At 41.7% G+C, this 72,089-nt stretch overlaps 1 long non-coding RNA gene across 1 annotated transcript; it reads right to left on the reverse strand.

The window, feature by feature from the left end:
• Positions 1 to 20,243: 20,243 nt before the first annotated feature.
• LOC137561401 (uncharacterized) lies at positions 20,244 to 39,986 on the reverse strand. Its single transcript, XR_011029999.1, has 3 exons — positions 39,917 to 39,986; positions 38,876 to 38,974; positions 20,244 to 20,276 (listed from the first exon to the last, which is right to left on the reverse strand). It is a non-coding gene; the product is annotated as an uncharacterized lncRNA (long non-coding RNA).
• Between the last annotated feature and the right edge of the window lie 32,103 nt (positions 39,987 to 72,089).

Consider the following 72,089-nt stretch of genomic DNA (forward strand, 5'->3'; position numbering starts at 1 on the left):
GAATAAAGCTTGGTAATGAAAAAATAATATTCTCAGGCTGATGTGAAGCCTGGTTTATCTAGTTCATCGAAGGGTGCATAGCTGCTTGAGCAAATGTGACTATATTTGGTCCATGTTCTATACGAACAACTTAAGATTCATTGCACTGTTTCACCTAATAAATAAAGCTGTCTAGTGTTAATATAAAGATCAGAAAATTAATTATTGCAATAAATTACTTTGCCGTAAGATGTAACCTTTTCAGCAGACAGCATACGAAGAAAATGTCACAGAGCATGCTGTTTTTGTGCACTGGCAACAGTATTTACTAGAGCCTGGGAAGCATAATCACCTGTCATCGGAGCTTTGTTATCTAATTTGCCCTGTTTGATATTATTGACCATGCTTTTTACTGATCCATTAAAGAATCTTAATAGTTTCCATGCTGCCGTGTTGCACAACACTTGGTTATTGACACTGTAGTGCTCCCCTGTCTACTATACAACTGTTAATCTCCCAAACAGATATTTGTAAAAACAAATTTATTTATTTATTTAATAGATATAGGATATATGCTCTAATGTGGCTACAGTGAAAATAACCCAAGGTTTTCTTTTTTCTATCATAACAATTGATACTTGACTGTACTTGATAACTGTGCCCCTACTATAAAAAAATGTATATACCCCTGTTAAAATGCCAAGTTTTTGTGATGTAAAAAAAATGATGCCACGATAAATACTTTCAAAACTCTTCCCACTTTCAGTGTGACCTATAACATGTACAATGCATTTGAAAAACACAAAAATCTGTTAGATGACAAAAATACAAGAAATTAAAAGAGTACTATTAGCTGGTTGCATAAGTGTACACATTCTCAAACTGATACTTTGTGAAAGCACCTTTTTATCCAATCACAACATCTGCCAGCATTGCACATCTTCACTTGGAAATATTTTTCAACTCTTTCTTGCAGAAGCGATACAAATATCTTACATTGCAAAGGCATCTCTTGTGCACAGCCCGCTTCAGATCACCCCACAGACTATTTTTTTGGATTTAGGACAGGGCTTTGACTGGGCCCAAACTTTAATTTTCTTCTGGCAAAACAAATATTTTGTTGATTTGGATGTATGCTTGAGGTCATTGTTGTTTTGAAATGTGAAATTCCTCTTCATCTTTCTAACAGATTCTTTTTTTATCTGTAAAAAAGGCTTCCATCTAAGTCCCCCTAGAAGATGGTAAACTTGGAGAAAGAATATAAGCTAAAGTAGAGGCTCGTCTGCTGCAAAATCTGATTCCTCCTCTAGTGGTAAATCAACAACAACAACAACAAACAACATTTGTAAAGTGATTTTCCAGACTAAACAAGCAGCTTTTCATTCTGGATTTGAATAACTCTAGGAATTTGGCTGTCTTTACTGGGTGTGGTAGGCAGTTCCAAAGGGTAGGTGTAGCATGACAGAAAGCTCAGGCTACAAAGGTTTTGAGGTGCACTCTGGGAGTGACCAAGTTTATGGATCCTGCTGATATGAGTTTGTGGGAGGTGTGGTGAAGTTTCTACAAGTCTTTCATGTATGCAGGATCCAAATTGTGTAGGGATTTTAATGTCAGCAGTCCAATTTTGAAGAGTTTTTTCCGTTTTACAGGTAGCCAGTGCGATAAAGGAAGAACTGGTGTAATGTGACAGTGGCAGCAACATTCTGTACTAATTGCAAGTGGTACAGGTCCCTGTTTGGAAGGCCTGTAAAGAGGGCACTGCAGTAGTCCAGCCGTGATGTGATGAAGGCATGAACTAGGGTTAGAACAACCTCTGGAAGAATGAGATGTTTAATTTTTGCTATGTTCCTCAGATGAAAGTAGGAATATTTGACTACAGCTGATATTTGGTTTCTAAAGCTCAATTCCTCATCGATTAACATACCAAGGCTGCGCACAAGGTCAGACCTATTTATGTCTGAATCCCCTATCCTTATTGGTGTTGATTTGGAGTAGGGCTGTTTTGATGCCACGTGCTGGCCTTGGACATCAAGAACCTCAGTTTTGTCAGCATCATTCAATTTCAGTTAGTTGTCATTCATCTACTCCTGTAGCTCAGCTAAGCAAGAATTTTTGGAGTAGGGTCTGTTTCACCAGGTTTGAAGGAAAAGTATAGCTGAGTGTCACTGGCATAGCAGTGGTATGTTAGGCAATGTTGTTGGATAATTGTACTAAGTGTTAAATGTAGGTTGGAAATAGCAGAGAGCATAGGATTGAGCTTTGTGGCACTCCAAATTTTAGTGGTGTGGACACGACAGGTCCTAGGGATACTCTCTGTGTTCTGTCAGTCAAGAAAGATCTGAACTACTGGTGGACTGAGCCACTGATGCCCGGAATGTGTGTCTTATGGTCAGGTGCCAAGTCTTATGCAAAATGTGTCTTATGTTCAGGTGCATCTTGTGGTGTGAAAACTATGGTAACTGCAGGAAAAAAAATATTTCCAGATATTGAAGTCTCCTAATCTTGTGGTTTAAATGGTATTGAACATTTTATCCAATCAATAAACGGATGCTGGACTATATTTAAAAAAATGTTAGTACAGGAGAAACAGAATAACTAAATGCACACCTATACAAAACCCTAAACTGGCATGAAGAGTATGCACAGTTTGAACAAGCTATTATAATTTTTTAGATATTACTACTAACTGTTAAGACAATATAAATAATTGAAAGCAATATAAATTCAGGTTTAGCTGTCATGTATATTTAATTACAACATTAATGCTTAAATCTAGTGCTTAAGTCATGTGAATTTATGCTGTAATAAAATTTGCATTCATGTGTGTTCTTTTTGTTATACAAATTGCTAAAATATAATGTTTTTAAAATTTTATTCTACCAGCTATCTGTTTAAACTACCAAATATGGCAGAAGTATTCTTTAATAGTATACGTCTCTCTTTCATTATAAGTCCTAATGCCCTATTACCATATTTAAAATTATCTTACAGGGGGCATAGAAAGAAATCATGCCACTCAAAAATCACATTTTGCTTCTTTTCTGCTTGATATAAAGACACACTTAACAACCATGTGTCCACCAGTATTGCCAGTATTTAATTAATGAAACCTATGACAGTCAGTGTCAGATGTAATAGCAGGAAATCAGAAAAAAAATCAACCACCTTTTGCTTAATTACCACCTTGAGTCTTTTGGACTAGTTGTCCATCATCTTTGTGCATCCAGACATTCTCCCACTACTTTTTAACGATCTGTTAAATCACAGTCAAATTGGATGGAGTCTGTAAGAGGACTGAAATAATAAAATCATTCTACAGATGTTGATAGTGTGTAAGCCTGAGCTTACACCTGGGTGTTCTGTCAGTCAAGAAGGATTTGAACCACTGGAGGACTAAGCCACTGATGCCACAGAATCAATTCAGTTATCCATAGTAGGGACATGATAAATGTGGAGTAGACAACTGTAATTATTGCCAACACATTTAGGTAATGACTAAACTCGGGAAAGTCACTCATTGATTGCAATTACTGATTGCTATTACTGATAATGCAAAGGCCCCTGCACATGCTTTCGCTTTAAATGTATCAGGATGCTCTATCTGCAGCCACTTCTAAGACAGGTGCTCTTTGCCATGGTGCACTTAGCGGTCATGTTGAGACAGTTGGTTTTGGGCCTTGCAATATCTGATAATGCAAAGATCCTGGCACGTGCTGTCATTTTAAATGCATCTGGAGGCTCTACCTGCAGCCACTTCTAAAAAAAGTGCTCTTTGTCAAGGTGCACTTATCAGTCATTCAGGCTGAGACACTTGGTATTGGGCCTTGCAATATCTGATAATGCAAAAGTGCAATAGATAATGCAAAATGTATGAGGAGGCTCTACCTGCAGCCACTTCTAAGACAGGTGCTCTTTGTCAAGGTGCACTTAGTGGTCATGCGTGCTGAGACACTTGGTTTTGGGCTTTGCAGTATCTGATAATGCAAAGGTACCTGCAAGTGCTATCGCTTTAAATGTATCAGGAGGCTTTGGACTGGAACACAATTTCAAGAATGGATGAATTTCAGAAATTCTGATTTGTTTGTGTTACGTAAATGATTGTAATTACGAAAAATGATCGTAATCACAAAATTCCCCATATATGTAAAATTTCACGTAATTTCGTGAAATTCTTGAAATTTCGATTACTGTTATATTTGTAATTTCATGAATTATGTGACATTTCGCGTAATCGTAATTAGGTCATTACGCTCATCACTAGACATACTCAGTTAATGGTAAATGCTTTCAATACATGCAATGTAGTATATGTAGTTATCAGAAGAGACTGGTGACTGCAGTATGTGGGGTGTACAATCAAATTCAGAGTGTGAGCTGCCAAGTATTTTAGAAATTCCTCCTGGTTAACTTCAAGAACATCTAATGTAGCTAATAATTTTTCTAGAGTTAACCTCTTGAGGACTGCAGTGTTAAACCCCCCTAAAGACCAGGCAATTTTTGAGTAAATTGGCCACTGCAGCTTTAAGGCCAAGCTGCAGGGCGGCACAACACTGCACACAAGTGATTCTTCCCCCCTTTTCTCCCCACCAACTGAGCTCTCTGTTGGTGGGGTCTGATTGCCCCCCCCCCCAATATTTGTTTGTTTCATTGTTTGTTTATTTTTATTTATTTTTTTCAAAAATGTCGTGGTTTTTTTAAATCAATTGTAAACCCCCTCCCTCCCTCCCCCCGCTAGCCAATCCCCGTGATCAGCTGTCATAGGCTGCATGGGGTTCTCTGCCTCTGCTTGTCTCTACCTTTTATGCCGCACATGCCTGTGCAGCTCCATGCTTTATTTATTGTCTGCACATGCATGTGCGGCCTTTCTTGGCTTCACATTTTCTTCCTCTGAGGACTGTACTGGGTCTTGTACTGGATTCTGTGTTCCTCACATGGATTTCCACCACTTTCCTCTTTTTAATGATTCCCTCCCTCGTTTTCTCCTTGTCCTCCTCTTTTCCCTCTTTACCTGCATCTCAATCACTGTGTTGAGCGTGGCTGCCTGTTCCTTCCCCCTTCTTTTCCTCCCCCTCTTTCCCTCTCCTCCACTGGCTTTACTTCAGTTAGTTTTTATGTGCAATTGCGTCGTGGTGGGGTTTCCGCGTTCTGGTGCGCTGGACCGCTGGACCGCTCCATGATAGCCCGTGCCCTTGTGCCTTCATGCTTCTAATACAGTAAGCACCATTGTATGCATCTACTCTTTGTTTATGTTTACATTTTTTGCACCTGAGCTGGGCTCTGATTGGTGCGGTGGAGCTCGCCGCCCCGCGGGTCCTCCATCACTTAGTTACAAGGACGCTTTCTGTCCTCTTTACGGAGGAAGTGGGAGTCACTGGTTGCCTTAGAAACTGGGGGCGTGGCAGACTGACATAGGCGGAAGTGCCGCCGTTACGTGGGTATGTAACCCACGTTGAAGCAGCCCGCCCCCAACTCTCCCCAGTGCGCTGAACAAGCGCTAGCTACACGAAATGGACGTCCGCAGGGGGACATAGACCTGGCGCCCACTCTTCCGCTTCACATCTGACCTTGCTGACTGTAAGTGCTTTTGATTTTACGGCTTGAATAAATTACCCTAATCGCAGTGCTGGCTCCATCTCATCTCTCCCTCTCATACGTTAGTTTACTGCCATACAGCCTGTGCACGCTTTTCAAGGGGATTATACTGCTACAGTCTCATGCTTAGTGGAGTCGAGTCCAGTCCCCTGCTGTAATTTTGAGAGTGCTGGAGTTTCATCTCTCTTACTTTGAATTGTCATAGGCTTCAGCCTATGACAGCCGATCACCTCTGTTGTTCAGGAGGGGACAGCCGTGTCACAGGGTTGTCCCCAGTACAGCGCTGCTGCTGATCACAGCGCTGTACTTGTAAATAGATGGCGGTTACGCCGTCTATCAGTCTCCCGAGAGGCAACCGCCGCTCGGAGCCTGAAGACGGAGCTCCGTTCCGACCACCAAGCAGGAGATACGCACGCATCCTGCACGCGATCTCCTGCAAAACACAGCCCCAGGAGTTTACGCCAATAGGCGTTAGGTGGTGCTGGGGCTGCCGCCGCGGCCACGCCCATTGGCGTGACGTGGGCGGCAACAGGTTAATAGGGGTAACATGTCTTATTTTCATTTCCAGTGCATAGAAAGAGTCTTACTACACAGGATGCATAGTGATATACACAAACCTACTCAAAAAGGAGGCATTTTAGATTTTTGAATTGGAAACACATTCCTCTGATGCAATCAAATCTGAGGTTTTATAATTTTGGTTCTTTGTTGGTTGATTTTTTTTTAATATACCTAAAAAACTTTCTATGCATTTTTATTTGTTTCATGCATATGATACCTGTTTCCAAATCATGTAGGTGGAGGTGGGAGGACTGAAATAATCAAATAATCAAATAATTCTACAGATTTTGATAGTGTGTAAGCCTGGGTTCCGACTAGGCCATGCAAGGACATTCATCCTGATCTCTTTCACATTGTAGTCAGTTTTGCTATATGCTTTGGGTCTCTCTTATGTTGGAAAGTAAACCTTAAGCCCATTGACAACTTGCCAAGTTCTCAAGTCCCTGCTGCAGTAAAACTTACCTACAATAGGATGATAACACCTCCATGCTCTATTTTAGGTGTGGTGCTGTTTGGATACAGAGCTGTATTAGCTTTCTGCCAAATATACGATTTGGAGTCAAGGCCCAATTTCTGTAGCTGCTTCTGAGTTGCCATAGGCCTATTGGTAACTAACCTCTCTGATCATCACCACTTCTCTCCTAGCACTTCTATGCAGTTTAGATGCATGGTCTAATTTGGTAAAGCTTCCAGCAGTGCCAAACATCTTCTGCTTGTCAATTATAGACTTTACTGTGCTCCTCTAGACTGAATTATGTTAAAGTGTTTGTATAAATATTAGTAATTTATTTTTGTATGTCTATATTTATTTTAGCCATTTATTTAGGAAATTATTCTTTACAGTAAGAGTGATTAAAATGTGGAATGTATTGCCACAGGAAGTAGTTGTGGCAAAGTCTATAACTGCGTTTAAGGGGGGATAAGATGCTTTCCTTGCGTTGAAAGACGTCCATGGCTATAATTACTAGGTAATGTTGATCCAGGGATTTTATCTGATTGCCACCTGGAGTTGGGAAGGACTTTTGGGGCTAATTGGACCATGCCTTGTAAGGGTTTTTTGCCTTCCTCTGGATCAACAGAGGTATGCGAGGGTGCAGGCTAGTGTTGTACTTTATTCTCTGGTTGAACTCAATGGATGTCTGTCTTTTTTCAACCCAAATAAATATGTAACTATAAATACTTTCTTGTTACCTGTTCACACCTTTATTTCTGAGATTGTGACTGAGCTTAGTTGATTCAGTCATACTTCCTAGCATTGGAATCCTCCAGGAAGAGCTGTTTTTTTGCTGAAGTAATCAAAATGATTACAGCCAATCACAGATGGAAGTCATTTAGTTTGGGGTGCAGTGCAGAGAGTGATTTTTATTCAGATCAGGGTTCTGTTTTAATTTTTTCTGGAACAGTTGATATTTCATCTTTCAGTTTACTGTCATGCGTAGCATTAAGTAAATACAGATGGATAATTATCTTGTGTGCATGTTTCTTTTAGGCTTTAGAGCAACACAATGTGAATATTTTGAAAAGAAAGGGGGGGGGGGGTATTGTAGATGTTGCATATCCTTGTCTTTCATTTACAAAAACACAAGCATATACCACCACACTACATAATGAAAAAGGGATTCAAATTATAATCCTGCATACATAATAGTCAAGCTCTGAACCGGGAGGTGAAGGAAATACTGCAAGCTTTGAATCTTAAAGAGCAGTATCACCAGCTATTAGCTGGCAATCACTGCAGCTATTGCCTGGAGCATAACACTCTGTAGTGTCTGGCATTAGTACCAGTAAAATTGCTGTGTGCTGCTTGCACATGCCAATTTTACCACAGCTTCGTGTACTAGACCCCTAATTACAGCACATTGTTCACCAGTGGTGAAATCCTGCAATGGAAGGTACATGTTTGTCTGACCTTCACTTAAACTAGACAGATAATAATAATAATAATAATCCGAACATTTGTATAGCGCTTTTCTCTTGTCAGACTCAAAGCGCTCAAGAGCTGCAGCCACTGGAACGCGCTCAAGAGCCCATGCTGCAGTGTAAGGGAGTATTGCCTTGAACTCCTTACTGAATAGGTACTTGACCTAGCCAGGATTTGAACCCTGGTCTCCCATGTCAAAGGCAGAGCCCTTAACCAGTACACTATACAGCCACTTGTGTGGATGGTGTACTGTGCTTGAACAGCTATAATGCCATCAGTTTTGAACTGCCATATCAGAATCAGAATTTATTTTATTCGCCAAGTGTGACCAGGTCTCGCTCAGAATTGTTTATGGCACACATGGCATTAGATAAAAGAGCATTTTACAGAAATCCAAACAGGCATAAAGACATACAGGTAGACAGAGACAGAGCACGGAGGCAACAAGCCAATGGAAATTTGACACTAGGGACTTGAGCAAGTTCAAGAGAAGGACCGCTTGAGGGAAGAAAGTGTTTCTGTGTCTGGTGATTCTAGTGTTGATGGTTTTGAGGCGGCGGCCAGAGGGGAGTGGGTCAAAGAAGTGCCAGCCAAGGTGGGAAGGGCCGTTTAGTATCCTGTGTGCCCTGGGCTTTAATTGGTTGGTGTGTAAGTGGTCCAGAGGTGGCAGGGGAGATCCAGTGATCTTCTCCGCAGTGTTGATGACTCTGAAGTTTGAGCTGTTTGTTTGTGGATGCACCAGTGTACCATATGACAATGGGGAGCAGAGGATGGACTCAGTAGTGGCAGTGCAGACACTTATCAGCCAAAGCATAAAATCCCCCTGTCTGTTAATGTGTAGGTCTCCCTTGTGGTAACAAAACAGCTCTGACACAGCTCTTTTACATGCAATTTATTTTGGAAGCAAACATCCTCCTTTAGTGTACTTGTAGCACCTGTTTCAGCTGTAATAAGCACAGTTGTGATTAAAGATGTGCTGCCATCTCTTTCATCTTCTTCTATTATTCCATGGTCAAGTTCTGCTGCTCATCTGCCTATTGTAGGCACTTAAAGCGGAGGACAGGGGTCGTTGGCACTGTGGAGGATGGGCAGCTATGCATCTTTATATGCAACAAATTGTGATGCACTTTGTGATCTGACACCTTTCTCTCATGGCCAGCATTACATTTTTCAGCAATTCATGCTGCAGTAGCTCTTCTGCAACACTGAATAAGAGGCTACTCTTTGTTTCTGACGTGCATCGATAAGCCTTGAGAACTCATGACCCAGTGTCCACTTCACCACTTGTCATTCCCTGGACTGCTTTTAGTAAGTACTAACCATTCCATACTAGGAACACAACTCAAGGCCATTTTTGGAGATACTTTGACCTAGTAATCTAACCATTGCTATATGCCTTTTATCAAGATTGCACTAAACTTCATGCTTGTCTATTATTGTGCTTCCAAAACATTGAGATCATTCATGTATATTTTGGACATTTTTTTTTAGATTTCTCCATCTTTACCTAATTATATATAATTATGCATAAAAATGACACTCTTGGTAAGCATTGTTTAACCAGCAACATCTATAGTCCCTTTCTTACAGTAACACATAATGATATTACTCACATTGGCCTCAATTCACTAAGCTTTATCAAACACTTTATCAAACGTGTGATAATTTACCTCATGGGTAAAATATAATTTTGAATTCACCAAGGTGTTATAGATTTATTCAATGTTTTATCGATAAAATGTTCAATACATCTCTAACACCTTAGTGAATTCAAAATTAGATTTTACCAATGAGGTAAATTATCAAATGTTTGATAAAGTGTTTGATAAAGCTTAGTGAATTGAGGCCATTGTGTAAATGTATACTACTGGTATTTTTATGCAGTATTATATTTTATGCATTACCAAGTAGAATAACTTCTCAACAATATTTAAGGGCTTCTGGGCACTGAAAATGTATCATTCAATCAAAGTTTTACTCTCATTAATACGCACAGAAAAACCTGTCCAATTAAAAAGTCTAAGGCACCAGATTCATGTTATTTTAATATGCATTCTTTTGAATTTCACATTGTGCATTGATCTCACCAATGGACTTCCCCAATTTACTTTAGCAACAGAATATAGGTACTTAAAAATCTGGCAAAGTACTCAAATAAAGCACTCTCTTTCTCTCTCTCTCTCTCTCTCTCTCTCTCTCTCTCTCTCTCTCTCTCTCTCTCTCTCTCTCTCTCTCTCTCTCTCTATATATATATATATATATATATATATAGATATATTTGGTTCATTTCACAATAATTACAGCAGAAACTATAGACTAGTAAAGGTGTGAATCATGAAAAGTAAAATGCTGAGCTAGGCAAAAAGGATGCCACTTGGCTGACTGTTCAGTGCTACAGAGGTGCAATATCTGATAACCAGGATAAAACAGACATAATAACAATCCATTTTCAGATAAAGTAGGTCACATTCATGACTTTAGCTGTGCTCCTAAAGTTTCTTTTTTCCCAAAGTATTTATGAAACTGAAAATATGATTGCATAATTACTGTATCGGGTTTTTGGCAATAAAATAGCTCTTTTTTTCTTTTTAACATTTCTTTAGCTCTAAACTTTTGTTTTCCTTTTCTCTTTTCTCTTTACTAGCTATGGTTTGTAAATTATGTTCTCACAGCTTTAGTACACTTATTGTTTTTTTCAAAATGCATTACAAGGCAGTGAAATGCCTGTGCTCTACTTGCAGGCATATATGGAATTGTGGAAAAGTCTCAAGTTTCTTTGGACTGCAGCTAAAAACGATACCATCTCACCCTCTAGCAGCAATTAATTCTAAATATTTTTTATGTACAACAAATAATGAGTTAATTCATTAACAACGTGCTTCTCAGTGTGCTAATACTTCTTGTATTACCCTACAGAATGTCGTGGATTATCATATCCTTCTTAAAATTCTCCCGTACAAAATGCAACCAATTTAGTGCATGTCCAAATAAAACATTAAGTAGTTCCACTTGGACATATTTTTGTGTTTTTGAAGATTATTCATCCCATTTACAAAGCTATCTATAAAGTTCTAATGAGTTGCTGAAAATACCCAGATAGTTATATACACAGATAATCCATTTACTGCAGCCAGCAAACAATAATCTAATCAACACTAAATATGCCAATCCCTGAGACTGGCATATGACTATGAGATGGTTACCTAAGATAGCTACCTAACCAGATGCACAGGCAGAATCACAGCTGCACCTAAAACTTTTTCTAACAGCTCACCAGGGGACTAGCTTGGCTAGTATTGACTCCCTTCGGATACTCTATGACTACATGACCAGAGAGAAAAATCACAAGAGATTATTAAGACTGCAACCCAACAGAGGGTGTCAGCAGTGCTGGTGGCAATCTTGACCATGCAGAACAAAGCCATAAAGACCAGGGCAATGGACAAAGCAGTTAATCAATCTCTGCTGCTAGCAGCCATTATGTCCATGAAATTGTGTAAAAATGATAAAGAACAAATTAACACAAGCCTGCTCTAAAGAAAATACAAGAGAACTTGGCATACTTGGAAGAAAGAGCCAACTTTACAGAGGACACAGTAGCTACATATTTTACCAAGGAACTTTTCTGGTAGCTGCTCCTGAATACAGAATTTTCTTCACATGTTGTCTTGGACAGGGCACACAGGCAGCTTCCAAGTAAATCTCCACCAGATTTAGGATCAAAATCTTTTCCATTCCATTTACTCAACTACAAGGATCAGGACTTAGCCCTCAGAGGATCAAGACCCGCCAGAGAGATTAGGTATGACAGGACTAAACTCTGGTGCTTCACCCAATTTCACATTTAAAATGCAGAGAAAGTGCTGCTCATTTAATGCTGTCCAAGCCCGGCATTGATAAAAATACATTAGATATGCTACCATCTTTGCCACAAATGACCAAGTGCCTTCGCATTGCTGGGTTGGAGGACCCTATAAAAAAATCAAAAAGAGGGATGTAACAATTGGTGTCAGCAACACAGAATAGCTGATTATTGGTGATCTGCAGTATCACCAATAATACAGATGCTATACCTGATTATGTGGTGATCTGCAGAATCACCAATAATACCAGTATAGCTAGACACCGGACAACCAATATAGAGTAGTGTTTTGGTGCAACAGTAATGAGAAGAGGAGATTTCCCGAGAAGCGGGAGAATCAGGCAATACTGCAGCCAAGAATCCCCTGAGGGGCAGGGAATTCAGACTGCACTGCAGCCAGTGGCATCTGAGGAGCAGGAACCACTGTCTGTACTGCAAGGATAGCCACCTGAGGAGCAGGTGATATAAGACCACACTACAGCCAAGGATCCCCTGAGGGGCAGGGGAATAAGACTGTACTGCAGCCAGCAGACACCTGAAGAGCAGGAACCACTGACTGTGCTGCGAGGATGATAACCTGAGGAGCAGGTGATTGCAGATGAACTATGAGCCAGGGATCCTCTGAGGAGCAGGGGATTCAGACTGTACTGCAGCCAGTGGACACCTGAGGAGCAGGGACCACCGACTGAGCTAAACGGATAATCACCCGAGAAGTGGGTGATTAAGACTCTACTGCAGTTAGCAGACACTTGAGGAGCAAGTGTTGCAAACTGTACATGCAAGACTGATCACCTAGAAAGTAGGTGCCAGCTCTAGCAATTCCTCACTAGTGGCTAACCCACTAGTGAGAAGAGGAAGGTCAGGGTCAGTAACACACGGACAGATAAGGTACAAAGACAGAAGGCTGATTCAGAGTGAGGTACAGGCAGTGTCGGCAGCAGTAATCAGATAGGCAGAAGTTCCGAATCAGCAAACAGGAGATTAGTCAGGAAATCAGAGGGCCATAACAGATAATAGTAGCAATATAGAAATATCCTAGTCTAGGTGTGAAGTCCTTGGTTTCAACACCTGGGATCTAGACTAAAGAATAGTACACAAATATCACAACGCAATTAGTACTTTAAGCTATCAACAGAAACTGGCTAAGTGTGAATTCCCAGCTCTGGCTGGTTCTAACACACTGTAAGATCTGACTAAGGTCTGTGCACTAGCACGTTAGCGTTTGCAACAGCAGACAACCACCAACTGAAAGGCTGGCCCTATATATACTCAAAGCGCTCCACAGCGCTGCCCCAGTCACTCAGCCAATCCAGAGCACAGCTGGAGTCAGCTGACCGGCTGATCAGCTGACTCCCCTTCTACTTGCATAAAGGTCCTGTCATCTGGCGCACGCGTAGCTCTCAATCTATGTGCACTAGAAGGACCAGGCAAAGCAGCAGCATTTAGCTGCTTGGCAGAGGCCGCCGGCCGACACGCGGAGATAGCCGCCATGCCGCTTGGCCATGTGGCGATATCTCTGCTATCCTTTACAAGGGAGTTACAACCCTAGACACTTCTTATTTTCCTATCCTATAGGGATTTTTATGAGAGAGGCAAATGTCATAGATTTTAGTGCAAAAAAGCTTAAAGTTGTTTTTTGCAGCCTATTTTGTATTTCCTATTTAACCTCCTTGGCGGTAACCCCGTGTGTGACACGGGGTAAGCCGCCGGAGGGTGCCGCTCAGGCCCTGCTGGGCCGATTTACTTAATTTTTTTTTGCTGGACGCAGCTAGCACTTTGCTAGCTGCGCCAGCACCCCGATCACCGCCGCCGCGCGCCCGATCGCCGCTATCCGGTGCGGCGCGCGGCCCCCCCCAGACCCCGAGCGCTGCCTGGCCAATCAGTGCCAGGCAGCGCCGAGGGGTGGATCGGGTCTCCCAATGACGTCCCGACGTCGCTGACGTCGGTGACGTCATCCCGCCCCGTCGCCATGGCGACGGGGGAAGCCCTCCAGGAAATCCCGTTCTTTGTACGGGATTTCCTGATCGCCTATCGCCGGAGGCGATCGGCGGGGCTGGGGGGATGCCGCTGAGCAGCGGCTATCATGTAGCGAGCCCTCGGCTCGCTACATGATTAAAAAAAAAAAAATTAAAAAAAACTGTTGCGCTTCCCCCTGGCGGTATTTTTCATACCGCCAAGGGGGTTAAGCGCATAAACAGGACGTGGTGGCACAGGTGAGTTAACCCACTCTACCGCAGCCAGTGCACACCAGTTTAGTTTCACAGCAGGCAAAACTGAATCTTGCAATTACCAGCTCATTCCTTACCACTACTCAACTCAAATAAACAGTGAGGAGTTAGGAGGAGCTAGGAAAACTAGGAAATGCTAGTTAGGAAAGCTAGCATCTGTAGTGGTAATGGCATGAAGCTGCACTACACAGACATGAATGTGACAAGAGTGCCAAGAAAAAAACAGAATTGTTGGGGAGCCCTGTAAAGAAGCATCGCTCCAACAGTGAAATCTCTGAGCATGAGCTGCCATTAATAGTTCCTTTAGCATGAGCCTAGTGTGTCTAATGGTATAACTGGTACCGCCATTGAGCCTTTCTAAAGCAGAGACCTGAACAACTCACATCAAGTGCACCTACCTCTGCTTCTGAATAAAAGGGCAGAAGACATCATTTTCCAATACCATAACTTTTCAAAGAGAGAGTAAAGGCTTCACAATCATTATACATGGAAAATGTCGCACATAACACAGTAGATATCTGGCATTTCGGTTACATTACATCACCTTATGATTCATGTAATGGATGCAGAAGTAGGTACAGGATGGTTACTGACATCAAATGGTTATCATCTCATCTAACCATTCTTAATCACATTAGCTTTCAGTTGTGCAATGATTGGTAGAAATGGAATGGTTAATGAGAAGAAGCAAGTACTTCTGAAATGATTCAAATTGTTATGCTTATCTTATGCAGATTTATGGAACTTTAAAAATGGCCTAATCACATGTCAAAGTAGCAGCATTTGTTTGGTCCATTTTCAAGCTGCATAAATGTCATTATATTCACAAAATTGTCTTTAAAAATTGCATCAACATTATTTGCATATTATTGGCCACCCCTATTATTGAGTATGTCAATTCATTTGTGACACAACATACACCTTTGCTTGGGGGGGGGGGGGGGGGGGTAAACAGGCCTATTTAGAAACTGATTACAATCAATATTGTTTTCTCTGGAGAATCAAAAGTCTACACCAAGCTTAATAGGTCACACAAGTATAGGAAAGAAGCTACACATACAGTGAATCTGTACCTTGGTCTTTACAAAGGACAACAGAAGATGAACTGCACATGGAGGTAAGGAGATTTTACCACACCTATATTGAAAAGGGATCTTAACAGTAAGGGTGGTAAAGATGGGGAATATCTTACTACAGGAAGTAATTATAGCTAGTTATATGCTTGCATTTAAAAGTAAAATTATGTATCCCTGATAGCTAAATTTTAAAATAATTTCAGGTCTACAGCCACATTTAAGCCATCGACTAACTTTTGATTGAACTGTAACCAACACCCTCTGTTAATTGCATGGATGAGAGGAACCAATGATAACAAAATTATTTTTGGAGCTCCAGTGGCCAGAGGACTCCATCTTGAAATTCAGGGGATAGACACTTCCTCCCATCCAGGAGATACAGTGCCAGTTCTCCTTAGTTGGTGATCTGGGGAACAGACAATGCTATTTCTGGAGTACTACTATGTAACTTGCAGCTTTCTTAATGACCTCCATACTCTAGTATGCATTGAAGTGTTACAAGACCTTCTAAGATCTTCTGTCCTAAATTGGGCTTTAAGACAGTTTTCATAGTTATAATTTAATTAAAAACACCATCTTTGGAGTGAAAGTATATTTAATAAACAGTAGGTATTCTTTTTTATTTCCCTTATTGTTATGAAACATCTAGTCTGACATAACACTTTCAAAAAAAGAAAATCCTGAAATTGTATTGTCTTTTCTGTTCCAAATCTGATAGGTGATTGCAAAGTAGGCAAGATGTAATTGAATTTCCTCAGGCGTGTGTGTACTGAAGCAAAAAAACTTTAAGCCACTCGCTTTCCATAGACGGTTGAATATGGCAAGCAGCAAAGACAAGATTTCACTTATGAAATCTGTACAGAGTTGTTTGTGGATTGTGTACATGTATTTGCTATAAAAGCTTTTGTGCATTGCGTCAAGCATACAAATATATCAAAGTAAATAAGTGCAAGAGTACGGTTTACACAAAATGTTCTGCATTGATTATTACCTTAGAAGCATTTTTTGTAGTTTATTTCAGTTTGTTATTTCTTCTTTTGCGGTATGTGCAATATGTTTCATATGGCATAACATTTAACCAGGTTCAAAAGATTATAGTAATGTTCATGAAAATAAACTGCTTTAGCAGCAGTGGTTTGATAATTGGCACAATGTGAACCTATCATTGGATACAAAAGACACTGACTAGCTACATAGTTACTTTGGTTGAAAAAAGACATACGTCCATCGAGTTCAACCAGTACAAAGTACAACTCCACCCTGCTCCCTCACATATCCCTGTTGATCCAGAGGAAGGCGAAAAAACCCTTACAAGGTAAAAATTCCTTCCCGACTCCAGATGGCAATCAGATAAAATCCCTGGATCAACATCATTGGCATTACCTAGTAATTGTAGCCATGGATGTCATTCAACGCAAGGAAAGCATCTAAGCCCCCTTTAAATGCAGGTATAGAGTTTGCCATAACGACTTCCTGTGGCAATGCATTCCACATCTTAATCACTCTTACTGTAAAGAACCCTTTCCTAAATAAATGGCTAAAACGTTTTTCCTCCATGCGCAGATCATGTCCTCTAGTCCTTTGAGAAGGCCTAGGGACAAAAAGCTCATCCGCCAAGCTATTATATTGCCCTCTGATGTATTTATACATGTTAATTAGATCTCCTCTAAGGCGTCTTTTCTCTAGACTAAATAAACCCAGTTTATTTTATACGTGTTATTTTTTTAACATACACAAAAATACATTTCCTTCTCACACCATGGGTGGTTTCTGTTCAAGCCCTCTATGTCTTTGCTCTGCACTCTACTGGACAAATAAATAACAGGCATTGGGCCATATGCATTTCGAGGTGATATAAGGATTTACCACCAAATTCAATTGCCAGTTTCACATGAGCGACGTCCAAGCCTAAAGAGCCTAACTCAGGTGAATAGTAACTATTGTCATACTTGTGCAATGTCCATTTCAGTACACACACGTCACATTGTGGGCCATATGCAATTCACTTTTTCTCCTGAGTTTTCAACTAGGTGAAAAGTTCTCACCTTGTCAATAAAATGTATTTTAATCCATCAAACAGAAACATACTCAAAATAAGTTTGACAGTACCTTTTCACTTACTTTTTGTTACTTTTTCAATTGCAAAATGCTAAAAAAGTTATTTTAAAGAAAAGGTGAAAACATATCTCCTAGTAGAAAACTCCAGAGGAAAAGTTAATTGCATATAGACCTGTGTGTTATGCAATGGGCACAGTGTGAATCCAGCCTTAGATATGCAATTTAGTTTTTGTCTTGAGTTTTCTCCTAAGATATCATTTTTAATCTTCCTTTTAAAGTAATTTATCAGTACTATCAAAACTATGTTGAGTATTTCCTTTCTTGCTGCTGATTTAAAAGGCGTTAATTGACAAGTTGTGAAAATATCACCTAGGAGTCAGATTAAAAAGTTTATTGCAAATGGGCTAGAATGCTATTGACTTATATTACCAGGCATTGTCAGATCCATGTTACTGTTATTATTATTAATTTACATAGCGCCAGCATCTTCTGTGGTGCTCTACCACAAAATACAGGGTATAACAATACAAAAGGTGGATTGCAGCTGATGCAGTGAACAAATCAACTACACATTTTTACACAGGGGTGGAAATTATGCACACACATTGCACAGAATTATGAGACAAAAGGGTCCTATCTGTGAGCCTATTATTATTTTGTTATTATTATTGTTGATTTATATAGCGCCAGCATCGGCCGTGGTACTGTACAACAGCATATATAAGGTATAACAATGCAAAATAAACAATACAACAGTTAATACAAGACAAGACAATACAAAAGTGGATAGCAACTACTGCAGTGAACAAATGAATTACATATTTTACAAGGGGTTGGGAGATATGTACACCCATAACACAGCATTGTGAGACAAAAGGGGAGGAGAGCCCTGGCCAGAAGGCCTTACAGTCTAAGATTTAAGGTATAGGACAATAGGTAGGGGGAAGCTGTGTATGGGATGGTAGAAATGGTGGTCAGTGGGCAAAGTGTCCTAGAGGTGAGTTTCAGAGTGTGCCTAAGTGTGAGTGAGTGGCAGATGTGTTGAGGGAGAGGATCAAGAGAAGTCTTGTAAGCGGGAGTGAGAAGAGGTGACCAGGGAAGACAGAAGGATAGTTAGTGTTAGTAGAATGAAGATTGCGTGTAGGATGATATCTGGAAATAAGTTGATTTAGATAGGAAGGAGTTAGGTTGTGGAGAGCTTTGTAGGCGAGAGTAAGGAATTTAAATTGTATCCTTTGTGTAACTGGCAGCCAGTGAAGAGACTGTCAGAGGGGGACTGGGCTGGAGAAGTGGGAGAAGAGATTGATGAGTGGTGCAGCAGAGTTCATGATGGACTGTAATTGGGCTAAACGGTTGGCTGGGAGGCCACAGAGCAGAGAGTTGCAATAGTCTAGTTGTGAAATAATCAGGGCATGCACCAGGCATTTTGTAGTGTCCTGTGTGAGAAAAGGGCAGATGAGACATTTTTTAGGTGGAGGCAATGAGATAAGAGGAAAGCAAGACAAGAGCAAGTCCCTGAATGCCCATGGATGAGAGGATTTGAAGAAGGACTGTGCCAGAAGTGGAAGAGAGATCTAGGAAGATGAGAATAGAGTAGGGGCCTTTAGATTTAGCAATTGCCAGGTCGTTGGTTACTTTGAGTAGCACAGTTTCGAGAGTGGCTGGGGAGGAATCCAGATTCGAGGTATCAAACAGAAAATTAACAGTAAGGTGATGGACTAAGACAGAGTAGATGTGGTGATCAAGTAGTCTGGAAGAGAAGCGGAGGAGAGAGATAGGGCAGTAGTTGGACAGGGAAGAAAGGTCAAAATATGTTTTTTGAGCATTGGCATTATGTGAGCTTGGTAGAGAGTGGATGGACAGATGACTTTGGTTGGAGAAAGATTGAAGAGCCAGGTTAAGACATGTTAGATAGTAGAGGATTGGTTAGTAATGAGGTGAGTAGGAATGGGGTAGTGGGTCGAGATTTAGAGATGAGAGAGGAGACTGTGAGTTCAGACAGTGGTGAGAAGATGGTCAGGTGGAATAAAAGGTTTGGAGATTGTAAGGAGAGAAGAGGCTAATTTGTTAGTTTTTCCTGATGTTGTTTTTTTTTTTTTTTTTTTACTAAAGGAGACATTATTGGCCTCAATTCACTAAGATCATGCTGGAGATAATAAGGCAAGAGAAAACTTACCTCCACATAAGAGAGAGTTATCTTATCTCTTCATTCCTTAAGTTACCTCCTCTGTAGTTAAGTTACCTCCTCTGTAGTTATTTTACCTCCTCTGTAGTTAATTTACCTCCTCTGTAGTTATTTTCACATGCAGTTAATAAACAGCCTGTCTTTAACTCTGGAGTTATTTTAAGGATTGAAGAGTTAACTGAAAGACAGAAGAGTTAACTTTAGGTTTGCCTGAGGTAAAATGTTTCCTGAATACTACATGCCTTATCACCATGGTAACAACTCTAGAAGAGTTATTAAAGACAGGAGATAAGCTTAGTGAATTGAGGCCAAAGTGTTTGGCTGATGGAAGGGCCTCCCTGAGTTTGTGCAGAGACTCTTTGTAACTCTGGAAGTGCTCAGGCAAATCATTTTTTCACCAGTGTCATTCAGCTATCTTGGAGAAGATTTCAGTAGTTTGATCTCCCCATTAGCCAAACTCATAGCCAATCTGGTTAGCCATAGCCACTAATTTACATTGCAGTGGTGAGAAGTGTCTACTGCTGCAACAAATTCAACTGTCTCTTGTTGCCATTCTCCCTTACAAACCTTGAGCACCATACATTTGTGAATAGAGTTCCCTTCTTTTTGCCCTCCATTTTAACCTTCTTAAAGGACAACGTAAGTGAGAGGGATATGGAAGCTGCCATATTTATTTTGTTTTAAACAATACCAATTGCCTAATACCCTGCTGTTCTTTCATGCATCAGTGTCTGAATCATACATCTTAAAACAAGCATGCAGCAAATCCAATCAAACTTACGTCAAACATCTGATCTGCATGCTCATTTAGGATCTATGAATAAAAGTATTAGAGGCAGAGGATCAGCAGGACAACCAGGCAGCACTTTCAGGCAGCAAAATAAAATAAGTAAAACAACCTGTTTATTTATATGTTTTGCATTGATTTTACACTTGTTTATCCCATTATGTCACACTTAGCCTTGGGTACACTATAAGCAAATGTAGACACTTTTTATATCAAGTAAATATGAAATATTAATTGGCAATATGTTATAATTTGCCTCCATCAGAGGATTAAAAAACATTTTTAGAACACCGTTATTGATGAAAGCAAATCATAATACATTTTCTATAAATTGAATTTATTTCCAGCACAGTGGACTTGAGATGGAAAAGTCTGCAACACAAACACAAAAATATAGCATTCTTGATAGAGGATTTCATAAACTTTAAACAAAAAACACTACTTTTTTTTTTTTTTTTTAGCTAAACCCAATTCTTTTTGTCACTGAAAATAAAAGCTAGTAAACAATATTAAGTGATTCTATATATTGCTCTTTGTGTTATAAAGATAATGACCTTACTGCAAAGAAACTTCCAAAAAGTAGAGGATTTTTTTGACAATAGAACTAATAATATCACAGGTATCATTAGTTTATTTGGGTGGGGAGAGGGAGAGAATCCTAGTCATTTCTACAGACAATGGAATGGCATATTAATAATTTGCATGAATAGTTTACACGTATTTCAGTGATATTCGGAGTATGAAATATTTTTCTGTTTTAGAATGAAAAGAACTGTGGGCCTTGTCAGTTATTCAGAAGATAATAAGGTCAAATTATATTTAAGCACAGCTATTTATAGGATCGGTAGATAGACTTAAAAGAACATAAATAAGGGTAGCTCTCTTGAAATAGCCTAGCTATCACTGTTTAAACAATCACTTTTTAATACTGAATGCCTGGGCTTCCTGCCATATATACTGTACATTTTAAAAGTGAAGACAATCAGTTCTCCTTTTTATGTAAGAGCTACATTGTCATATTAATTGTTTGTTTTCCCAGGATAAAATATACAAATTAAACAATCTCAAAATATTGGTTTGTGAACAAATAAATTCAACAATATTTATAGAATGGCATAGAATTTACAAATACATTTGGAAGATGTATAGCGGCATTGGAGATAGGGCAAAGTACTAAAAGGTGATAAAGAAAACAAATGTTGGTAGCATGTCATTTTAATCAATGCAAGAGAGTAAATGAACTTGCTGATGATACACTTTTATTTTATGTTCACTGTTTTTTTTACACTACACAATTAGAGAGACTGATGGAAAACACATACAAGTGGTTGGGCTTTGCTCATTTACGTCAAAGATACAACGCAATGCAGGTTACACTTTATAGTGCATTGCCACTGCAAGCTATGAGTTTATGCCAATGTACCCACGTACCTGCCAACCAAATGCAAACAGCAAAGTCTGGAGTACTCGCTGTCACTGCCAATTTTAACAAAGTCCTCTGCTGAGAGCCATGTTCATACATGTGCACAATTCAGTGTTAACTAAGTAAGTTTTGTTTTGTTTAGTTTGTTTTAGGTTTATGTACATGCATGTAAAACAATATAAGCAAAATGTGTTGTTTTATATGCATTGCAATGTGTCATACTATGCTCAAAGTGAAAATTAGCAGTGCCCCTAACAGCAGCATGTCACAATGTTTACAACTTGGGTGTAAGTAACAGAAATGTTATTACGTTTTAGCTACCATTCAACAAATGCTGCATGCATTGGTTTTTGCAACACCTTTTCTTTTCAAAGCAGGATGTTTTGGCACATGTCGCTCATCGCTGGGCGCCAAAACTAGGCACCCCAACGCAGCAATGATATGCTGCACAGGGCACGTAAGGGCCTGTACACACTGCTGCGCTTGCACTGTGTTTTTAAAATCACATGCGATTTTTAAATCGCAAAGCCTTCATGCAAATAGAAAAATGCATTGCACCTGTGTGTACAGATCTTCACGATTTTCAAGATTTTTCAAATGACCTTGCTATTAAAAACCGCATGCAATTTTAAAAGCGCAGCGCAAGCACAGCAGTGTGTACAGGCTGTAAGAGTAATTCAGGGCTCTGGCTATCACAACTTGGAGGTGGAATAGTATTTAACACCACTGGGGAGTTTAGCGGCAGCAGGGAGAGCCATAATTCAGCTTGCCCTGCGCCCAACTCACCGTCAGAAAGAGCATATGTACGCTTTTTTTCTACCATCATTATGAATAACTCCTATGGTGTGTGTATGGGGGTCACTTAAGAGTTTGTGCTGAAATGTAACTCAAGGCTTCTCAAACTGTAATTCAAGGCCCCTTTGAAGCTCTACAATGCACTGGGAGAAACTCCATTGGACCCTTATGCCCATGCAAAATAAAATCAAGAATTAGATTTGTTTCTCTCACTTCAGCTAAGCTGACAGCAGCTTTAAAACCCAAACACCAGAAAGCATACATTAACACACTTTGGACCAGTAATCCTATTAACTTTTCTCCTGAGTTTTCTCCAAAGAGATTTTTTCACGTTATCTAAAAAGTAATTTTTTAGTATAGTAATAATGTAAAAAGTAATAAAAAGCAGGTAATATTAACCTCTTGACGATCAGCTAACGCCGATTGGCGTAAACTCGTCGTCTGCGTGTTTCCATGGAAACGGCCGCTTGTTTGAGCGGCCTTTCCATGTCCGTTCACGGAGGGTGTCTCCGTGAACAGCCGGAGAGCCGCCGATCGCGGCTCACCGGCAAAATGTAAACACACGGGGAAGAAATCCCCGCTGTTTACATCATATGGTGCTGCTGCGCAGCAGTGCCGTAAGGCATATCGGCGATCCCTGGCCTCTGATTGGACGGGGATCGCCGGCACATGATAGGCTGAAGCCTATCCTACAATGCGCAGGACGGATATCCGTCCTGCGCAGCCAATGGAGGAAGAGGGAGGGACGGGAAGGAAGAGAGCGCCGAAAACACTGCGGAGGGGGGCTTTGAAGAGCCCCCCCCCGCAAAGCGCAGCAAGCCGGCGGCAATCAGACCCCCCCAGCAGGACATCCCCTTAGGGCTCTTTCACATTAGGGCAGATTTTCTGCGTTTCAACGCAAAGGGTAAAGTTTGCGTTACCCAAGGTGAAATGAAAGTCCATAGACTTTCATTTTAGCTTTCACATATAACGCAGCCTTTTTGTGCGTTGCGTTACACTGCACCCAGGCGCAGTTTTTCGGCCGACGCTAGCTTTATGCGTTACAATGTAAGTCAATGTAAAACGCACACTATGCGCGTTTTTAATCCGTTAACGCAGGCAATCAGTCCCAGAATGCAACAGAGGAACAATGTAGAAAGTTGAAAACTAAAAGAAAAAAAAATTACCTGCGTTTTTCTATGTGCTGTAGCGCATTGAAAACAGATTAAAAACGCACACTCACTGCAGTGCAACGCATATCAAAACGCATTAAAACGCATACAACAAAACGTATGCTTTGAGCGTTCTCCAACGCAAGCTCTAATGTGAAAGAACCCTTAGTGGGGAAAAAAGGGGGTAAGTCTGATCGCCCTGGCATAACCCTGATCTGTGCTGTGGGCTGGAGAGCCCACGCAGCACAGACCAGACAGAAATCCACTGGTCGTCAAGTGGTTAAACTCATTTTGTAAAGAAATTTTCTTGGTGGGAGCTTTGAAAGTATTTTATTGATAATGTTTGAAAATATCTACTGTATATACTCGAGTATAAGCCGACCCGAGTATGAGCCAACCCCCAACCTTCCCCCCCCCCCCCCAAAATTGGGAAAAATTAGTGGCCCGTGTATAAGCCGAGGATAGAAAATGCTCCAGCTACTGACCCAACTGAGTGTCCCCTTCCCCCCACCATAGGCACAACAGAGCAGGGAGGGCACAGTGGTGATAGCTGTGTGGGCTTTGTGTCATGCTGCCCCCCTCCATGGCAGAGTGCATGCTAACTGGCCCCCCTCTTAATGCCCCCTTCCCCCCACCATAGCCACAATGGAACCATGGGTAAAAAGTGGTGACAGCTGTGTGGGCTTTGTGCCATGCTGCCTCCCCCCCCCTCCGTGGCAGAGTGCATGCTAAGGAGGGGAGAGGTGGCAGCGGGAGGGGGCACTCAGAGGGGGGGTCACAGTGACTTGTCAAAATCGAGTATAAGCCGAGACCCCCACTTTTGGACCACTTTTTTGGGCCCAAAATCTCGGCTTATACTCAAGTATATACAGTACTTGGAGAAAACTCAGGGAAAAAGTTAATAGGATATGGCCATCTGATGCTGACTTCTACATTCAAGTAACATACTATGGGCCCAGTTCCTATTAATTTTTACCCTAATCCTTCTCATAGGTGATATTTTTACACTATAAATAAAATGCCATTTAAGCCACCACCAAGCAAGAAAATAGAGTACATTTTCACTGAATTTTTTTATACTTTTTCAATTTCAAAATGCATGAGTTATTTTTAAAAACGGATGGAAAATTATCTACTAGGAGAAAACTTAAAATAAAAATTGGATCAGGCCCAATATACGTTATGTGAAAGAGGTTCTTAAAGGATCTTTTTAGATGTCCACTTACACAGTTTGAGTTGCAAAAAATGGCAATTTCTGAAAATAATAGCACTTCCATACAGCGTAGCTGGAAGGATGTACATATCAGAAAAGGCAAAGCAATGTTCAGCAATGGCTTATTAAGACAGATGTCCCTGCCCATGAGAGACCCTTGCATAAAAAGGAAGAAACAGAAGGTGAAGGTGAAGGGAGTTGATAACTGGAAGTGCCCTGACTGGGAAGTAGAAAATGATAATAATATTAGCCTGCATTGGTAGCTAAATGAAACGTTTTAGGTCATATTGTATGCATGCATAGAGGAGTTTTGAGGTTGCATTTATGGGAGGTGGAGGTGAAGTGACTAGATCCAGGTAACATTTTGAGTGGTAAATGCTTTTAGTTCAGTAATTTTTAAAGGGTCTGCATTATACAGTTTCATGGAAGTTTAAATTAATTTACAAAAATTCATTGTCTGAGTTATTTGGTTTATCAGTGTTTGCAGGATCATAGCTTTTCCATCCAGAATCACTTCTGTGTTCTGCATTAAATGAACTTTAAATCATCAGACATTCTTTGTTGAATACACTCTTATTTGCTTTTGCAGAAATGCTGATTGTCAATGTCATAACAGTAAATAAAAATGATAGCCAATCATATCTGATGTGCAAATCTTACAAGGATAGGCACAGAATGTTTCATCCCTTGAGAGCTTCATCAGCAGTACAGCACATCAATAGCTACACATAACATATGGTAATAGACATGTAATGAGTGTGCATATATCATTTTGAATTTTCTATACCATGTTTTAATGCCTTAAATCTATAGGGAAGTCCCTAAAGGGCAACACAATTTAGGTGTATGATTGTAAGGGACAAACTTTAGTGCTTTAAAGGTGATTGTGTAACATTTAGCTTAGGTAGAGGCACACGTGAATGTTATTTATAGAGGGGTATGATATTGGTAGTGATTAGTCAAAAGTCCCTGTTGTGGAGGTTTGTGTAGCAAAATGGCATTTGACAGTAGCAAGAGTAATAAGAAAAAAACATGCTTCTAATTCATTTAGAGAATATTACATTCCCAAACTGTTTGGTAGTAGCGAATGATTGTTAGCACTTTTAATCAATGTAATAGGAGTTCACAGCTTAACATTGGCATTTTTGGACTATGAATGTAATATTATTGCAAGACTACTGTAATTTTCTTTTCTATTTCTCACCCTTTGAGACCTTGTTGGCATTCATTGTAACTGAACTGTGGAAATAAGTCTATGTTCCATAGCTGTCTGGCCTCAAATAATTTTTATAAACAGGTGACCAAACAGTACACTAATAACAGTGGAGATTTATCAGCCCAGGCAACAAGCATGTAAATGTGTCTTTGTAGTTATACCCTAAGTAGGGTGATTAACTCAATCTTAAAAATGAATACAAGAACCTGTAGTTACCTTGTAGGCACATAGACTTTTGTTCTCAGAATGCACCACAATGTGATTGGTCTCCTAGTCTGGTGCTCTGGCCTGCAGACGGAAGGCTGAACTGCCCGACAAGCAATTTGTTTAGCCGTTTGTCTGAAAGAGGCCTACGGTTGCATTAAAAGTATTTAACTATGCCATTTCAGCCTGCAGTTTCTTTTATTTTGGATTTAACCAAGAATCAGTAGGCAGTGATTTTTTAAAGTGACTAAGAAAACATTGTGGCAGAGTCAGGGATTTCTAATTCCAGTAAAAGGGACTCTGTGATTCTCTTCAGCCATATTAAAGGGGAACTTCAGCCTAAACAAACATACTTTCATTAAGTTACATTAGTTATATTAATTAAAATAGACAGGCAGGCGCGTACCTAGAAAACCCTGGGCCCCCCTGCAAAAAAAATCCGGGCCCACCCCCCCCCCTCCAGGCAGGGGCGCCTCTAGCCATCTTGGCACTCCAGGCGAGAAAACCTGTGGTGCCCCCCCCCATGGTGCCCCGACACGCTCCCCCATCCTCCCCCTTGTGGTGCCTCCCTATGAAAATAATTGTGATGCGGCTGCGTTTCACTGGAAAATAATCGTAATGCAGCGCCCTACCCTGCTCTGCCTGCCACAGACTCCGCGGGCCTGCGGCCGACAGGTGAACTGGTGCTGCATCTACCAACTGGGAGGACACACTATCTGGCTAGGGGGTGGCCCAGTCCCTCCCCCAAGCCCCCCCCCCCGCACGTCGCTCCAGGTGACAGCCTCTATGGCCTGGCAGATCAGGTGCCCCTGATTCCAGAACACTTTTTCACACACATAAAGGGATATGCAGATATGTTACCGCCTGTCAGGATAGTACTGGAGTGGGTATATCATGACATTGAAGGGTTGACATAGTCAAATGGTACAATAGTTTAGTAATTCATAACCCATTCTTGAAATAAGCACAGTGTGTTGGTAGTGTAAGAGAAGTAGAATGGAGGGAGGAAGAGTGGTAGAAGGTGAGAAGTGATGACATGCATGAACAGATAGATATGAGCAGAATAGAGGCGTACTGGATAGCACTATTGTATAGTATTACAGTGCTAAGTCCTAGGTTTGAACATTGGTTAGGGCAAAATGTGCATGGAGTTATTATCTTCGCCAGGAATTCATTTAGGCACTTCATATTTCCCAACATCCCTAAAACACACTAACAAGTCAACTGGTTTCCCTCAAAACAATCCTATATTGAAAATATTAGACTTTAACTATGGTAGGGATTAGACTGTGAGCTCCTTTGAGGACAGTCAGTGACATGACTATGTACTCTGTAAAGTGCTGCAGAAGATGTCACTGCTATATAAATATACAGTATAATAATAATATGGTAGGACATTAGACCATGATAGGATTAGACGGTTAGCTCCTCTGAGGACAGTCTGTGACATGACTATGTACTCTGTAATGTGCTGCAGAAGATGTCAGTGCTATATAAATACACAATAATAATATGGTAGGACATTAGACTATGACTATGGTAGGATTAGACTGTGAGCTCCTCTGAGGACAGTCAGTGACATGACTATGTACTCTGTAAAGTGCTTCAGAAGTTGTCACTACTATATAAACACATAATAATAATATGGTAGGGCATTAGACTATGACTACGGTAGGATTAGACTGTGAGATCCCCTGAGGACAGTTAGTGACATGACTATGTACTCTGCAAAGTGCTGCAGGAGATGTCAGTGCTATATACATACATAATAAAAATATGGTAGGACATTAGACTATGACTATGGTAGGATTAGATTGTGAGCTCCTCTGAGGACAGTCAGTGACATGACTATGAACTCTGTAAAGTGCTGCGGAAGATGTCAGTGCTATATAACTACATAATAATAATAATAATAATATGGTAAGACATTAGTCTTTGACTATGGTAGGGATTAGATTATGAGCTCCTCTGAGGACAGTCCGTGACATGACTATGTACTCTGTAATGTGCTGCAGAAGATGTCAGTGCTATATAAATACATAATAATAATATGGTAGGACATTAGACTATGACTATGGTAGGATTAGAGTGTGAGCTCCTCTGAGGACAGTCAGTGGCATGACTATGTACTCTGTAAAGTGCTGCAGGAGGCGTCAGTGCTATAGAAATACTTAATTATCACTTGTATATGAACAATTATCTATTATTGTACCTTTGTAAGAACCTTATAAACCACTGGGAGATCTACAATTACCAGCATTTGTTTGTGAAGATGAACGTCCATACATGACACATACATAATCACAGTAGGACATGCTAGTGGTACCTGTAGTTCCCCAGTGTGCAGTCTATGATTTGGTCAAGGAATAGGCAGCCTGAGCAGCACGCACCTTATACAGCAAGTCACTATATTCACATCCTGATGACCTGGTCTCTCGCTGTGCTTCCCCCTCCCTGAGCTGCAGCCAGAATTTAACCTTTTGTGTGCTCAATCAGTGACTAAAGCTGTTAATTTAGCGAGTTGTCCTGCTATTCACACAGCACCTTATCAGTCTGGAAGCCATCACATTCAGATGATCGGGTCTGGTGAGGAAATACAAATGTCCCTAGTGCTGCAAAGGACAAACGTAACTGTCTGGGGATTGATGGTGTCTAGCATGGAGCTCTGCACTCCTGACATGTCTTGCATGCCTTGTTATTACAAGCTCTTCTGCTTTGTTTACTTTTCCTCTCTGGCACAGGGAGGGGCGGGACAGTAGAAGTAGCAGGAGATCGCCAGATAACAATGAATAGGGGACTTGGTGCAAGTCTCTGTCTACAAAACTGGTTATCCAGTGGCTCAGCCAGCAGTTGCAGTCATCAGAACCCTTGTGCACAGAATAGAAAGTTTTTCTCCGAACCCTTAATTATCAGTAAAATAAACATTTTTTTTCCTGGAATGCGCTTCCCAGACTGCTCAGCGCCCTAGGCAGTTTGCTGGAATGTCAGTCTTTAGAAGCGCCTCTGCCTCCAGGGCCCGTTCAGGGACTTTTGGGGGCAGGAGGGGCCGCAGCATAAAAGGAGAGTGTGGCAGATCGGTGGGGAGGGGGGAAATTCCCCCCTCCTCCCTCACCTCGGGCTCTCCTCTCAGCGCTCCCCCTCCTGAAATCATTGGTGGCAGTGAGCAGGCAGCAGCAGCAGCGGCGGTGGCGGCAGAATGATACATTACCTCCTTCTCACTGGAGGACTTCCGTTCTAAGAGCAACTTCCTGTTTACACCGGAAGTTGCAAGAAGCTCTTAGAATGGAAGTCCTCCAGCGAGAAGGAGGTAATGTATCATCCTGCCGCCACCGCTGCTGCTGCCTGCCCACTGCCACCAATGATTTCAGGAGGGGGAGCACTGAGAGGAGAGCCCGAGGTGAGGGAGGGGGGAGGGATTTCCCCCCTCCCCACCGATCTGCCACACTTTCCTCTTATGCTGCGACCCCTCCTGCCCCCAAAAGTCCCTGAGCGGGCCCTTGGGGGGCTCGGGCCCCCCCGCGATGGCAGGGTCACATCCCCTATTGGTACTCCAGTGTAGACAGGTAATATAATTTCTTCCCTCGCTGTTTAAAAGAACAGGCAAATGTTTGTGATTTCATGGGTGCAGCCATCTTTTTGGTTGAAAGGAGGTGACAGGAAGCATGAGACACAATTCCAATTGTCCTGTGTCCTGATCACCTCTGCCAGCTGCGCACTAGGCTTCAAATCTCCAATTCAAAATTAAAAAAAACAAATTTGCGCCAAAACAGCAAAAGGAGAACCACAACATCAGAAATCCCATCATGCTTCACACACCAGCAGGGGAAAAATGCCTGGGCAGATTTCTTTGATGGGGCAGAGCTTAGCAGAAATCCCATCAATGCATTTCTGCAGCTAAAAATGAGGTTTGGGTAAGAAAAATAAAGTTATGATGCTGTTAAACTGTTAAAGAAACACCAAGCCTTTTCAGTGTTGCTAAGTAGATTTTTAGTCTAGAGGCTCACTTTAACTTTAGTGGTCATATATTTACTAACTGTTAAAGTCTGTGAAAAGGATTTTGTAAAAATGTAAAGATTACGGATTAGTAATTTTTGCATTGAAATTAACATTTTCCCCATATTCAAAAATGTTGTGATAATATAATGGATTAAAGATACAAAAAAACATCTTGAACCTGTATCCTCATGCCAAAATACTACAGTGCACTTGATGATAAGGTATTTTGGAATGTCCATATTTGTTTGTGAATATTTCCATCTGTGTTAAAATACCATGCCCAAAGATCTCAAATAATTTGGCAAAAATTGTTTTCCTCATGTCCATTGATTTCAGTGCATTGGCCAAAAAAAAATGTATCTGTACATCTGTGTGAAAACATGAAACTGCCCATGTATTTCCATGAATATTCACATTTCTGCAAAAAATGTGAAACCTGCAAGAATAATGACGGGAAAAAAAACAGCCATATTCATTTATCATTAGGGAAGATACAATATTACTAGTAATTTTCTGTGAAAACATGGCTAATCGGTAAGTAAGCTATTTTTTGTCACAGAATTCAGTAACCAATATTTGGATCTCTGTGAATTATGTCATTTTTAATGACATTCAATTGAACTGTGTTTGCATATGGATACTCTATTACTCTAGTCAAGAGATCGATATTAATGGCTTTTACAATAAAATCATTTTACACAGTAAAACTCTTTTTATTTTGAAGATAAATCAAAGCAAAATGTTGACAGTTTTGCATTTTGGAACTATTGTCAAAATAGTATTTTATGTTAGTATGAAATATATACAGTAAATTCCCTGTTTTATGGATGATAAAAGTCAACAGAAGAGTGTACCAGCAATTGCAAACTCAATATGATAAAAACCATTGTTTAATAAAGTGACAGCAGTCTATAGATTCATTACACTTGTCCTTATTGAAAGAGCACTGTCTCTGTGCCTGCTAGTACAATCAGTGTTGACCTATTTACATTGACAGGTGCTGATAGTGGAGGCTCCATTCGTTACTAGCAGCCTGACCAATTAGCAATGAGTGGTAGTTTAACCAATTTGCTATTATGTACGATCTTCTCCAGTTAGCATTTTTCTATTTATGGCAGTGCAGAAGACAAAAGCTGGGTTCTGTGTTCTACTAAAGTTCGGCTCACTCTATGGATGGCAGATTAATGCATTAGTAAAGGCTGTACTAGAACCACCTATTGAAAATTCTAAAAGTCAGATGTGTAATAGGTTTTGAAACTGAAAGAGTTGTGGCAAAGCTAAGCTGGCCCAGGTTTACCAAAATCATGTAGAAAATATATGTTTTTCACATTTGCTCAACACTATTAGTTATCTGAGTATCAGTAGTAACCTGAAGTGTGTTGCATTTTGAATGGATTTCAAATTATCTGCCTTATTGGTGCTTACCAAGAACTAGGAGTGGACTTAAAAGGACACTTAAGTCAGGAATAAAAAATCAGTTTTACTTGCCTGGGGCTTCTACCAGCCCCCTGCAGCCTTCCGTGCACTCACAGTCACTCACAGAGCCTCCAGTTCCCCGCCGCTAGCTTGTTTCGTTTTTCGCTGACAGGCCCTGACAGGGAGTCGGCGGGTTTTCTGCACTTGTGCAGGCCTGGCCACACATATCCTTCTTCATGTTCCCATCTTCAACAGTGTTCTGCACAGGCGCAGGACGCTATTGCGGACGGGAGCGTAAAGAAAAATCCGCCAATGCCAGGCCTGTCGGGCCTGTCATTGAAAGTGAAACTAGGTGGCAATGGGAGACCGGAGGATACATGAGTGACTGCAATGGCACGGGACGGCTGGAGGGGGCTGGTAGAAGCCCCAGGAAAGTAAAACTGTTTTTTTATTCCTGGCTTAAGTGTCTCTTTAAACAGTCTCCTGCAGTATGACCTACAAATATCCACTTTCAGACTTAAAGATTCAATGATACAGATATGGAGCTAATGGTATTTACTGTATATCTACATACATAATCTTGTCCATTTATTAAATATATTCTTTTATAACTACTTGCGGTTATCAATTTATTATACACTAGCTGATGGCCCGTTGTTGCCTGGGTATGTATTTGGCTGGTGATGGCTGCGCCCACTTTTTCTAATCCTAACACTAAATTACTCAATGACCTAGTTTGTGAGCTTTGTAGTATTTGGCATCAGCAATTTGCATTGAAATGAAACAAATCCTATTGGTTGTTGCTCTACCCCCTTTTCTAAATGTTAACCCCAGTCACCCAATGACCAACTGTACCAGGTTTGAGGCTTGTGCCATTAACAGTGCAAGAATGGCAGCAATTAAATATTTCCCTTGAAAATCAATGGGTGAATTTTGATTGGCTTTAGTAGGCTCCACCCACTTTTCTAAATATTAATCCCAGTCACCCAGTGACCAACTGGGTCACTAGCGATACTGATTCAATCAACAATGTGATCGACTTAATTAAGAAATCCACTTCAGTATGGTTGATTGAAAGTCGACAGACTAGTGACCCATACACTACAAACGATATCCTATGCGATTCACTTTCACATTCGATCTGACCGATCTGACCAATGTTTTGTCTCCATGCAAAAATCGATTCAAAAATCGATTCAGAGTCAATCAAATGACATGTGAACAGTAGACAATTCCTGTGCGATTGACTGATATGTTGCATTCTGCTCGATTGACTAAGATGGTCGATTCAACATGAAATCAGCCACTTTTCATCAATTGGGAATTCTGGAACACAATCGATTCTCTCTCGATTCTATAAAATGATTGTTGATCGTACAGCCAAATCGCTAGATGTATGTCTACCTTTGTTGGGTCATTAACCATGTACGATTGCACAAAGTCCAAATATGTTTGATTACATCCACAAGGGCCTAAATTAGTAAGATTTTACTAGAGAGTGTAAGTAATTCTGCAAGCAAACTTCCCCTGATATATTCAACATTTATACTATTCTCTGGCAACCATAATGATCTGTCTAGACCCAGGCAGGGGCAACAAACGCTTGCCATTTAGTGGCAGACGGTTTCATCAAATCCCATCACGTCAGTGTTTTAAAATCACCTTTAATGAATTTAAAGCAAACTCGAGCTGTGTCAAAAGAAAAAAAGTTAGACACTGGGGAGTGATTGGCTTTTGGCTTACTGTACAGGACCGGCCATACTCATACATTAACAGGACAGCCGCACTCGTAAATGAAGGGGAGTGTTGCCAAGAGGATGTAATGGACGAACTTGGATATGCTCAGAGGGTCCCTGAATGGCTATGGTGGGGTTGAGGATTATACAGAGACTTCCCTCTACTTTTGTTACACAGCTCGGGTTTACTTTAACACCCGTGATATCCTTAAAAAATCCAGCCTAATATGTATGAAAGAGAAAGAAGCACTGTTTGCTTCAAACAATCAACACGTTTTTCATCTTACCTTAGCCCTAACTGGCTGTTTGAAACAAATATAAGCATCTTAGTCTGCCGAAGCTTTAATAAATTATTCATTACAAAATGTTGCATTTATTAAATTAAATTGCATAAAATACTTCACATTCTTACACCTTTAGTGAATTTCTACTTTTAAGACATTTTAAGCTGTACTTATCCTAATTTTATACTCATGAAAGATTGATATCATTTAATTACCTCAAATTAGAAATTATTCTTAATGCAGGGTTCCCAAAATAAAGAATTACATCAACTAGTACCATCAGGTTAGAGCTGTTAAATCCTTAGAGACTGCTTTATTTCAGTGACCTTAGGAACAACTGAAAATGTTGTTACATAGGAAGTAGGAACATTTTGGGATAGGGTATCTCTAAGCAATATCAAAGATGCAATGAAGCCTAACAGGCTAATCAATACTACAGTCTGGATTTTTTCACAAATGATACTTCATTTTACTTTTGTTAATTAATTTTAACCTGAAAGGCATCAGTTAAAAGTGAAATGGTCATGACTGCCCTTGTTACTTTCTAGGTAAAAATGTGAGGGCCGACACCATCAATGTATTAAAGTGTACCTGAACTCAGAACTTCCTCTCTGCTCTAAAAGATACACAACAGCATAATAACATTTTAACAAAAAAACAAAAATTATTTTATAACATTTAAACAAAAAAAAACAAAAATTCTGGGTCGCATTCCCAGTGCCACGTTGCGGAGCTGTGTTCTAAAGTCTTATAACGCATCTTACCGCACTGCAATGCTAATCCTATGTGCCGTTCACAGTGCAACATTAAAGTCATGTTGAAAATGTTGCATTATGGTAACTCACTGCATGCAGTGCGTTACCTCTTAACGCAGATATGTTACGACTTTAACATTGCATTAAAACCAGGGATGCTCATCCGGATTCCGGATATCTGGATAACCCGGATATCCGACCATTTTTATGCTATCCGGATCAGATTCAAGATTCCAGATTTCCATAGAAATCCAGATAGCTATCTGCGGATTTTTGGCCGCATAACCCAGATATCCGCGGATATCTGGGATATCCAGATTTGAAATACTGTAACTAAGGTGATGACATCCTGGAGCCAATCAGAGGGCTCCCAGCAGAAGCCCTAGCAACCAATCACAGAGGGGAACACTGGCCAGCCCCACCTGACCTCATTGAGCCAATCAGAGGCCTCCCAGACTAAACCCTGGCACCCAATCACAGAAAGGAACACTGGCCAGCCCCCCTGTATAATGAGGAGGGCTGCCATGATGAGACAGATCATCCTGGCTTGCTGAATGCTTCCTTGGCTGAAAACTGTCATGTCCCAGTTGTGCGGTTGGACTTTGGACACAATGTGGGCTGCATGACCGCTGTCTGACTGGAACCTAGGCCTAATGTTAATTGACAGCCATTTTTTTTTGGGGGGGGGGGGGGGGGTTTGAAGTCTCCACATCATCAATTACTGTTCCCCTTTGCAAAATAATGATGACACATGCCTCATTTACCCTAAAAACCCATTTTAAAGCTATTTAAAGGGCACTTCCGTTTTTTCTATCCAGATATCTGAATAGGTTGGATATCCGCGGATAATGCATCCAGATATTATTGTTCACGTGAATATCTAAAAGGTCGGATTCTGATATCCGAACTGGATCCGGATATCTGGGGATCCGGATCACTTCGGATTTTAAAAAGTACTATCCGATCATCTCTGATTAAAACTCAATGTCCCACTGTAAAAGTGACCTTAACCTCCTTGGCGGTATGAAAAATACCGCCAGGAGGGAGCGCAGCAGTTTTTTAAAAAAATTTTTTTTTTTTAATCATGTAGCGAGCCGAGGGCTCGCTACATGATAGCCGCTGCTGAGCGGCATCCCCCCGCCCGCTTCGATCGCCTTCGGCGATCTCCGATCAGGAAATCCCGTTCATAGAACGGGATTTCCTGGAGGGCTTCCCCCGTCGCCATGGCGACGGGGCGGGATGACGTCACCGACGTCACTGACGTCGGGACGTCATTGGGAGTCCCGGGCCACCCCTCGGCGCTGCCTGGCACTGATTGGCCAGGCAGCGCTGGGGTCTGGGGGGGGGGCGCGCCGCAGCAGATAGCGGCGATCGGGCAGGGGCCGGCGGCGATCAGAGTGCTGGCGCAGCTAGCAAAGTGCTAGCTGCGTCCAGCAAAAAAAAAATTATGAAAATCGGCCCAGCAGGGCCTGAGCGGCACCCTCCGGCGGCTTACCCCGTGTCACACACGGGGTTACCGCCAAGGAGGTTAAGGAAAAAATATAAAATAATAGTATATAGTTTGTAAACATAAAAATAAAATAAATGAAAACCATCTTTCTTTTAAGTGTCTATATTTTACCTAAAGGGAATTTGAACCAAGTAAAATTATGCATTTTACCTAAAGGGAACTTGAACCGAGTAAAATGATTTTAAATAAACACATGATGTACCTGAAAATGAATACTACATACTTACCTTGCCGTCAGTTCCTCTCAGAAGAACATCATTTTCTTCTAACAACAATTTATACCAGTTCTGACTAGATCTACTCAAAACTGGACTGGAAGCATTAGGGCCCTATTCCACTATATGAGTTATTGTCATTTATAACTGAAAAGACAACGAATGTGCAAGGTAATGTCCATGTTTTCCTATGGCTCAAGTGAGTGATATTACTGGTTAATGGAGTGCTAACCTGGAAGCTGTTATGGGGGTCCTCAACATTTTTTAAAATGGAGAACTAGAATTCCATGAATCACAGCGGACAAACAGGATGAAGGAGAGGAGAATGATGAGTACACTACGCGGAAGGTAAGTATAACATGTATATGTTTATTTCGACTTCAGGTTTCAGACATAAATTAAATATGTAGTTAAAGTGGACCTAAACTCACAACTTCCTCCAGTCTCTAACAGATAAGCAACAGCATGATGACCTTTAACCCCTTCCCATCCACCTAATGTCGATAGGCGTCAGGAAGGTGGCAGCCCCAGGACTGCTTAACGCTGAAAGGCGTTAGGATTTTACAGGGGATCGCATGTGCCAATGCGCGCGCATCCCTGCTGAGTGACGAAGCGGAGCTCCGTGATCAGCCTGCCAAGGCTTGTAAGCTGTTAAATATTAAAAAAAAGAAAAAAAAACACAGTTTTTTTACATTTGTACAGCACTGCGATCTAGCGCATCGATGTACAGGGGACAATTAGCTGTCTCTTGGAGCGTCTCTCCGAGCTGTCCGAGGAAAGAACTTCTGATCGCCGGAATCGGACAAATTAGGCGGCAGAGGAAGGGAGGGTGAACTAGTATTTATTTATTTTTTTAAAGAGTTTTTTTTATACAATAACAATAAGAGAATCATTTGTGTGCTCAGATGTATGGCTCTGCAGCAAGCTTTTAAAGCTGCAGAGCACTGAATTGTAAAAAATCTCCTGGTCACTAGGGGGGTGTAAGCCTGTGGAAAATAGGAAATAATGTCAATTGCTTTAGCTGTGACTCTTGTGAATATTCTGACCCATTAACATTCCTAAAAGGGTACTTTTTTGCGTAACATTAAAAAATCCCCATCAGAGGGAACAGAATAATAATTATATTATAGATGCAAGAATATAAGGAGCCCTGTGTACAATGTCAACATCCACGGTAGAATCCTTTAGTATCTCCATGCCTCCCCTCTCTACAGGACAATACATGCAGCTTTGCTGAGCTGACTGTGTATGTTTGTCAATGGCAGACTACTGAATAATCATACTTATGTGGGAGACATAACTGAGGAGAGTTTGTGAACATTTGTCAAATTGCATATCATATTGCACTCTTGCATGCCACCAGCACAGATCCAAACTACAGACCAGATCTCAGTGAATATTCATAGAGTATCACATCACAGTCAGTCTATGTAAACAGAATAAAGCATCACAATTCAGGAGAGAAAAGATTTTATACCAATTGTAACATTGCTTCTTACCACACTTCAGCATTCCTACTACGTTTGTATAACTCCATACACATCCTATGCAGTTCATGCACAATGGCAGATCCTTCATTGAACTATTTCAAATCCAGATAATTTAAACACATGTTAAATAAAAACTTATGTAATGTAGATTTTAACCCTTGTACTCTTAGGGCAAGGGTGTGAGCTAAAAGCACTTTGAAATTCCTTTCTTAACATCTTAGTTGTATTATTGAATTGAAGCTCCATTAACTTACATTATTTGGTATGACAGAAGGTCATCCAAAGGTCCAATGGGCTGCATTTTTATTCTCAGTGCAAAGCTAGACTAATTGCACAAATATTTACTAACTGTAGTATTTACAATCTTTGCCATCCAATCCTAAATACTTCTGTAAGAAATGTTAATCAAAGGATCAATAGCAACTAAACATTTCCTTGGAATCATTTTTTCAACTGTCACTTGATGTGATAAATTGAACCTTGACATAATCAATACCAAGCGTAAGATTTGTTAATGCACATTAGAACATCTTGCAAATATTTTGAGCTGCTTCTTCCTGGCAAATTGCTGATGCAGTATTAAAAATGATAGACCTAATTATGCATGTTTAATTTGTGGTGTACTCAATTGACAAATCCCAAAGGTGAATTCATGTTTTTGCTGAAAATGTAGTGTAACAGTTTGAGATGCAAATAAATGTATGACATTTCATTGCAGGGTGACATTGCACTTTATTTTATGTTGAATATGAAACAGAAGCAGACACATTCACAAGTACAATGTGGCCTTCATTTTATAATTTTGCTGTTCACTATTCTTATTCTAGCAGTAACATTTTCTGCTGAAAAATTTTAATATTATATATAATTCTGTCAAAGTGTGATTTACAGAAGCCTTTGAGGCTTTACAGCCAATATAGAGAGTGAGGATTTCTATAAAACTGCAGACTATACTCCCTGTTGGCTCACAGACTCTTTGCTGACTAAAAGCATTTATAATGTTACAATCAGAACTGTCCTTATTTTTTTTCTCTAAATATGATTGTAATATAGATGTTACTAAAGCTTAATATTTAACCTAAGACCTATTTTTTTCATTATAACACCAATACAATTGAGTGTCTCCATATGTTGGACAATTGAAGGTAAAGAGGCGCCCTGGTTGAAATAAAAGCATCTAAAAACAGCTTAAAATATGAGGAAATAATATGAGGTGGCTTACCTCAATACTGAAATCCTTGTATATGACAAAAGATTTTTATTCAGCACAGGCAACGCCTTTCGTGGGTCCAAGCCCGCTTCATCAGGCCAATAAAAGTGCCTACAATAGTGAAAGAGCTCCTCAGTATAACTGTATCGACAGCGTTATAGGTTAATACAATGAATACTTATGCATTATACATTTATATCCCAATAGTATACATACCATTATGGTTAAATGAAAAACGATCGAATAATTCGATAGATCCATCAATCAGAAAAATGATTTTTCAAAAAAGTAAATATAACCTAATTTAAGGATCTAGACTGCTGATCTACAATGGGAGATGGTAAATATGCAAATGCAGTGTTCTGCTGCATTTGAAGGTATTTATATAATGTTCAAAAAGGATCAACAGTCCAGCACAAGTGCGGCAAACAGCCAGCACGCGAAGCGCCGCCCGCCGTCTCCCGTGCGCACAAAACGCCGGGAACCGCGCGACCGCGGCAAATCGCGCTCGCAAAAGTCCGCGACCGCACGAATCGCAGCACTCCACGCTCGCAAAAGCCCACGAACGCCAACCACCCAGCACACCCGCGCCAAACAGCCCGCACGCCCCCGCGAACCAAGCCCACATGCCCAAAATTTCCATATGCTGGAGGAGGTTTTTATAACAAAAATTAAAAACTAAAGTTATACAATATATATATATATATATGTAGATATAAAATAAATTAATAATAAAATAATAATAATAGTACTAATAAAGCACAAATTACATATACAAGAATCGAGCATTCATAGTACAGTATAGGAGATATTTATCTTGCCCATGAATATATAGCTTATGAAATAGACTAAAGTGCATATATCAATCTAAAAAAAGGGGGAACAATTATCACAAGACTTGGCCAGGTATAAATAGACATGTGTCTGACACTAACTGACACTTTAAGAATACCTTGTCATTGATATCATAAAAACTGCAAAAAACTGTGCATAGTTTAAACAGCAGGGGGAGCGCTTCATATAACTGTAATAATGGGAGTAAGCTTGACCTACCAAATGAACAAGTCGATATGGCAAAGGGATCCACAAATGGGGACTCTGAAGAGCTGCAATATATATTAGCTTTGCTAATCTCGGCAGCTGCAGTAATGAGAGCTCAACGAGGGGTGGATCAGATGTTCAGAGGGTGGGATGACATCACATAAGATGATGACTTCCGCAGGAAGTTGTAGCACCGCCATTTTGGTTTAGGGCATTGATATATATATTGTGGGAAACTCGCCAGTGCTCATGTATGTTAGACAGAACAGCAGCTGAAAGAGCCCTGTTGCTGTTCTGTCACTAGAGCAGCAAAGTGCACAATGTTTCTATTAGTAGGGTAATACAGCGTTTTCTTAGATTAGGCAAATAGAAATAAATACATTTTCTCATGACTTAATGTTGTGCTAATGTGCATATAGATATTCAGTGTGTGATCCTGCTTAACCCTTTGGGGATCTATTTTTCAGAGATAAAGAAATAAAAGGTTTTACATATAGCCTGATTTTCCTGCAGGGGAAACCAAAGTATATGGGATAAATTAATTAAAGTGCATGCCCACCATATATATTCAATTTTTATATTGACACAATAAAAATTAGTGAAACCGTTTATTTATGATATGTAACCGTATATTAGTGTCACGTAAGGAGTGTGATGTAGCTGTTGTCACTATAGTATGTTGGCTAACTAAATACATCAGATGGATGGTGTTCATATAGTATATCACAGTGGGCAAAAGGAAGGGATTTTTTTTTTCGGTTTTTTTTTTGGGGGGGGGGGGGTTGTATAGTTCTCATAAGGTGGCATGAAGAAATTTTGAGGGGGGGGAGGAATGAGGGGGGGGGGTCTGGGCAAAAGGGCAGATAATAGAGAGGAGGAAGGGAAAAGAGACAGTGAAGAAAATTGTATGTGAAGGGAAGACAGTAGAATTATGGGGGTTAGTGATGAAACTCTGTGGGCTGTGAAGGTAATATGGTTATTAGTAATTATGCTCCAGACACTCGTTTAGGCCCTCTGGTTTGAGTGTTCTGAGTTTAAAAATCCAGAACATCTCCCCCTTGCCCGTAAACGGGACATACGGTCTGTTTGGGAAGAGATGTCTGTGATATTGTATTGTATTGTATTGTATATGCTCAATTGATGTAAAAGCAAAAAGTTTGGGGTCGGAATTATGAAACTCAGTGAAATGTCTAGACAGATTGTGTTTGGCAAATGATTTTTGGATATTTCTTCTATGTTGTCCTAGTCTTGCTCTGATTTGCTGACTGGTGCACACTACATATTGTTTATTGCAGGGGCATGTGATGAGATAAATGATGTGTGTGGTGCTGCAACTGAAGGAATGGGTGAGGTTGAATGTCTCATTAGTAACGGTGCATGTGAACGAAAGGATGCCCGGATGAAGGTAGTCGCATGCCAAGCATTTTGGCCATCTGCATCTTTGTATGTTTGGGACAGTATGGGAGTCTCGTATGGGGGCATTTAATGCTCAAGGTCTACTTGGGGCTAGGATGTTCTTTAAAGTTTTGGCTCTTCTAAAAATTAGCTTCGGTTTCTCTTCAAGCTTAGGACAGAGGTATGGATCTTTTAGTAAGGTTGGCCAATATTTGTTCACAACAGATCTGATATTCTTGTGATTGGAACTGAACCGGGTAATGAAAGAAGGTTGGCTAATCTTGGTCTGGTCTTTGTCTTTCGTTTGTGTGTCTAAAAGTGATTTTTGGTCTAAAGTTCTTGCTCGCTGTCTGGCTGACTTTATTAATGGTTTGGGAAAAGATCGATCTAGGAATTTTTTCTCTAGGTTGTCTGCTTGAGTGTCGAAAGTGGGCAAGTCTGTACAGTTTTTTCGTATTCGTCGAAATTGGCCGAATGGTATGTTTGTTTTCCAAGATTTATGATGCGAACTCCCATAATGGACATAGGAGTTCGCATCTACCTTCTTAAAAAAAGTATTGGATTTTATAATGTTATTTTCAATATACAGTGTGACATCTAGAAAATCAATGGTTTGTGGATGGGTATTCATAGTGAATGTGAATCCCCAATCGTTATCGTTGAAAGAATTCACTAATTGATTAATAGTAGTCGTATCACCCTGCCAAATGAGTATGATGTCATCAATGTAACGTCAATATTTTATCACCTGGATTTGGAGAGGGGTTTGGTCAAAAAATAGTTTCTCAAAGAGGCCCATTGTTAAATTAGCATATGATGGAGCTAGATTTGCCCCCATTACTGTGCCCCTGGTCTGTAAATAGATGGTGTCTATGAATGAAAAAATATTGTGAGTAAGTATGAATTCAGTAGCATGTAAGAGAAAATTCTTTTGAGGGCTTGGCATGGTGGTATCTAGGTATAGGTAATGAGCTAGGGCCTGTAAACCAACTTCATGTCTGATGTTGGTGTACAGCGCAGTAACATCCAGTGTTACCCAATGGTAACTGGGTAACCATACTATGGACATGAGTTCTTGTAGGAGCTGGCTAGCATCCTTTAAATAGGAGGGGAGTGAAATTACATATTTTTGCAAGAAATAATCAATGTATTCAGATAGGGAGGAGGTGAGTGATCCAATACCAGAGATTATAGGACGGCTTGGGGGATTCTGTATTGATTTATGTATCTTGGGAAGAAAATAAAAGAAAGGTAGTTTTGGATTTGCTGTAATAAGGAAATCTTTTTCTTCTTTAGAAGTGATGTTTTCTTCAAGTGCTGAGGTTATTAATTTCTCATATTGGGATTTAAATTGATGTGTTGGATCTTTGGGTAATATTGCATAATATGTAGGATCATGTAATAACCTATGTGCTTCTGCTATGTAGTCTGTTGTGTTCACTAATACAATCCCACCCCCTTTGTCAGCGGCTCTTATGATTATGTCTGTGTTCTTTATGAGAGAATTGACAGCGGTTTGTTCTGCTCGGGTAAGGTTGAACTTGGGTGGAGCTTGATTTTTCTCTAACTGTCGGAGTTCCTCTAATACAGAAAGATAGAAGGTCTCTATATGTGGGCCTCTTTATGATGTGGGGTAAAATTGCGATCAGGGATGCTCGGATGTGCCTCATCCACGAATTCGGAAATCCGCGTGGTTGCAAAAAAAAATCCGCATTCGGCCCCGCCGCATGCGGATTTTCGTCCGCGTCCACACAACCACGCGGATTTTTTCCCGTGAATGGCGTAATCACGCGCGGATTCACGCCCGGAGGCGGATTTTCTTTTAACGTTAATAACAAAGCCCCCATACATGCTACAGTCCCCCAAATAGCATGGATTATCGAGGTGATAAGGGGCAACATAACTTCAACATAAAAAATTCCCCCCAAAAATTTTTTTCTAGAGAAAATGGATTTTAAAGTGAAATCAACACTTTAAATGGGGCTATTAATTGGTAATAAGTGGTTTTAAAAAGGGGTATACGCGTTAAGCAGTCAAAGAGGTGAAGTTCCAATGGCACTTGGCGGCGAAGGTACCGCTGGAGGAGGATGAGTGGCTGACGGCAAAAAGGCTCCAGAGAGGTTTTTGTAATTTTTTTTTTGTTTTTTTGCAGCAATTAGCAATGACATCGCAGCAGAGTTGTCAGTGGACACGGGCAGTGCGAACGCAGAGTGCAGTGGTGGTAGCGACTGAGTCAGGAGAAGGACTATGCGGGCGGTCAGTTCAGCAGCACAGAAGGACCACGGCAACATACTGGTGGTAGTAGTAGCAGCACAGCGTCATAGTGCTGGCCAAAAAATTAAATCCACCCGGTGACCCGGGCAGTGTGAACGCAGAGTGTAGTAGCGACTGAGTCAGGAGGACAAAGCGGGCGGTCAGTTCAGCAGCAGCAGCACAGTAGTAGTAGCACAGCGTAATAGTGCTGGCCAAAAAATTAAATGCACCCGGCGACCCGGGCAGTGTGAACGCTGAGTGTAGTAGCGAATGAGTCAGGAGGACAAAGCGGGCGGTCAGTTCAGCAGCAGCAGCACAGTAGTAGTAGCACAGCGTCATAGTGCTGGCCAAAAAATTAAATGCACCCGGTGACCCGGGCAGTGTGAACGCAGAGTGTAGTAGCGACTGAGTCAGGAGGACAAAGCGGGCGGTCAGTTAAGCAGCAGCAGCACAGTAGTAGTAGCACAGCGTCATAGTGCTGGCCAAAACATTAAATGCACCCGGTGACCCGGGCAGTGTGAACGCAGAGTGTAGTAGCGACTGAGTCAGGAGGACAAAGCGGGCGGTCAGTTCAGCAGCAGCAGCACAGTAGTAGTAGCACAGCGTCATAGTGCTGGCCAAAAAATTAAATGCACCCGGCGACCCGGGCAGTGCGAACGCAGAGTGTAGTAGCGACTGAGTCAGGAGGACAAAGCGGGCGGTCAGTTCAGCAGCAGCAGCACAGTAGTAGTAGCACAGCGTCATAGTGCTGGCCAAAAAATTAAATGCACCCGGCGACCCGGGCAGTGTGAATGCAGAGTGTAGTAGCGACTGAGTCAGGAGGACAAAGCGGGCGGTCAGTTCAGCAGCAGCAGCACAGTAGTAGTAGCACAGCGTCATAGTGCTGGCCAAAAAATTAAATGCACCCGGTGACCCGGGCAGTGTGAACGCAGAGTGTAGTAGCGACTGAGTCAGGAGGACAAAGCGGGCGGTCAGTTCAGCAGCAGCAGCAGCACAGTAGTAGTAGCACAGCGTCATAGTGCTGGCCAAAAAATTAAATGCACCCGGCGACCCGGGCAGTGTGAACGCAGAGTGTAGTAGCGACTGAGTCAGGAGGACAAAGCGGGCGGTCAGTTCAGCAGCAGCAGCACAGTAGTAGTAGCACAGCGTCATAGTGCTGGCCAAAAAATTAAATGCACCCGGCGACCCGGGCAGTGTGAATGCAGAGTGTAGTAGCGACTGAGTCAGGAGGACAAAGCGGGCGGTCAGTTCAGCAGCAGCAGCACAGTAGTAGTAGCACAGCGTCATAGTGCTGGCCAAAAAATTAAATGCACCCGGTGACCCGGGCAGTGTGAACGCAGAGTGTAGTAGCGACTGAGTCAGGAGGACAAAGCGGGCGGTCAGTTCAGCAGCAGCAGCAGCAGCACAGTAGTAGTAGCACAGCATCATAGTGCTGGCCAAAAAATTAAATGCACCCGGCGACCCGGGCAGTGTGAACGCAGAGTGTAGTAGCGACTGAGTCAGGAGGACAAAGCGGGCGGTCAGTTCAGCAGCAGCAGCACAGTAGTAGTAGCACAGCGTCATAGTGCTGGCCAAAAAATTCAATGCACCCGGTGACCCGGGCAGTGTGAACGCAGAGTGTAGTAGCGACTGAGTCAGGAGGACAAAGCGGGCGGTCAGTTCAGCAGCAGCAGCAGCAAAGTAGTAGTAGCACAGCGTCATAGTGCTGGCCAAAAAATTAAATGCACCCGGCGACCCGGGCAGTGTGAACGCAGAGTGTAGTAGCGACTGAGTCAGGAGGACAAAGCGGGCGGTCAGTTCAGCAGCTCAGAAGGAGGACCATGGCAACTTACTGGTAGTAGTACCATAACACCAAAAAATTAACCAAGGTAGGCACTAGGCAGGTAGTAAATGTCTTTATAAAGGCAGGCATAGTTAACAACAGCACATGCAGCAGCCACTTCATGTCCCCCTGTGTCCGACAATAGGGGCCAGGAACTCACCTTCCACCCAAGCCTGGTTGATTTTCAGGAAGGTGAGTTTGTCCACAGAGGCGTGGGAGAGCCGAGAGCGCTTCTCTGTGACCACGCCACCGGCCGCACTAAAGCATCTCTCTGAGAGGACACTGGAAGGAGGGCAGGATAGGAGTTCCAGGGCGTACTGGGAAAGCTCGCTCCAGATGTCCAGTCTCTTGACCCAGTACTCCAAGGGGTCCACAGGGCTGTCGGTGTCATTGAGCCCGCTGGATGACCCCATATAGTCAGACACCATGGTGGTCAGTCGTTGCTTGTGCTGGTTGGTGGTGGATGCTGTGGCGGGCACCTCTGTTCTGGGCTGCTGCACTGCATACAGGCTCTTGCTTAGGCTCTTCAGGTCTCCGGGGCGCCAGTTGCTGCTGCTGCTGCTGCTGGTGGTTGTTGTTGTGCTGCTAGTGGCAATGGCAGGCACCTCTTGCTGGCTTGGCAGAGCAGTTACAGTGGGGGTGGAAGGCTGGGGGAATGCTTCCAGTAGTCTGCGCACAAGGGCCTCCTTCAACTCCCTTGTGCGTTGCTCGGTGGTGGATGGCGTCATTAAGTCTCCCAGCTTCCCCTTCAGACGGGGACCAAGCATCAAGGTAATCCAGATGTCCTCCCTTGAACGCATCTGGATCACCCGGGGGTCCCTGCGAAGGCAGCGCAACATGTGCACAGCCATGGGAAACAGGTGGGCCCTGCCAGCAAGATCTTCCTCGTCCTCGCCATTGTCCCATAACGCATGCCTGTCCTCTTCCTGTGCCATGTCGTTGTCCTCCTCAAACCGCCATCCACGTACAACGCCTGCTGCACTCTGCTCCTCCTCCTCCTCCTCATTCAGGTTAGGGACCTCCAACTCTTCCACTACCTGCTGTGAGCCCTCCTCTGAGCTGGACTGTGCTGCCATCTGCTCCTGTTCTTCCAACTGCCTCAGGGCTTCATCCCCACGCTCAATTAAATTGTCCATTGCCTGCTCCAGTAGACAAACCAAGGGCACCCACTGGCACACAGAGGCCCGCTCCTCACTGACCATCTTGGTTGCCTCCAGGAAGGGACTCAGCACCAGGCATACTTGCTGCATCAGTGTCCACTGAGTGGCAGTAATCATGGGGACTTGCTGGTTGCTGGGGACACTTGGGTCTAGCATGTAGGCCCTAAGAGCCAGCCTGTGCTGACACAGCCGCTCCAATATGGCCAGAGTCGAATTCCAGCGAACTGGCATGTCGATGATCAGCCGGTGTTGTGGCCTTCCATACTGCTGCTGTAAGGTGGACAAGAGTGCAGAGGCAGTGGCTGACAGGCGGAAAAAGCGTACCACCGCCCGGGCATCCTGCAGCAGCTCGCTCATCCCCTGGTAGGTGCGCAAGAAGCGCTGCACCACAAGATTGAGCACGTGGGCCAAGCAGGGGATGTGCTGGAGGTTTCCCTGCTGCACTGCTGCCACCAGGTTGGCCCCGTTATCGGCTGCCACATACCCCACTTCCAGGCCTCTGGGGGTCAGCCACCTCCGCTCCTGCTTCCTGAGGGCAGCCAGGACGTTGGTGGCCGTAAGCCTCTCCTTCCCCAGGGTCACCAATTTTAAAAGGGCTTGGCAGTGCCGAGGCTTGGCGCTGCTGCTGCCGAGGCGGGCTTGCTTTCCGGGTGCTGAGGGAGTGTCGTGACAGGACCCTTCTGCATCCCCCCTGATCCCGCGTGGTGGCACCACTAGCTGGGCTGATGCGCTCTTGTCCTCCCTCCCTTCCATCAGTGTCACCCAGTGGGCCGTAAAGGACAGGTAGCGACCTGTCCCAAATCTGCTACTCCACGAGTCCATGGTCACGTGGACCCGCTTGCCCACAGAGTAGTCCAGGGAACGGGCCACGTTTTCCACCGCAAACTTGTGGAGTGCTGGGATCGCGCTCCTGCTGAAATAGTGGCGACTGGGGACTTGCCACTCGGGGATGCCAAATTGGAGCAGCGTCCACATGGCGCTCCCCTCCTGCACCAGGGAGTAGGGAAGCAGCTGTGATGCCATGGCCCGGGCCAGCAAGCCATTTAGTTTGCGGATCCGCCTGTGGCTTGGAGGCAGAGGCTTGGTCAGACCCTGAAAGGTGTCGCTCAGCAGGGTCTGACGACGCTGGGATGCAGGGGAGACAGAGGAGAGAGACGAACACTGGCTGCCAGCCTCAATGTCTGTGTCCTGAGCAGCCGAGGTGGAAGAGCGCTTGCGTGCTACTACTGCTGCTGCTGCTGTGGGGGATTCACGACCCTGAGGGAGGGATGATGCTGCTGCGCTGGTGGGCCTTCTGCTCTCAGGAACCCCTGCCAGCAGTGCCTGCTTCCTCTTAAAGTCCGCATACTCGCGGCAGTGGCGGCTTCTCAGGTGGCCCTGGAGGGATGAGGTACCCATCTTGCTCAGACTTTTCCCACGGCTCAATCTTTTGCTGAATAACCTGCACACCGCATACCTTTTGTCATCAGTACATTCCTCAAAGCAATCCCACACTGGTGACTTTAATTTACTGCGGCCCCCACTAGCAGAGGGTGCAGCGGAGCAATGTGTGGTAGTAGTTGCCGGGGGTTGCATGGTGGTGGTGCCGGCTGAAGCAGTGTCCTGTCTACTTCCTCCACGCCCACTGCTGCCGATGCCCCTGCCCCTGCCTGACATATGGCGATATCCTTGCCTAGGCCGAGGTGACTCGTCATCCTGCTCTGACCATTCTTCCACGGACTCAGCAGGCTGCACATAGTTAGGGTCCACAACGTCATCATCAGCAGCATCATCATAATCCAGCTCTTCCTCTGACTCCCCCGCCTCCTCTTCTGTCCCTACATCCCCAGACACAGACCCCTCTTCTTCATCACCAGAACTCAACAACGCTTGTGATTGTGGCCCGATCTCAATCTCTGCCACATCAGTCCCCAGTAAGTCCTGTGCTTCTTGCATCAGCAGGTTCCCAGATGCCGGACTGAGGAACAGAACGCTGTCATCCTGGGAGGGCTGCTGACCAGTGGGTGCTGGGGTGGATGTCACAACAAGCGTGGGATGTTGGCTGCTGCTGCTACTGCTTAGAGTGGTGCTCACAGTAGAGGTCTGGGAGGAAGTCATGATGTCCATGAGTACGTCAGGTTCCATTTGCTCAACCACCACACGGGGACCAGAAACTTTAAAATATTTGGACAATGGCGTCTGCTGACTCGGCCCAGGCTTTGCTGCCCCCTTTTCTGCTGCATCACGACCACGTACAGCTGGGCGTCCTCTCCCTGGACGTGGAGCAGTCCCAGAAGTGGCTGAGGCAATTGAACTCCCTTTCCTCTCGCCCCGCGAAACCCTGCCAGACATGTTGCTAGTAATGAATCACTGGATGCAGTGGGCACAGTACAAGGTCACTGAAGGATGCAGTGGCCACAGTACAAGGTCACTGAAGGATGCAGTGGGCACAGCAGTGGGCACTGGATATACAACTAGGTCACTGAAGGATGCAGTGGGCACAGTACAAGGTCACTGAAGGATGCAGTGGGCACAGTACAAGGTCACTGAAGGATGCAGTGGCCACAGTACAAGGTCACTGAAGGATGCAGTGGGCACAGCAGTGGGCACTGGATATACAACTAGGTCACTGAAGGATGCAGTGGCCACAGTACAAGGTCACTGAAGGATGCAGTGGGCACAGCAGTGGGCACTGGATATACAACTAGGTCACTGAAGGATGCAGTGGGCACAGTACAAGGTCACTGAAGGATGCAGTGGGCACAGTACAAGGTCACTGAAGGATGCAGTGGCCACAGTACAAGGTCACTGAAGGATGCAGTGGGCACAGCAGTGGGCACTGGATATACAACTAGGTCACTGAAGGATGCAGTGGCCACAGTACAAGGTCACTGAAGGATGCAGTGGGCACAGCAGTGGGCACTGGATATACAACTAGGTCACTGAAGGATGCAGTGGGCACACAAGGATGTCACACTGTGTAACGAGATGCTCATATGCCAGCGAGCGAGCGAGCAGTGGGCACTGGGCACGGCACAAGGTCACTGACAGAATGAATGAACAGCGCTGGCAGAGAGTGGCGGCGCCGGTGGTGTGACTGGCTGCCTGCAAATAGTACAAGTGTATAACTGTCACTGGAATATACAAGTGAACACTGCAGCTGCACTAACCTGCCTGCCTGCACTCTACACACAGATAATCCCCACTCCCACTACACTGCAGCACTGAACCTGCCTGCACAGCACTACACACAGTTAAATAATCACTAGACTCCCACACTCCCACTACACTACACTGACTACAACTAACTACAGCAATCACTCACTGACTAGCTAATTGTGTACAGTATAAGAACAGTGTTAGCAAAAAAAACGCTTTGTTTTTAACACAATAAATGCACTTGCTCAAACAACAATGGCCTGGAGATAATCCTCTCAGCACCACAGTCTAACAAGGACAGAGCTTTTCCATCATGGCCGCCGCTTTATATTCAGGAGGGGAGGGCATAGCTCCCCTCCTGTGATTGGTTGCTAGGGCCTGGCTGGGGCACTCTGATTGGCCTGCAATGTGTCACTTCCGCATAGTTTGACGCATTTCCGCAAACCACGACTTCAGCCCCGGGTTTCACGAGCGTGAATGCGGATTTCTGTCCGCATTCACGCGAAGCCGAAGTAGATTTTCGTGGTTGAAAATCTATTCACGGCTTAGCGTGTCCGAGGCGGAATGCGTCAAAATGGTCGTGAATCCACGCGTAAGCGTGATCACGACCTGGCGGTGAGCACCACTGATTGCGATTGTTTCTTAAATTCAGTGTGGATATATTTTTCCACACTGAATGTGTCTGGGTCTAAAATGACATTAGGGCAATCTATTGGTTCATTGGTGAATATAATCTGTGAATTAGGTGACACAGCTGGGTTAGATTTTTTCAGGTCTTTTATCAGAAAATATCTTTTTAGTGTAAGTTTCCTAACAAAGGAATTGAGGTCCACAAATAGCTCGAATAGATTGGATGTTTTGGTGGGACAGAAAGAGAGACCTCGATTTAGAACTTTACATTCTATAGGGGAAAGAAGATGGGACGAAAGATTTAAGATAGACTTATATTCAGCCTTCTGTGGAAATTGAGGTGATGCTAATTGGACTTGGTTTCGGTTATATTTATATCCCTTCTTTTTGATGCCCCTTCTCCCTCGTTTTCTGGGCTGGGTGCTGGTCTTTTCTGGGCCTTGGAGGTTTTTGATTGAGGGGTGTGATTCAGTGACGTGGGACTTGAAATGAGGGGACGTAAAGGTGGTTCCTTGTTTAGAAGAGTGGGCAGCTCTAAAAAAGAAAGGGTATCAGATTCAGATGAGGAGAATGTAGATATGAAGAGGAACTCTGGTTTTGACTAGAGGTGTGGTTGGTAGCTGCAGTATGACTGGAATTTGGAGTGATAGCATAATAACCAGTGATCGTGCTGTGTGTTCTGGGTTTGGGTTTTGGGGGGTGTGGCACAAGGGATGGTGGCGGGGGGGGATAGGGAAGTGTGTGTGATGTGGTTGGAAATGGGATGTGGGGTTCTGGACATAGGAGTGTCTGTGGGAGTATCACTGTGTGTGCTGATGTCATGAGGGTTGATGCCCAGGTCAGTGTCTGGACTGACAGGGAGAGGAGTGGGACACTGTGTGGATAGAATGAGTGAGGGCAACTGTGAGGTGGGGCTGGAGGGTGCAAGATGGACAGGTGTGTGTAGCGGTGGAGAGTGGCCCGAGGGAACCGGGTGGGCAGGTGGGACAAAGTGAGGAGGAGGGGGACAGGGTAAAGAAAGGATCACTCACCTCCTCCCTATCTGAATACATTGATTATTTCTTGCAAAAATATGTAATTTCATTCCCCTCCTATTTAAAGGATTCTAGTCAGCTCCTACAAGAACTCATGTCAATAGTATGGTTACCCAGTTACCATTGGGTAACACTGGATGTTACAGCGCTGTACACCAACATCAGACATGAAGTTGGTTTACAGGCCCTAGCTCATTACCTTTGACTAGATACCACCATGCCAAGCCCTCAAAAGAATTTTCTCTTACATGCTACTGAATTCATACTTACTCACAATATTTTTTCATTCCAAGACACCATCTATTTACAGACCAGGGGCACAGCTATGGGGGCAAATCTAGCTCCATCATATGCTAATTTAACAATGGGCCTCTTCAAGAAACTATTTTTTGACCAAAACCCTCTCCAAAGCCAGGTGATAAAATATTGACGTTACATTGATGACATCATACTCATTTGGCAGGGTGATACGACTACTATTAATCAATTAGTGAATTATTTCAACGATAACGATTGGGGATTCACATTCACTATGAATACCCATCCACAAACCATTGATTTTCTAGATGTCAAACTGTATATTGAAAATAACATTATAAAATCCAAGACTTTTTCCAAGAAGGTAGATGCGAACTCCTATGTCCATTATGGGAGTTCGCATCATAAACCTTGGAAAACAAACATACCATTCGGCCAATTTCGACGAATACGAAAAAACTGTACAGACTTGCCCACTTTCGACACTCAAGCAGACAACCTAGAGAAAAAATTCCTAGATCGATCTTTTCCCAAACCATTAATAAAGTCAGCCAGACAACGAGCAAGAACTTTAGACCAAAAATCACTTTTAGACACAAAAACGAAAGACAAAGACCAGACCAAAGTTAGCCAACCTTCTTTCATTACCCGGTTCAGTTCCAATCACAAGAATATCAGATCTGTTGTGAACAAATATTGGCCAACCTTACTAAAAGATCCATACCTCTGTCCTAAGCTTGAAGAGAAACCGAAGCTAATTTTTAGAAGAAAACCAAGACAATATTGCGGGATATCAACCTGAAAAATTCAAATTCTGTCTCACCTATCAATACATATGAATCACAAAAGAAAAGGATATAGGGAGCCTGAATTAATGCAATATATCAAAAATGTAATCACTTATTTAAATGCCATAAGAACACCACAAATTTAAAATCAATTAAAAATCACTTTCATACAGCAACATACACCAGGCCGGCCAGGTTATTTTAGGAAGACTTCAGGTGCACCTATATATCTAATGTTACCGGTATGTTTATAGTATAAATCTTCAGGCCCCTTTAAATCCTGCGCAGTTGCTGTATATAGTCATCCCAAAGGCATATCTTCAATCCACCCTTATATTTGTAGTGCTTCTATGTAAGTCTCTTCAATACAGAACACCCCCATTACATGTAGCATAAGCTACACCACCCTATCACGCCAGGCTTCAACCACAGCAGGTTAAACAATGACATCCAGCAATAAAGACTTTGTGAACTGGCTTGCTTAGCAATACCCTTTCATCAGCTCCACAACTTGACTAGATACTTCCATATATGGCTGGTACTCACGCGCCCTGACTAGTTAGCAGGGACTATCAATCTCTTTCATTGACTCCATCCAGGGATCTGGGCTGCTAGGGGACCAAGACATCTTCTAAGGACTGCCCGCACAAATGGCTTCCATCCGGAACGAAGCCGGCAAGGGATGAGGGGCGGAGGCGTAGGGTGGATCGATGCCACCGGGGTCTCCGGCGGGATGACGTCACTAGACACGTGACGCGTTTCGCCAATAGGCTTCTTCAGACGTGTGCGCATGTGTCTGGGCATGGGGTCCTTTTATATGCGACCATTGCTACGCCCACTACATGCGGAGTTCCGTATGTGTTACTATGGAGATTCCATAAACTGAGCAGACTCCATCTAGTGGCCATTATTGAGAAGGCAGGCAGAATTATTTTGCAATTACAAAAATACTTTTAGGTTCATGTCACTATTGAGCCCATATGGTTGCATGGAGTTGCATTTATAGATCCAGAAGGACTCTTTCCTCAACAACTGCTGATCAAAGTCCCCCCTTCTAGGGCTTATGTTTAATTTATAGATTCCTTTTACCTTCAAATAATTAGGATTGGAATTATGTGCCATTTTATAGTGCATCGCAACCGGACTTTTTTCATAACTGTTTTTGATGTTATTGACATGCTCCTGTATACGATCTCTCAGAGGTCTGTATGTTTTCCCAATATAGACCTTGTTGCAACTACACCTCAGCTGATAGACAACCTTATCCGTGTTACAATCAATATAATCATTAATCCTATAATTGACAGAGCCATCATGATTAGGAAAATAATCTCCTTTTTCCATATATGGACACATAGAACAATCACAGCAGCGAAACATTCCCTTTTTATTTCTTTTGACCATACCAGGTCTATCTTTTGGTTTAAATTCACTGCTCACAAGCACGTCTGACAGGTTTCTGCCCCTCCTCGCTGCCATATGGGGGTAATCACCCACTAACCTTTTAATAATTGGGTCCCTACCTAGCAAATGCCAATGTTTGCCAAGTATGTCCCTTATTTCATTATAATGGGATCCATAAGTGGTCACAACTCTGACCAATCCAGGATCATTTACCTTTTTTGAATTATCGTCTGATCTGTTAACCAACAGATCAATTCTTCTTTTTGATAATGCCTTATAATAGGCTTTATTAATTATATGTCTAGGATACCCTCGGGCCATAAGCCTCATCTTGAGGTCCTCTGCCTCTATCTTGAAATCCTCAATTTGGCTGCAGTTGCGTCGTAATCGCATGAACTGACCCGTAGGTACAGCCCATTTCTGCGACGGCAAATTAGCACTTTTTGCTGACAGTAGGGTATTTCCGGCGGTCTCCTTACGGTATGTGCCCGTGATCAGTCCATCCCCCAACTTTTTGATTTTCAAATCTAAAAAGGAGATCTCAGTTTTACTGTAAGTGTACGTTAGAAATATATCTCTACCATTGTTATTTAATTCACCGACAAACTCGTGCAATTGGGACTCAGTCCCCTTCCACACTACGAGTATGTCGTCCACATATCTTAGCCATAGGGCGACGTGTTCCCGGTACCCACGCATGCCCCTAACCATGGTCTCCTCCCAGAAGCCCAGGTGTAGGCACGCGTAGGACGGGGAACACGCCGCTCCCACGGCCACGCCTTTTTTCTGTCGATACAATTCTCCCTTAAATTCAAAATAATTAAAATTCAAGATAAGTTTCATCATGTCTAGCACAAACTCAGAATGAGCCCGTTGATCATTGTATTTCCTCTCCAAAAAATAATTTAGAGCTTCCAAACCCCTCTGGTGGGGGATGGACGTGAAAAGAGCTTCCACGTCCAACCCCACCAAGAGGCAATCCTCCTCAACCTGTACCCCTTCAATCTCCGCCAAGACAGCTTTTGTATCCATCACAAAGGATGGCAATTTTTTCACGATATCTTTAATCTTTTGTTCTACATATTGAGCAACCTTCTCCAGAGGGCCATTATTGCCCAAAACAATAGGACAGCCTGGGGGATTTTTAATATCTTTATGGGTTTTGGGTAATATGTAGAAAGTGGGCGTAGTATAAATCTCAATTTTTTAACAACTTCATCTCCCTTTCCAAAAGAATTCCATTCAAATAACCCCATATAATTTTATCATTAATCTTTTCTACCAATTCCTTAAAGGGGTTATTACGTACTCTTTCATATGTATTTTTGTCACTCAGCAACCGTTTTACTTCCTTCTCATACATTTCCTTCCCCATAACCACTACGTTGCCCCCCTTATCACTCTTTTTAATCTCAATTTCTTTATTATTCTGCAATTCCTCTAAAGCCTTCCTTTCCACTGCACTTAAATTGTCCGGTCCACCTTTTTGCTTCCAATTTATTAACTTCAAGTCCTCAGCCACTAAATCCATAAACATGGATGTGTATTTATTACTGCTCAACGCAGGCATAAAGGTAGATTTCGGGCATAAATTTGTATGCAGAACGGGTGGGATTTCACCATGTTCTACCTCATAGAGAAGATCGCTCAAGGTCAAATTATCAATCTCATCTAATTCTTCACCTATATCACCATCCGGCGGAGTTGAAGTGTACATCCTCTTCAAGAGGACACGTCTCAAGAATAATTGTATGTCTTTATATGTCTCAAATTCACAACCTGTTTGTTTTGGGCAGAAGGATAAGCCTTGTTGCAAAACTGATAATTGGGGTTCACTGAGGGGTATATCAGTTAAATTAATAACATCAAGTTTAGCATTCTCTAATAGGGGCAACTGCCCCACCTCCCCTGCTGTCCCCGGGTCTGCATGCCTTCTCTTCTTACCACGTTGGCTCTCCTTCTGTGTTTACGTCTAAAAAATCATCCTCATCAACATTTTGCGCTCCATTTTTATTTTGAGCATTTTTCTTTTTTGGCTTTCTTCTCCTATTATTTCTATTTCTATTGATGTTTTTCCCTGTCTTTTTAAGAATACCTGATTTTCCAGAACCCTCACTTTCTTGTCCTGAGGATTCACCAGCTGATTCCTCTGAGGTGCCACCCCAACCGACCCTCCTACCCCTTCCTTTCCTTAGGCCATATTTCTGGCTGCTCAAATTAAAAATATCGCCTCTTTTATAATCTTCAACATCTCTCATAAACTTTTTTTCTTTGTTATTTTTAATCTGTTCATTTTCTTTTTCAACAATACTTTTCAATTTAGTGTTAAGCTCATCAAAATTGGGGTCATTTTTATATTCATTGAGCTTCAGAGTACTTATCTCCAGCTCCTTTTCAATATCTTTAAATTGAATCCTTTCTTCTTTAACGAAAATTTTCATGACCCTAACGCCATGCAATTTACATTCCGTTTCCCATTCTGGGAGCATGCGGAGGGTTTGTAGATGGTCGGCTGGGGCAACCCTCTCCCGAATACCACGCGGAATAATCTGTTTATCAATGTATCGATCCATCCCCAGGATCTCCCACTTTTTCCTAACAAATTTTAGGGATATTTTTTGGTGTTGTCTAAACAAACGGACCAAGGTTAACTTAGCTTCATTGGCTACTTCTACCTGCACCTCATCATAGACCTGCTGCTCATCTGAATCTAATTCAAACACTGGCACATAAGCCATGATTGATATATGTATTATTATTCAAAATTAGGAATATCAACCACAACCAACGCAATTGAACAAAACCAAGACAATATTGCGGGATATCAACCTGAAAAATTCAAATTCTGTCTCACCTATCAATACATATGAATCACAAAAGAAAAGGATATAGGAAGCCTGAATTAATGCAATATATCAAAAATGTAATCACTTATTTAAATGCCATAAGAACACCACGAATTTAAAATCAATTAAAAATCACTTTCATACAGCAACATACACCAGGCCGGCCAGGTTATTTTAGGAAGACTTCAGGTGCACCTATATATCTAATGTTACCGGTATGTTTATAGTATAAATCTTCAGGCCCCTTTAAATCCTGCGCAGTTGCTGTATATAGTCATCCCAAAGGCATATCTTCAATCCACCCTTATATTTGTAGTGCTTCTATGTAAGTCTCTTCAATACAGAACACCCCCATTACATGTAGCATAAGCTACACCACCCTATCACGCCAGGCTTCAACCACAGCAGGTTAAACAATGACATCCAGCAATAAAGACTTTGTGAACTGGCTTGCTTAGCAATATCCTTTCATCAGCTCCACAACTTGACTAGATACTTCCATATATGGCTGGTACTCACGCGCCCTGACTAGTTAGCAGGGACTATCAATCTCTTTCATTGACTCCGTCCTTACATAGAGGCACTACAAATATAAGGGTGGATTGAAGATATGCCTTTGGGATGACTATATACAGCAACTGCGCAGGATTTAAAGGGGCCTGAAGATTTATACTATAAACATACCGGTAACATTAGATATATAGGTGCACCTGAAGTCTTCCTAAAAAAACCTGGCCGGCCTGGTGTATGTTGCTGTATGAAAGTGATTTTTAATTGATTTTAAATTTGTGGTGTTCTTATGGCATTTAAATAAGTGATTAAATTTTTGATATATTGCATTAATTCAGGCTCCCTATATCCTTTTCTTTTGTAATTTTTAGAAGAGCCAAAACTTTAAAGAACATCCTAGCCCCAAGTAGGCCTCGAGCATTAAATGCCCCCATACGAAACTCCCATACTGTCCCAAACATACAAAGATGCAGATGGCCAAAATGCTTGGCATGCGACTACCTTCATCCGGGCATCCTTCCGTTCACATGCACCGTTACTAATGAGACATTCAACCTCACCCATTCCTTCAGTTGCAGCACCACACACATCATTTATCTCATCACATGCCCCTGCAATAAACAATATGTAGGGCGCACCAGTCAGCAAATCAGAGCAAGACTAGGACAACATAGAAGAAATATCCAAAAATCATTTGCCAAACACAATCTGTCTAGACATTTCGCTGAGTTTCATAATTCCGAGACCAAACTGTTTGCTTTTACACCAATTGAGCATATCACAGACATCTCTTCTCAAACAGACCGTATGTCCCGTTTACGAGCAAGGGAGATGTTCTGGATTTTTAAACTCAGAACACTCAAACCAGAGGGCCGAAATGAGTGTCTGGAGCATAATTACTAATAACCATATTACCTTCACAGCCCACAGAGTTTCATCACTAACCTCCATAATTCCACTGTCTTCCCTTCACATACAATTTTCTTCACTTTCTCTTTTCCCTTCCTCCTCTCTATTTCCTGCCCTTTTGCCCAAACCCCCCCCCCCTCATTCCCCCCCCCCCCGCCCCAAAACTTCTTCATGCCACCTTATGATAACTATGCACTGTTTAATACAACCCTCCACAAAAAAAAAAAATCCCTTCCTTTTGCCCACTGTGATATACTATATGAACACCATCCATCTGATATATTTAGTTAACCAACATACTATAGTGACAACAGCTACATCACACTCCTTACGTGACACTAATATACGGTTACATATCATAAATAAACGGTTTCACTAATTTTTATTGTGTCAATATAAAAATTGAATATGTATGGTGGGCATGCACTTTAACCGGTTCAGCACCGCAGTCCGAAAATCTCATGCATCCGAGCAACCGTCACCTCCCATTCATTCGCCTATAACTTTATTGCTACTTATCACAATGAATTGATCTATATCTTGTTTTTTCCGCCACTAATTAGGCTTTCTTTGGGTAGTAAATTGTGCTAAGAATTATTTTTTTCTAAATCTATTTTAACAGGAAGATTAAGAAAGAAATGAAAAAAAATTCATTATTTCTCAGTTTTTGGCCATTATAGTTTGAAATTAATATACACTACCGTAATTAAAACTCAGGTATTTTATTTGCCCATCTGTCCCGGTTATTACACCATTTAAATGATGTCCCTATCACAATTTATGGTGCCGATATTTCATTTAGAAATAAAGGTGCATTTTTTCAATTTGCGTCCATCACTATTTATAAGCTTATAATTTTAAATAATATAATAACATATTCTCTTGACATGCATATTTAAAAAGTTCAGACCCTTGGGTAACTATTTATGTTGTTTTTTTTTTTTTATTGTATTTTTTATTTTATTTTTTAATAAAAAAAGTGTATGTGCGCGCACCAGCCGGCTGCAGCAGCAGTGCCTATCTGGATGAGGAAGCTCGCCCAGATAGGCCGAACTGGTTAATTAATTTAATCCCATATACTTTGGTTTTCCCCTGCAGGAAAATTAGGCTATATGTAAAACCTTTTATTTCTTTATCTCTGAAAAATAGATCCCCAAAGGGTTAAGCAGGATCACACACTGAATATCTATATGCACATTAGCACAAAATTAAGTCATGAGAAAATGTATTTATTTCTATTTGCCTAATCTAAGAAAACGCTGTATTACCCTACTAATAGAAACATTGTGCACTTTGCTGTCATCTAGTGACAGAACAGCAACAGAGTTCTTTCAGCTGCTGTTCTGTCAAACATACATGAGCACTGGCGAGTTTCCCACAATATATATATCAATGCCCTAAACCAAAATGGCGGTGCTACAACTTCCTGCGGAAGTCATCATCTTATGTGATGTCATCCCACCCTCTGAACATCTGATCCACCCCTCATTGAGCTCTCATTACTGCAGCTGCCGAGATTAGCAAAGCTAATATATATTGCAGCTCTTCAGAGTCCCCATTAGAGGATCCCTTTGCCATATCGACTTGTTCATTTGGTAAATCAAGCTTACTCCCATTATTACAGTTATATGAAGCGCTCCCCCTGCTGTTTAAACTATGCACAGTGGGACGTTAAAGTCGCGCGTTAAAACAGCATTTAACGCAGAATAACTCACTGCAATGAAAGATCAATGCCCTGTTCACAGTGCACACGTTGCGTTGGTGTCTAACACTGCACGTTAAGTGAAAGTGCTGCATGCTGTGCGTTATACACGTTATTAGCTGCGTTGGACTGTTTGCACATGCTCAGTAATGACCTGGAAGCATACTTTTCATTGCCTGTATTTTTTACTGTATCTGCTGTATGCGATGGTAACGCTGCGTTGCCACTTTTTGGGCACGTTGCGTTGTAAGCTTGCGGTGCGACTTTAACGTGGCATCAAAACGCAACATCCCACTGTGAATCTAGCCTCAGACACGTCTATTTATACCTGGCCAAGTCTTGTGATAATTGTTCCCCCTTTTTTTAGATTGATATACGCACTTTAGTCTATTTTATAAGCTATATATTCACGGGCAAGATAAATATCTCCTATACTGTACTTTGAATGCTGGATTCTTGTATATGTAATTTGTGCATTATTAGTACTATTATTATTATTTTATTATTAATTTACTTTATATATATATATATATATATATATATATTATAACTTTAGTTTTTAATTTTTGTTATAAAAACCTCCTCCAGCATATGGAAATTTTGGGCATGTGGGCTTGGTTCGCGTGGGCGTGCGGGCTGTTTGGCGCGGGTGTGCTGGGTGGTTGGCACGTGGGGTGCCGTTCGCGGGCTTTTGCGCGCGTGGGGTGGTGCGATTCGTGCGGTCGCGGACTTTTGCGAGCGCGATTTGCCGCGGTCGCGTGGGCATATGGAAATTTTGGGCATGTAGGCTTGGTTCGCGGGGGCGTGCTGGCTGTTTGGCGTGGGTGTGCTGGGTGGTTGGCACGTGGGGTGCCGTTCGCGGGCTTTTGCGCGCATAGGGTGCTGCGATTCGTGCGGTCGCTGACTTTTGCGAGCGCGATTTGCCGCGGTCGCGTGGGTCGCGGCGATTTGTGCGCGCGCGAGACCACGGGCGGCACTTTGCGTGCTGGCTGTTTGCCGCACCCGTGCTGGAATCAGGCCCATGAACTGTTGATCCTTTTTGAACATTATATAAATACCTTCAAATGCAGCAGAACACTGCATTTACATATTTACCATCCCCCATTCTAGATCAGCAGTCTAGATCCTTAAATTAGGTTATATTTACTTTTATGAAAAATCATTTTTCTGATTGATGGATCTATCGAATCATTCGATCGTTTTTCATTTAACCATAATGGTATGTATACTATTGGGATATAAATGTATAATGCATAAGTATTCATTGTATTAACCTATAACGCTGTCGATACAGTTATACTGAGGAGCTCTTTCACTATTGTAGGCACTTTTATTGGCCTGATGAAGCGGGCTTGGACCCGCGAAACGCGTTGCCTGTGCTAAATAAAAATCTTTTGTCATATACAAGGATTTCGTTATTGAGGTAAGCCACCTCATATTATTTCCTCATATTTTAAGCTGTTTTTAGATGCTTTTATTTCAACCAGGGCGCCTCTTTACCTTCAATTGTGCATAGCTATACCCCCAAACAATCTGTGTTTGAGGGGTGGTGACAGACCACCTGCGGGTGCCCCACAGTGGACACCTGTCCCTACTTTTTCAAGGAGAGCGACCACATCCAGGTCGACTACCCCGAGTGGAGTCGGGTTTATGGTCTCCACCTGCTTCCTACGGTTGGTTGCCCTTGCAACCTCCTTTTGTGAGTAGTAATTTATTGAAATTCCTTTTTTCAATTGCATACTAATATGCTACACTATTGGGCTCCCGTATTTGTCTCCAATATTTTTTTCCCTGCAAGGTGCTGAGACACCCCCACTACACTCCATGTGTTGGAGTTTGGATGTGCTTATAATAATAATAATACTACTAATATTAATGATAAAGAGGACTTAAACTCTTGTTCAGGAGACAGGGAAAACACAGAAAACCCCACCCTGTGCGTGTTTACAGAGAACAGCCTGGCTTATTCTCCCTTATCTGCAAGTAATCAGCAAGTATAAATTAGGGCTGTCAGCTCTGTCTGAACTCTACTGTGGTTTTGTGAGGCAGGAGGTTTACCCTTTCTGTACTCCCAGGAATCCAGCAAGTAAAAACTGCAGGATCTCTGTTGGGGTCTACAAAAAAAATAACCTTTGCTATTTTGTACTAATTGCTTAAATCAAATTATGAGTACTAAAAAGGAAAACAAAAGTTTTGTATGTATCTAGTTCAAGTCATGTATTCAATCATTTACCTTTTTTTATTCTATAAGCCTGGTATAGATGCTTGGCTAGTTTGTATTAATTGCTAAAATCAAATGTTCAGTATGAAAAAGGAAAAAAAATGGCAGGAAGCTTTGGCTGTATCCAGCTTAAAGCAAAATGAAACCCAGCATTTCTTCTTTGCTCTAAAAAATTATTTACAGCATATTATATACAACCAGCATTTTTTTTCTAGAACAGCATTCAAAGGGTTACACATAGGATTTGAAAGTTCAGTGCAGAAAAATCTGGATGCATCCAAACTGTAGATAATGTTGTCTTGTGTTTACTTAATTGTATCAAGTGAGGAATGTGACACATTCTCTAACTGTGCACAAGCTCCAGGACACACAGAGACACTGAAAGCATTTCTGCCTTCAATAAAAGATGGAATAAAAACAGTTATTAATTGCAAATATGATAACTGTATGGCATATAAAGAGTAGGGAAACATGTTTTTATTGAATATTATGTGAGGGTTTTATACCGCTTTAAGGTATATATGAAATGATTCACCATTTTGTATTCCATAAGAATAATCGAAGTGGCTTCATTGTGAGTCCGAAAGAACTGGAAAAAAAACACAGAGATCAGTGAAGAATCATCTTCTAGATTAGAACACACACACACACAAAAACAAAACCAACAACTTTATTTAAAGTTGCTTATTTTCTATTAGATAGACTTATATGTGTAAGTAGAATGCTTTATGTATATAAAGTTCTGTTTTTTTTTTTTATTGAACATCTGATGTCTGAGCCATCCATGACTACTGTATAAGCATTTTCACATGTGCAGTGTTCAGCAGCAACAGAGAATATAAAAAATAGCCTAATATATTTGATACACCTTGAAAAAAAAAAGTGAAACACATTTGCAACGAGTAATGCTATTCCAAACAAATGACATGGGTCTCAGTACAGGTCTATGGCAATTTATTACACCATCTGCAGCAAAACAAGCATTAAAGGAAGACCATCAACATCAATAATAGAAAGCAACACTGGAAAAAAATGTGGGTCAGATAAGGATAACAATAATAAAAGTAAAGCAATATATTATTTACAAAAATAAATGCTTACTTTGGAATACTGCAGGTTCCATGTTTTCATATCTATGGATGTCATTAATCTATTTACATGCAGCTTTCAGCACAAATTGTGTTGTCTAATACACTTCCTCTCAGAGGAAGGTTATTCTGCATTTTTTCAGATGCATATGATGCATTATTCGATGTTCTCGATGTAGCCTCAGTACAGCTGAGTGTTGACATTAAAATATGTGCTTAATGCAGAACAAAAAAAGAAAAAGGTATTTTTTGACAAATGGAGCCTAATTTGCTATGGCTCTCCTATGTTGGAGATCACAGAAAACACTGGTAAATGAACACAATCCTACAAGAATGTCCTGGATTTATTACATGTTTTCTGAAATTAGGTGATAAGAGATGCAGCCATGCCCTGGGGTATATAAATTCATATGTAGGGGTGCTGAAAGTAACAGTATAAAAAATTTACCTGTAGTAAAAACCTTTTTTAATACCTGCATTTATTAAACAGACTCACTCTATGAACTGGTAAAGGGTCATTTTGATTCCTTACCAGTTGATGAAAAAACTCTTCATTGTTGAAAGCAAAAGGCAGTGCACAATTACAGAACTAATGCTTCATACACACTTGAGATAAAAGTCTTTGGAAAAGGCAAGATTACAGACCAATTTTACCCCCTTCCATGTAGTATGAGAGCCATACTCTACACAGTCTATTCTATGGAGCTGCACTCCCCATCAGATAAAATATTTGCAGGATGCTGCACACAAAGATGCCCGTACACACTCAAAAGATCATTATCTGCAAAAGATCTGTTCCTGCAAAAGATCCGTTCCTGCAAAATGCATTCATAGTCTATGAGATCTGCAGATCCTCATACACACCTAGTTTAACAGACAATCATCTGCAGATCATCTGCAGATCAGATCCACCAGGATGGATTTTCAGATCTGCAGATGATTGCCAGATATGCAGATGAAGTTACAATAACACAAGAGTCATGTGACATAAACACTTGCATCATGTGGACTGATGTGTCATAGTTGAAGCTATACTTATAGAAAAACAGTATTTTCATTTACGAAAACCACAAATAACAAAGATAATGAATATATATGAATGTGAACTATGAATAGTGTAGAAAACATTACAGCCCAACGAAACCCATAATTAAACAAAGCAAACATTCATAGCAATCAGGTTGTCCATTGGATGCAAGCAGTACATAGAATCAAAGTGGTGGACAAAATACCTGTTTCATTTGGGAAAATTGCTTGAAATGCTACACCTGCAATATGGACATTTATAAATGTACTATTTGGGCAACCTTAGTGCAAATTGGATGTGTATAAAAGTCTGGCTATTTGTCAGAAGTGCACTGGCAGGTTAAAAATTCAGTCACCCCACCCCCAACCCCCATTGACTATAACGAATTCCATACAAATCTCATTTTTTTTCCTATTCTGCTTAATAAACATTTGTCTTGTAATGTTTTCTTTCTTCACTGTAAAGTAGATAACAGGAACAGGAAGGGTTGACCCAAACTTGCCACTTAACTAAAGTGAATATACAGTAATTACTATTAGTGTCCTTATTGCTGTTGCTATTATTACTATTATTATTTAAACAGTTGCAAAGTATGATGCTATGCTGTACAGCAAATCACAGACTAGCCTACATAACAAGTACAAAATATACACAGGAGAATACGAGAAGGTATTATTTCAGTTGGTTTCACAAACTAAGAGATGGGGGGAAAGGGGTGTGTGATGAATTAATAATGAAGAGCTTGAACCCAGAGGAAGATGAGTGTGTTTGAAGAAGTGGATTTTAAGGGCTTGTGTGGATGTGTTTGTTCTAAGAGGGAAAACTAAAGAGGGGTCGTTGTGGTTGATACCAAAGAAAGAACCAGCACAAGTAAGGTAATTTGTGCTAAATGTAATTTATTACACAAAATAAGAACTATAGAAAAGCTGATGCATTTTCATTCATCTACTGCATTCCTGCCCATACATACACAAATCAATAAATCAATGTATATACTTAGCTACAGGTAATCTTGCTAGTAGTTTAAACCAGGAAACACAGTAAGCTTTAATCAAAGAAATAAGTTTCCCAGTGGACAGATCGTGCCCCAACTTTTGGTAAGCTTGAGCTACATATGGCTGTACTCAGTGTTAGGGATGCAATGATAAGGATGTTTCTTCTGTTATGTAGGGCTTCCTTAGAAAGGAAACTAAGCAAACAAACATATTATAAGTGCAATTTAGACATTCTTACCTTATTTAGCTCTTAAAGCTGATTGTTATATGTCTACACATTACTATACGCTATTGAATAATGATGATTATTAATGACTATACAGTGCAGAGACACACCTATCAGCCAAACATGGCATGGGAGTGAGCTCCAGAAAGCAGGGACCGGCCCCACATAAGTCGCGGACTTGTTAATGCGAACAAGTTATTGTTCAGGATGTCCTCATTAATAGGTAATTGGAGGAGTAGATGTATTTCTGTATAAGGTCACACATGTAAGTGCAGAAGGAGCTGTGAAATAATTTAAAGGCATAGCATAGTAGCTTGAAATCAATTCTGAGGTGAATTAAAACTGTCTGTAGGGAGTTGCAGTAAGGATCAGCAGATTAAGTACTAATGAGAAGGATAGATAAGTCTAGCTGCAGCATTCATGATTGATTGTGAAGATGAAAGTCTAGTTAGTGGAATGCCAGACAAGAGGGTGCTGCAGTTGTTGAGATGAGAGATAATGAGACCATGTAGTGGTTTGTTAATAATAAGACCATGTTTGATAGTCTGTGAGGATAAAAAGATGCATATCTTTTTTTTTAAGTGTTGAACTACTGCCATATCCTAGACACATTCTGAATGTGTGTATATAGTGCCTGGATAGTGTACTGGTTAAGGGCTCTGCCTTTGACGTGGGAGACCAGGATTCGAATCCTGGCTAGGGTCAGTACCTATCCAGTAGGGAGTTCAAGGCAAAACTCCCTAACACTGCAGGGTGACCTCTTGAGCGCGTCCCAGTGGCTGCAGCTCTTGTGCGCTTTGAGTCCGACAGGAGAAATGCGCTATACAAATGTTCGGATTATTATATTACCTATTTCAAGCCTAGAGCAGGTTTGGGTATTTTGCACTCCATCAGACTGCCACTGTTCAGCACCAAACAAGCGGACAGGGTCTGCCTTGTGTATCATGTTGTATTTCACATGACTTCGATCCAAGATGAAAAACTAACTATAACAAGTAACTTGTCTATATATCTTATCTACAGTTTAGATAGTTTACATTGCATATCTAGCTGCAAACAGCTTCAAAAGTTTATGATTATTTATACCTGTGATACAATGAGGGCAGCCATGTTCTGCTTGTCACATTGTTACAGGCTGAGGGCTGGAGATGCTATCAGCTTGCCTGTGTGTAAATTCAGTCCCCTCTCCTCCTCCATCCTCCCCTTTGCCTCTGAAATCAATGGCTAGTAACCTCCTCCTCTTCCTGCCCAGACTGAGCTCCCATAAGCCCTTGCTACAGTGCCAAGGCACAAAAGGAGCTGTGGGCGAGGCTTGTTTAGTTTGTAGGGAATTAGAGTATTAAAACAAAACAAAAAAAGTATTTGGCTTGAGGAATGCCCTATACACTGTATGAAAGGAACACAATTATGCGATGAGTAAAAGTTTATCTCGAATCCACTTTAAAAAACACAGGATTTTTACCTATATGGGAATCCTATACAATAAAACCTAACTGTCCCTGCGTCATCCTTCCTGTCCCTATCTGTGTGTTTGTGGGTTTTTGTACTGCGCATGTGCACAGAACAGACAACCGTTCAGACAGGAGGACGGGCCAGGGAGCCGGGAGCACAGGCGGGTGCGCGTGTGCAGTGGGCGGGTGCGCGTGCACTGACTGGCGGCATAAAGAGACCTAGAGCCCGTTTTAAATGGGCTTAGGCCAACTAGTGTCCTAATAAGAGAGCAAATCAAACTTTTGATACTTTAAAAAAAAAAGACCAAGAAGCGTGCAAGGCTAATATGATGCCAAATGCTACATCAAATAGAGGCTGGGAAGAAGTCTACCTTGGCTTGTTAAATATAGGGATTAGGCACTTAGAGTCCCTGATTTCCCACTGTCTCACCTCATACAAAAGCTACTTACATAAAAGAAAAATCCCTAACAGTGCCCTACTGTTTCACCTCAATTAGAGGATGTATCTGGGGTGCTAGTTAAAAGAGTGTTACTGCATTTAAAAACAACAAATACATTCAACATCAATAAATGCAGTAGCATAGTGTCGGCCAGCATGGGCTGTAGTACAATTAAATAATTATCTGTTTCCTGTCAGCCATATTTAGGGACGTATGAGCAAAATATTGTATTTTCCTGATAATTAATTAGTATGTTAAATATTCTGGAAAATAAATGAAGGCAGCCAAAATAAAATGTCCAAATAACCAAAAATAGAATATATATATATATATATATATATATATACATATATATATATATATATATATATATATATATATATTTTTTTTTTTTTTTTTTTTTTTTTTTTCCTACCAATCTTTTTATTCAGAGTAGGAATAAATTGTGGTGAATGCATTTTGTATTAATTTTCCCCTCTGCACTTGAGATGCTTGCATATTCTGGAAAAGTATTTCATTTTATCTACTCATTGATACTGAAGGGGTTGGGCTTAATAATAATTATGCTACCATCTTCCATTTGCTGTTTAAACAGTGCAGCAGTTTTGATTATTAGCAATAATGGTCAAATAATTGGTATCATAGCACATTTTAGGATTAAGGCTATAAAGGCAGCCCAAAACAGAAATCAAAAGTATTAGCATGTGCTTTAGAAAAATGCAAACACTTCATTACATGACATTTACAATGGGGTGGACATGAAGGGGTTGCATTACACCTGTGTGCTTCTTGTGCAAATATAGTGTAATAGTAGTGTTCTGCCTATATCTGTAGAAACATAAGCCTTGTTTCATTTTCCAAAGTGCTGATACAGCATAATTTGCTTGATTTATACACCTCTATATATCATGACAGAGTAAAAAAAACCATACACAACAGTTAAAAAACTTCAGTTCTAAATGGTCTTACATACAATAATAACACAAGTCTATAGGTAAAAAATGTTTTACTAAAAGCAGAAATCTTTGTCGCTGATTTTGGACAGACCTCATGGATGTCTCTATTTGGAGTTACATGTCAGTCCAGTTTCTGCTGAAATTGCCTTGCTTCCTTTCATTAAAGTCACTGAGATAGAGTGTGAAACAGTCATGATAGTAACTCTTGTGTAATTTAGCTCATGCTGGGATAACTAATTTCTACTTGGTCACTAAAGAAGGAAATTTGACCTACAGGCAAAAATACTATTTCTATGACAATCATCTCATCTTCAACAGGCAAAAAGCTTTTTATAGCATTATTGGTAGATGTAGCAACAGTATACTTTAAAAAGGATATTACTTAGAAAATATAGTGTTATACATGTTATTGGCTGAGTGAGTTACTTAGAAAATATAGTGTTATACATGTTATTGGCTGAGTGAGTTACAAAGGCAACCTTATGAGACAGCTCAGGTCTCATTATCAGGTATCAGGTTAGCTTTTCTATTATCAATGGCTACAACACTCTACTACTAAAGACTATCTACAGGGTAGCTCATAAGTTAAATATTTATTCTCTTCACCTAAAGATAGCTTGTGACAGGACATATTTTGCTCAGACATCATTTGAATCTGGAAGAGAAACATTGTCAATAGCACTACATTGTTTTGTGGCTATTTTTTTTTTTTTTGCTTATAAAAGTAACAATACAACAACCAACAGTGGCACTTATGCCAGCCATGCCAACTGGAGAGGACATACAACAAAAGACAGTAGGAAGGTTGATCCAGAGGTTACAGACATGTGTATCAGATGCACCTGTACAGTAATCAAACCTAATAAAGCTGTTTACAGCAACTAGATTCTTAAGGTTCTATATAACAATTGTTACAACAGTGAACCACACATCTTTATATACAGAATGGCTTGAGTTTAGGATGAAAAACACCATGTCACATAATCCCCTGGGCCATAAGTCTAGAAAAAATAATTCGAATAAATAGAGGGAATAAGGATAGAAAAAGGTATCAAGCACAAAGATACACTCCATAGAATAAGGAAAACTATGGTCTACTGATATCAATGAAGCTTATTGGTTTTAATATAGTGAAATGGAAGTTCGAGCAGTGTGCACACATCATCTCATTTCACAGCATGAGAATAGTATGCAGCTATTATCTAAGTACTTCTAATATCCCCTTGGGATGTGTATAAGAAGTGTAAGAGGGAAAGTGAAAGGGTGGACCCCATTGCCTACTTTGTGATTTATTGAATACTTTCAGATACCACCACCCGCTAACTGAACACGGTGATTCCAGTGCTGGAGTCGGTGCCCCCATAGGCCGTAATAGGAATTATGGCTATAGCAGTGCACAGGGAGTAACTTTGGCGCTGTCAGAAGATGGAGCTGAAGTTACTTTTAAAACACAATAATTTATTTCATTCCCCACCATCCATGGCGGCCTGGAGGGGGAATAGTATTTAACACGGCTGGGAACTTGTGCAGCAGCAGGATCAGCCATATACCGGCTGTAGCCTGCGCCCAAGTCTCCCGCTCCGATATCTCTTGTACGCCCGCTAACTCCTGTTGTATAGCCCCTAATAAGGTAAGTTAGACAGTAAAGTGACAGGTCTTTGTTGACTTACTTTATCCAGTTTAATTTAGAAGTGGAAGATGAACCCAACCATTTCAGAAGGATTTCACTCTGAGCATAAAAGGGCAATAGACGTAAACGTAGTTGGCTATATCATCTATATCATCTAATAAGCCAAGCAAACACATTTTGGGAGACAGGGTTGTTTTTTTTTTAGCACAATAGTAAGGACATAGCCTACCTCCCCTGAAAAAAACTCTGCACTAGGCTACAGGTCTAAAAAAAATATGCATATATGATCCTTTTTTTCAACATTTGGGGAAGTATGGGCCCTTAGTTGAGTTAAGTATTGCCATTCTCTGGGGAATATCGAATCCTCTATGTAAGAATTTGAGCTGGATAAGACAATCCTTCACAGTGATCACTGCTCGACAGGAATTCGCGTCAGAAACTAGAGAGAGAAATGTCCGCGCTGGAGCGCACAAAAGGTATGTAGCTGCCGCTGCCCACCGCTGCACACATATGGTTATTGAAGCTGGAGGGGAGCGCAGAGGGGAGAGCCCAAGGTGAGAGAGGGGGGGACCGTCCCCCCTCCCCACCGAGTGTGGCCATAGCTTTCCCCTCATGCTGTGACCCCTCCAGCCCCCCAAAACTGCCCGCTTAAAATCTCTGCAGGGGGGCCCGGTTGGTCTTAGTTACGCCCCTGATATAGGCTTTCTAATGGTCATTGCGCAAAAGGTGGATCAGCGCAACACCAGGCCGCCTCCGAATGGCCTCCATCAGAGATGCGCTGAGCCCCCCCAGGAACTACAAACGCTCCTTGAACCCAAACAGAAGCTCTGCATATACACCAAAAGCATGGCTGTTAAGTGGGAGCAGCTGACCAAAAACGAATTACATTAGTACATAGCAAGGAAATGAGCAGCACTACTTAAAAACAGACTAGTGCCTACCTGCAAAAGAGTGCAAGCCCCACTTGTGGGGTCGAATACACACCGAGGGGGGGCTCAGCGCATCTCTGATGGAGGCCATTCGGAGGCGGCCTGGTGTTGCGCTGATCCACCTTTTGCGCAATTTTCAATTTTATTTGATTAGCCGCACCCAGGCTATGCATATACATAGGTTAGGATTTAGTTAGTGTTAGGCCCCTCCCATGGAGGATTGACTTCTTCGCAGTGGGAGGGACGAGTACTTAATAGGTTGCATGCAAGCTGTTAATGGAAACCAACATCCTCCTCTAGTGGTAGACAGGTCATGTGTATGCTCGGTGTGTATTCGACCCCACAAGTGGGGCTTGCACTCTTTTGCAGGTAGGCACTAGTCTGTTTTTTAGTAGCGCTGCTCATTTCCTTGCTATGTACTAATGTAATTCGTTTTTGGTCAGCTGCTCCCACTTAACAGCCATGCTTTTGGTGTATATGCAGAGCTTCTGTTTGGGTTCAAGGTGCGTTTGTAGTTCCTGGGGGGGCTCAGCGCATCTCTGATGGAGGCCATTCGGAAGCGGCCTGGTGTTGCGCTGATCCACCTTTTGCGCAATTTTCAATTTTATTTGATTAGCCGCACCCAGGCTATGCATATACATAGGTTAGGATTTAGTTAGTGTTAGGCCCCTCCCATGGAGGATTGACTTCTTCGCAGTGAGAGGGACGAGTACTTAATAGGTTGCATGCAAGCTGTTAATGGAAACCAACATCCTCCTCTAGTGGTAGACAGGTCATGTGTATGCTCGGTGTGTATTCGACCCCACAAGTGGGGCTTGCACTCTTTTGCAGGTAGGCACTAGTCTGTTTTTAAGTAGCGCTGCTCATTTCCTTGCTATTTCTAATGGTCATGAGGGGACAAAGCTCATCCACATCATCATCAAAATCTATAAAAGAACTTGAAAACTACTTGGAGAACCCATTAGCTATGTCTCTCAAAGCTCCCCACTGTGGGATAATTTAAACCTCCCTGAACTTCTCTCAGTTCCAGACATAGGTTTTTGGTACAAATATGATATCAAATATGTATCACAACTCTATGCAGGGAGTAGTTTCAAAGACTTCTTAACCTTGAGGTCGAAGTTTGGCCTTCCTAAGCAGGCTCTATTTCATAATTTTCCGTTGAGACATGCACTGAAAGTACAATTAGGATTAACAAATGTTTCCCTAGTACCATCAGAGCTAGAACAAATACTTAAAAAAGAGTAACCAAAACAGGTGTCTACTCTCTATAATTTTTTAATGACACACAGTAATTCCCAGAAATCTTACTTACCTAGAGAAAGATAGCAGGTAGTTGCTCCAAATTTAACCCAGGAACATTGGAAGGAAGG

Source organism: Hyperolius riggenbachi, chromosome 3, assembly GCF_040937935.1.
Source record: "Hyperolius riggenbachi isolate aHypRig1 chromosome 3, aHypRig1.pri, whole genome shotgun sequence".
In the NCBI taxonomy this organism is placed as follows: domain Eukaryota; kingdom Metazoa; phylum Chordata; class Amphibia; order Anura; family Hyperoliidae; genus Hyperolius; species Hyperolius riggenbachi.